Raw genomic sequence first — 72,089 nt, 5'->3', positions numbered from 1 at the left:
TTAGAATTGAGTAAAATGTTAATCATATCCACTAATTGATGTTGCTTTTAAGTTAATTTAATGTAATTACTGATTATCAAAACCTTTTGTTAGAATAAGTGATGATCTCAAGCTCTCATATCATAAAATAGGAAAAAAAAATGGTCCGGTCCTGGTTTATCTCATTGTAAATAGCCAGTGAAGTTCAGATTTACTCTGGGTCTGAAATTGCCATAATTACTAGGTTTCCTAATCCCTTTGAGCTTCTCTGTTTGCAACATTATAACTTACCACCAGGTCTGTTTACAGGGAACTTTTCTGTTATCTTCTCGACAGGATCAGAATCTGTAACCTCTCATTAGCCTGGATTAGTGTGGTGAGGTGAAAATTTGTTTCCCTAAATAACTGAATCGCCTGTTTTAAAATGCAGGTAATAGTAATATAAGAGATATCCGAAAAGTATCAAAGAAGCTGTTGAAAGATGGATATAAGTAGAGACCTGACATACATGAATGTAACTGCCTGAAAAATGAACAGCAAAGAGACAAAGAAATAAGATCAGGCTGAAATATTACAGAACTCCACAGAGGACAAACTTTATAGTGTATATTACCTTCTTTTAACCACTTCAATACAAAAAATGCATTTGGGCCAGAACAGAACACAGAGCCAACTATGAATTTTGGACAATAGAACAGATCATTAAATACTGCACAATGGACACCAGCACAGAAAATCTAACATTTATCTGAACAGCCTACCAAATTAACAAGTAAAGATATCTTTATTTAAGTTTGCTTTGGTTTTTGTATCGCATACTATATAAATAGCAATGGTATGCTACCTGCTTGACAATCAAAAAAGGAATAATTAAGCAAGTCAATTGCATGGAATTATATTTGCTTCTAAATAATATTAATAAAACCCTCCTCTTTTGCTTCCTCCCATCAATTAATTATTGAACTTGTTGGCTAATAAGTAAACTACCCCAACTGTGTCCCCCAGCCACAGGTGCCACCAGCTCCAGTTCCTCTCCCAGCTCAGGTGAAAATTAACTCTGTCCTAGACAGAAAAAGGAGACTACTCTGTTTAAGAAGGATGTTGAGTTACTGGAGTGTGTCTAGAGAAGGGCAATGAAGCTGGTGAAGAGTCTGGAGAACAAGTCTTGTGAGAAGGGGCTGAGGGAATTGGGATTGTTTAGCCTGGAGAAGAGGAGGTTGAAGGGAGACCTTATTGCTCTCTACAGCTACCTGAAGGGAGGTAGCAAGGAGGTGGATGTTGGTCTCTCTCCCAAGTAATTAGTGATAGGATGAGAGGAAATGGCCTCAAGTTGTAGCAGGAGAGGCTTATATTGGATATTATGATTTTTTTTTTTTACTGAAAGACTGGTCAAGCATTAGAACAGACTGCCCAGGGAAGTGGTAGAGTCACAGTTCCTGGAGGTGTTTAAAAGATATGTAGATGTGGCACTTCAGGACATGGTCTAGTGGACACGGTGGTGTTGGGTTGATGGTTGAACTTGATTATCTTAGAGGTCTTTTCCTACTGTAATGATTCTATGATTTCATTTTGACTATGGTGCTCACAATTCATCAAAGATAGAGCTTTCCTCAATTTATGATCCCATACTGGGTCTGTTTGGGATGGGTTTAATTTTCTTTGTAGCAACCTGTATGATGCTGTGTTTTGAATTTGTGACTAAAACAATGTTGATAACACAGCAGTGTTTTGACTATTACTGAACAGGTTTTTTTGAGTGTTATGGTTTTCTCTTTTTCCAACTCTGCACTCTAGTGAGTATATTGGAGTGCACAAGAAGTTGAGAGGTAATGCAACCAGGACAGCTAACCCTAAATGATCAAAGAGATACTCCATGTCATGTAACATCATGCTCAGTAACTGCTCAGTAATAAAACAGAGCATCATTTCTTTTGTATATGCTATTATTATTAATAATATACATTATTATTTTTATTGCACTTGTTATTATTATAATATCTTCCTTTGCTGCCCTAGTAAGCTGTCTTTATCTCACCCCACGAGTTTTCCTTACTTTCCAGTTTTGTCCCCCATCCCACCCAAGATGAGGGGTGAGGAAGCAGCTGTGTGGTTCTTAGCTGCTGGCTGGGGTTAAACCATGACACTCACTGGGGGAGCAGAGAGGGAGTGAGTCAGTGGTTGAGTGGTGATTAGCTGCTTAATCCACAACAGATCCTTAAAATGTTCACCCCACCTGACTTCAGCTACCAATAGATATAGTTCAGATAGTGAGGCTAACCTAAGCTTTTCTTCTCATCGCCTTCTGTAATCAATTTAAAGGCACAGGTAATGACTCAGCTCACTTAATTCAGACAGCTGTTCCATGGGCTGACTTGCTGTCTTTGTCAGTCTCAATCCTCTCATTGACTGAAGAGGAAACCCAGAAAGTACCTCAGATGCTGACAGCAGTGAAGACAGAACCTGTGAGGAGTTGGCATGGGCAAACCATTCAGTATTCACTTCACTACTTGGGCAGGTTTTAGATCCCTAGCTTTGGATTGCCCAGACAGAAATATGCATGCACTAATGCATCTGTGTGTTGATACATGTGTACAGTGTTTCTTGAACAAGAGTCTGAGGCCAGAACTCCAAGGACAACTGTCACACCTTTCCTGTAAGGTTTGTGTACCAAAGCCACCAAAGGGGCTTTCAGTCTCTAGAAGGAAAGAGGAAATCTTTCAAAAAAAAAGAAAGCATTTCATTCTGCTGAGTAAAACAGATTAAAATCAAATGTTTGAAAACAAAGCCCTCTTCTAACCCAGCATATTTTTTTCAGCATGAATCCATCTCTCCAGCTTTGCTCTTCAGTCCAGCAACTTTCCATAGCTTCTTCTATTGCTGCAACTTTTGCAGCAGCTCCCTTGGGACTTTGGGTGGGCTTCCTGATGAAGCTGGAATGCAGCTGCCCCGAGGAACTCTGCGGGCTTTGGCAGTGCTGCAGGCTCGCTGCCTGCTGTGGCAGGCTCTGGCAGCTTGGACTCCAAATGCCCTCCCTCAGCTCTGTGTTTGCTGACAGAAAAAAGGGAATTGCCCCATTTGGCCAGTGAGTTTTGCCTCAACCTCTGTCCATAAGCATACGGTCTTCTGTGTTACTCCAAGGCCATGTCATTTTAGCAAAGTACAGTAACCTGCTCACAGTAAAATGTGAGCAGAAAAATGAACATCCATCCCTGAGAATTAGACTTGCTGGGCATTATTTCTGATCATCAGTAGTAAATGTCGTGTGCACAGGAGGTGTTTAACTTCTATTGCATGTGCAGACCACATGAGAAGAGGATGTTCAAGGGGTTTAGCCAACGCTTCCTGGAACATGTGCAGTCACACAGTGCTGGGCTTACTGCGTATGGCAATCCACCACGGTGTGCAGGAACAGTGCTTCCAACAACGGCACACAGCAGTCTGAAAACTTGAACATATGCCTGAGGGCATACCTAGTGTCTCCAGATGATCAGCAGTTTGATAAACTCATCTGCCCTGCAAAGGCTACCGGTCGGCTTAGGCACGTATTACATTTCCACTTTATAAGAGATTCAAGGTGAAAAATAAATATGCCCAGGAAAACTTGGGCACTTGGTAGGCATGCCCAACTTGTGTGGTATCACAGCTCTCTTGCTAACAGTACCCATGTTAGCTCACTGAAATCTTAGAGGCGCTTATCTACATGAGGTTCAAACACAGGAGTGACTGCAATATAAACAGTCATTTGATAAATGTTATGAAAGGAACAATAGAAAGAGATGCGTTGCCAAGTACAGTTCTGAATTGCAAAGGGAAGTAATGGAAACATGCGATAAAATATTATTTTTGGATATTGGAGAGTGCATAGTATGTAATATTTTGGAATTCATTTGTATTTGTTTGGCGACTTGTTTGATTAGGACAGATAGCATTTGGATTTTGGTTTGTGTTTTTTTTTTCTTACCACATTTTTTGGCTTTTAGACATGAAATATCATGAAAGTAAAATTAGGAGGAAAAAATTATTTCCATATTCTAAGAACTAGTTCTAAGAACTGTTCTTTGCCTTGTACATCCCTTCCTTTCCTCTTGAGATATTGCGACACACCTGTGTTAAAAACTCAGGTCTGGTCATGGAAGATAAGACAGTCTCCTCTGACTGCACAGGAATATCTCTTGGCTGTCACTCCTGACTTTACATATGCATACATAGGAAGAAAATGGGTGCATACATAGGAAGAAAATGGGGAACATATTGAACTTCAAAAGAAAAACTTGGACAAAAATGACCGATGAATAGAAAAAAAGCTTAAAAAATTATTTGCCCTGGGGGTTTCTGCTGTGTGTCTGGGGCTCATTGATAAACTTCCAGCGTGACAATCTCAAAACCACTCCTATGAGGGGCCCAAACAGGGCAGTAAATTGAGTGCTACAAATTAGTAGTGATAGCTGCATATCATGTGCTGAACTTTGAACTTAGGTTCTAAAATGGATCATCATGGTGCATATGCAAAAGGATCTCCTTCCCTGCAAAATAAAAATCAGATTGCAAGTATGAGTAGCTAATATTCTCTGAAAATATCTTTTTTTTTTGGACCTCACTTTTCTGACTCAAACCTCCAAGAAATTGATGCCATGAGCAGCTCTTTGCTTTGTTCTTATACATGCCATTGTTGAGCCTTTCAGATGTTTTCTTACTATGCTGGTAAAACATACAAATTCAGGGTAAAATTTCTGCCATCAGAATTACTATATCTAGTACTGTAGAAGAAAATATTTTTTTTTTCTCCTAGAACATAGATTGTGACCATATGCAGTGCAGTTTTTTAATTGTTCCTGCTTTGATTTCTGTCCTTTAGACAGTTCCCATACTGGAGAGCTCCTGGAAATAATTTTGGAGTCAGAAATTCTTTCTGTGTAAAAAATTTGAGACTTCCTGCAGCTGTGGGATATGAGCCAGCAGACAGGAGATTGGGACTTTCTTGCCAACTCCTGCACAGTGCATGGCAGCAGAAAGGCCCATAATATCATCAAAGTTTGATGTGGAGATTTTCCACTTAAGAAACAAGGCAGCAATAACTGTTAAACACTAGAACAGAAACAGAAATAAAAATATCATCTGGCTATTCAGGACAGCTACATACATAGCTTTTTCACAGTAATTTCCATGAAGAGGAAACAGTACCAGACGTGGCACCTGGCCCACTTTCTCCTCTGTCTGGCATGTCTCTTCCTTTTATGCACCCCATAGCCTAGACCTGGACCACAGATAAGGGCTTCATCAAACTGATGGTACCTCATGAGCATCGCGAGCCCTTGTTCCAGACAGAAGGGAGAGCTGCTCCCAGAATGGCTCCTCCCAGAGCAACCTCAGGGGAACACGCTCTGCTCTAGAGATGGGAAAATATGCCAACTGAGTCATAACGGGATATCACTTTTGTTAGCCAAGCAGGAAAAAAGCGTACTTGTTATTATAAGTAAAATTCTAGCCTAGGGAAAGTCAAGAAGACATTGACATTAGCTTCAGTGATTACAAGATTTAACTCCATGTCTTTATTGTCAAATTTAAAAGCTTTTTGGGTAAATACACTAAAATCTTTACAAACAGAATGTGAACCGTTTGGGTCCAAATAACCTCTCATGAAGGTTTCAGCCCATTTACTCGCTAGTTTCTGAAATACTACTTTAATGTTTGGGAAACTTGGATTTCTCTAGTAAAACTCCCATTAGCAGCCAACCATGAACTGCTAAATTGGCACCATCCTATTCTCCTTCATCTGGAATACTTACCTGAGGTTGCTATTAGTTTAGTAATTTCTTCACTACCTGTTGCTTTACACATGGTATGTTTCCTCAAGACATTTATTTTAAATAAATGTCCAAACTGGACAAATCTAAGGCCAAGGATAGTAGTATCCAAGCTAGGCATATGTGGTGAGCAAGTGTATGAGGAGAAGAATATTTATGGTTAACAGATGCAAAAATGTACATGTAAAGGAAACCAAATCATTAGTTATTTGGACTAGAGCAGTCATCTAACCTTCAATAGGCAACACAGTTCCATCATGAACTTTTGACTATGGACTTCAAAATCAGGGCTATGCTAAAGTAAGGACCAAACAGCAGTGGCTAGCTGGATAGGACAGGCAGTTGGACCTTTTGTTTCCTGTAATGGGGCCTGCTCCAGCCACACTGCACCACAGCTCTTCCCTGCTGCTGCTGTGCCATGTCCCGTGCTGTTACCAAATGGCATCAGAACAACAAGCAGATGCAAACATAAATATTTGTTCCTTTGCCTCCTAACAAATTTACAGTGTTTAGCTAAGGTTAAAATGCTTAGCCATATGCTTGTCATATGTTTGTTGCTGTGGCTTTGCTTTGTGCTAAATAATGGTTTTCTCCATCTTGAAATTCTGAAGTTGAGTTAAGGGAGGGGTGGAGACAGTAGTTGAAGGTAGCTCATAAGGGACAAATTTCTCATATCCTCAAGGAAGGAGAAAATACAATGAAATCTAAAAAAAAAAATATTTCTTTATAATTCTTTCTTTATAATATAATAATTCTTTAGTGCCAAGCTAATTACAGGATGGGCTTGCTGGGCCTCAGAAGTACCAGTGAATCTTAGCACTTAACATTCAGCCCTTACCTAAGCACTTTCATAATATATGCTATTCAGTAGAATCCTTTCTTGAGCAAGGTGGGGGCTAACCAAAGACCCAGTACCAGAAGAGCTGGAAAGTATGTTTCAGGAGCTGCAGGAGATCAGTGCCCGGCTGGGAGTCAGATAGGATGCCTCAGGGCATTAAATGGTCGTGTACAAGCAGGTGTATGGATGTTGATGAAGTCTAGAGAGTTATTCAGCTGACCATTGCTACGTGTCTGCCACAGGGTCAGGTAATTACTCCATATGGACTCCATTGACTTTATTGACTGGAGTGCCAGTGAGTGCTTAGACACTAGATCATGTAAAAATGAATAAGATTGTAGCTGAATCCCACCCTCACGAAGCATAGTCCAGAATTATTTACTTAGAGCTTTCTGGATTTTAACCCTGCTGTATTGCCATGGAGACATGGATCCTCTCTTCTACTTAGAAAAGAGAGAGAATATTTCATTTTTCCAGTCCTGTGGTTTTGGTCACTTAGATAATAAGAATCTGAGTATTTGCACCTTAGAATGACTAGAAGCAGACCTAGCCTTAATTCCAGATGCCATATCTGACCTCTTCTTTGGGGAAAAATCAGGTCTCTAAATGGCCATATCTGTTTTGAGCACTTGTCTACAGATGGATTTCAGCCTCCATGCCCACATGCCACAGGCTGGATTCCTCTGGTCAGGACACGTGCCCAGGTCGTGCGTGCAAGCTCAGCACTTCCCTGTCGAGGGAATGCTGATTGCCATGCCCAAACCTGTGCTCCCTTCCCTCCTGCTGTCTGAGCTGTATCCTGACATCTCCTTGTATGTAATTAACTTTCTCAGCTACAGTGTTAGCCAGCTGCAGGATTTTTACTCAATGACACATCTAGCCCCTTGCCAAAAAGGCTTTGTTTTTTCCTTCTTTATTTTGTTTGTTTCTGTGTAACAGAGACAGCCAGACACGTTAGCCTTTCTTTAGGGATTCCCGTACTCTGGGCAACTGTACCGTATAAAATCTTTCTCAGAAGGAACTCTCAAGACCAAGCAACCTCAATTACACACGTTTTTACTTCACGGCTGTGCAAGACCAACTTCCCAGCTTTTGGTGCTCCTGGCCTATGGCCATGGTCCACATTCTTCCAAAAGTGCTCTCCTCAGCTGCAGATCATACAGCTAGTTCAGATGGGCTCACACTCCCCTGCCGCAGGCAATTTCTGCGGCGTTGCTTAAAAATCTCCCTAGCATAGACATTGATAATGCAAACAGCTGGGAATCAAATGCATAGTTTTACAGACAAGCATAAAGGCAGATGATTCTACTGGCAGAGCGATGCAGCAGTCTCTTTTTATTTAGATTTCAGGCTTCCGTTGCCTTAGATGAACTAACTGCTTCTAAATCCCCCAAAGTGGCATGTAGGCACAAAGAAAGCAGTCTAAGGGACTTCACTTTTTTTCTGCTTCTTTGAGAGGTGTTGATAAACACATAGGTTGGGCAGGCAGACAGGCAGTGACCCAAGGCCTGTGGTGAAACCACATCTGAATGACAAGGGATGTGTGCCCATCATCCTCTCCATGGCATCTTTCACGTGGAACACATTTGAAACACACAGCCCACACATACAACTTGTCTGAAGGCACTGACTTCAGATAACTGCATTTCACAGGTTTGAAGTGGAATATAAGGGCAATATGTGGGTACGTACTGCACTTACCATACAAACGCTTGGTATAAATACCATTTTGCAAACACATTTTTTAAACTAATTGAATAATTCATTAGAGATAATATATTCACACTTCTGTTATTTGCCAGCTACTTGAAAGATAAACATACACAACATGAATAGCACTTAAAATTATCTACTGTGCTTTAGCCATTGCCAGTGGCTTGCATATACACTGCAATCCAGGACAACTAGGGAGCTCAGAGAAAAGATTATAGTTCACATGACAAAATTTTTGCAGTGCAGAGAGGACAGAACTTCTATCACAAATAGCAATCTTTTTAACCTGCAACAACAAGCATTTAAAGAAAACCACATGATGTGTCCTTGAATGATTCTTCCACAGGAATTAGAAACAGCAAAATGTGTTGCAGCTTTGAATGTGGAAAATCCTGTTGTGAATCAGAGGAGTTTAGGTTCAGACACAGACTTCCTTAGTTCTTTCATATGGCTGAAAATCATGAAATTATTTTTGTGACCAATCATGAAATCTTTCTCTGTGGCTGAAATAACAAAAAGCTTTTAGCTCTGAGCAGTCCACATACATCAGGACAGAACATTTTCTACAGTTAGGGTTGGTGGGTTTTTAATTGATTTTTAAGGGCTGATGCAGAAATTCTGAAACAACAGATACATTTGCACTTTACAAGATTAAGCCTGATTTATTGCTTAAAGCTAGGGATTTTTCCCCTACAAAACAGAAGCTGACATCATAAGCTGTGGAACACATAGGGGCAATATACTCCAATGATTGTACCCTGGATAATTTAACACAGCGCATAATTGAGTATATTGCTGGGCACTATAACACTCTTTCTGTTTGTGCAGACTTGGCTAGGAAAATATTTTAAATTTTTATCTCAATTCATCTTTTACTCTGAAGTTCAGCTATGTAGAAGTAACATTGTTCTACCTAAGATACCTTCTCCTTCCCTCTAATCAGCATCTGATCTTCTAACTTCAGTGCTTAACAGAACTATTTCTCTTCCCTATTCTATGCCACACTGTACAATCTCTTCAATATGATTTTACATAAATAGTGATTCCAGAATCTTTATTGCTAGCTCTGGAGCCAGAAAGAACTTAGATAGTCTTTCAGGTTTTGTGATGAGTTTTGCAAGGCTCTTAGCTAGTTAAAAGACACAACATTCTACTTTTGATGTGAGCACATTTCGTATGGAACTCATGAAAAACAATGAAAACATCCACAGTTTAAAGACACTCTCGGATAGAATTTTCAAACCATTCTAAAGTCCTGCTGACATGAAATTCTTAAGCTTTCTGACAGAACACGTCTGGTCTTTTTTCTTTAATATCGATGCAGAACCTTTGTCAGCACTTAAATAACAGTATTTTTTTTTCCCAATTAATATAAAATAGGCTGAGACATTACATGCACTTATCCTTCCCATGCTTGAAATTACAGAATGCTTTTAGTATTCATGTAATTACCTCTGATGTTAGCAGTAGTCCAGAGAAAAAGACAGAAGATGGCAAAATGCTCATCTTCAGAATATTGGTAGTGTCTGTACAAATCTGGTCATCCAGATTATAGCCTAGTAGAGCTAATGCAGTTTACCCAAATATTTCCAAAATTGCTAGTAAGTCTCTGTAAAGACCTCCCCAAACTTGTCTCTCTTCCAGCCTGCCAACCAGTTCTAACTTTCAAGCCCAAGCTATTTTTAAAAGACTCTTTTCATTACTTAGAAGGCCTCATTTACAGGACTTCCCCACTAAAGAATTGATAATTCTCCACGTTAATGAAGTGCAGAAATACTTCTTACTGAGAAGATAATATTCTGTTGATAGATTTATGGTAACTGAATAAAACCATACATTGTCCACTGCAAAACCACCCACACAAAGCCAAATGGTTACTTCTTTTTTTTAGAACAACAACAAGGGAAAGCTAGGTGACTTGATACTTTTCTGTAGCAGCTCATCTACTTTTTAACCTTCCTAAAGTGAAATTCACTCCAGTAGAATGGGATATACACACTCCTGTTCAAGTTTCACTTGTGTTTAGGAACATAAGTGACTCTTCGTTGTTGCATGGGCCTTGTGCATCCCATCAGAAGTAAGCAATGATTAGGGATTATAGACGATGACCTCTGTCCTAATTCAGGTAAAAATTCCCAGGGTAAATACTGAGAGTTATTCCCCCCTCCTGAAAAATGTCATGGCTCCTCCTTATCCCCAACCCAAGTACAGTACATTACTTCAGGCTTCGGCCAAGCTCTTTCTTCTTCATTCCCTTCCTCGCTTGCACTTGGCTTACAAATTGGCCTCACTCTATACAAATGCAGTAGAGTAGTCACTGCTAGTAAAATTCATTTGGCTAATTTCATCCTTGAAAGCTGTAAGTCTACTTTGAAATTAATAAAATTGAAATTTTATCATAGCTGATCTGATTTCACCACACAGCTTAGCAGCACAAACTGCATAACCAAGTTAAATATATCACTGGTGGATTTCCGCACTGGGTTACCCACTTCACAGATTAAGTTTGTGTGCTCCAATAAAGATATGAAGTAGTATATTTTGATCAGATTTGAAAATGTGAAAACAACATACATGTTTTTCTAGGCTTGACCTAAGTGTAAACAAAAATCTTTCTGACAGATAATACATTTTAAGGCATGTGCGAAAAATACATTCAACAAAAGTGCGAAAATATTTTCAACGGAAAACCAAAGCACGAATACAAACTATAGAAAGAAAAGAATCCAGAAAAAAAAAGCATCTGTTGAACACTTACCAGTTGAGCCCTGCTCCGGGAGTCAGGGCCAGCTGCTTTTGGCGCAATAGTCTAAAGCTAAAATCCATGTCGTAGTTACTACTGTTTTGTTTGTAATGGATTTTCTTTTTAACAAAATCTCCCTATGCACGTAAAAGAAACCATGTGACTCCTCTACTAAATTGCATATTTTTAGTGAAATAGAATGAAGTATAGACTCACAGAGAAGCAAAGATGATGACTGATACAATTTCTGTTTGTTTCATGTGTTGTTGTCACATGTTTTTCAAAACTTACCTGGATTGGTTTGGTGCTGCCTTGTACAACAGAGTGAGCTTAAGTTTTTCCAAGTCATTCATAAGTTTTAATGTAAAAGAGAAGGACAATGTCATTGCAGTAACCAAGACAGAAGATGAAAAACTAATATGCAAAATATTGACTCTGTACAGCTCAAGCTCTATAGAGGAACTTTTCAGGAGAGAATAATATTTTTCTGTGTGTGTGAATTCCGTGTCAGCCAAAATTTTGAACTTTATTCCAGTGATGACTAACTCACTCTTTAAAGTTTATTTAAGATTTTTTTTGTTGTTGTTTTGAAGGATGGACTTGGAAACTGACATGACACTTTTCAGCTTCATATTTCAGCTAAACCAGAGGGATGATGAGGCCACTATTTTATCACCTCTGCAGTTTTCCATATTTTTACTTTCACTCCCTGTAAATTTCGAACACTTTTGTTTGCCTTGGTGTGAGGCATGCAAACATTTAGCCAGCAGCAATAAGGAGTAACAACAGACAGTACTCTCATCTGGGCACTTCTGACTCTCTGACCCAAAAAAAAAACAAGTTCCCAGGAGGTAGTTTACAGCATGAAAACAGAGCAAGATTTGAGTTCAGCTCCAGTGGGTCTTCAGAGAAACTTCATCTCTCTTTGGAAGTTTAAAGGCAGACAAAAAAGTTGAAGAAGGACAGACCGATCTACCCCTTCAGGGAAGAACACATGGCTCCACTGGTTTAAAGGAGGACAGATAAGACACTCTGGTTTTTGTCTGTCCTGTAAACTAAAATCTCATTGGCAGTTGCAAGGCATGGGACTTGCTTCTGGAGTGCATCTGCTGCTTTAGTTTCATCCAAAAAGCACCAGGTTCACACACTCCAGGACGACTCTGCAGCAAGAACCATAACATGGATGGTGGGAGTGTTCAGGAGATTTCCATCAAAAGCACACTCCTGATCTCACCTAAAACACTAAGATAGTTCAGTCTGAGTTTGTTTCTTAATGTCTTAACTTACACCTTGGAAAATCCAGCAGATGCAGTTCCAGCAGCCGTATAGGCATGAAGAAATGAAGTGATCTTCTAAAACAATTGACCCTCTCTCCTTCAGTCACTGAAGCTGTACAGGGAAGGTTAACAGAGGAACCAGGCATTATGCTACTCTTCCCTCTGTCAGAAAGTTGTACAGTAGAGAGAAAAATCTATGTTATAATTAGACTGAGGATTGATTCCAGCGGTAAACAGTTTCTCAAGGGATCTTCAGGAACTGATATAGTTATAAAACTATGTTCTCTACCTAGTTAACTTGTTCCTTCTATTCCTTAGCCAGTGCACTATGTAACCAAAGAGATAGTTCCTTCAGTCCACCTTCACCACCCCCCTACTTTCACCAGTCTCTGCCTTTACTTTATCTAATGTCTTTTTTTCCTTTCTTACCCACCAGTGCTCTAGCTCACATTTGATATACTGTCAAAGACACAGTAAATAAAATCTAGCCAGTACAATTAAAAGTCACCAGTGGATAAAAACCGGAATAATTTAAAAAAATAATTTTGAAACAATAGATTTGCAAATCATCATGTCTCTTATGCATTTCTTGCTTTTCCTGAGCCTGCTTGTTTCCATTGTAGGATCTTTCAAGAGAAGACTCTCTTGTTTTCTACTTATGGAATGGGCCCTAATGATCGCTGGAACCTCCAAGGAATATTGCAGAGCAATCAACAAGCAAAATAATACTGCAGAAAAAGGGGAAAAAAAAGTGTCTATCAAACAGAAAGATCTAGTTCTTCTATCACTACTGCATAAATGTATCAGATTTGACCAAAATTTTTCATTTCAGTTTTCGTTGCCAGGGAAGCTTTGATAGATCATTTTGACCCAGACAAAACAATTACAGAATTGTCTGAACTATAAATATTCCTGTTTTTTCATTTAACCTTGGCTTGCATTTCTTTTTCATCTAGTTAAAGCAATACTATTTCATTCTGAAAGGTTCAAGGGAGTGGATAAAAAAAATAGTAAATAAAACAAATACAAGATAAATACATAACAGAACCCCACCATGGTTTGTCTAACTCTCATTAGTCATGAGAAAAGAGTTCTGGGGTCTTACAAGGGTTATACCCCTTGGGTAGATTTCCAAAGATTGTGAAGATTGATCCTATAGCCTTGACATGAATTAATGGATAGTGTTGTGCAATTCCCTCACAGTATAATGTGTTTGTATGCTTATGAAGCAACTTGGGAGGTTAATGAGTACAAGTGCATACTACAGATTCTTGCCATAACTTTGATCCCCTCAAAACAAGAAAACAATGGAAAAAAAAAAAAAAGAAGCTCTTAGAATGTCCTAATAAATGGTAGCAGACAATTTTAAAGGAGGAGAATGTACTGCTCCGGGGCCCCCCCCAGCAGCTCAGACATGCCATTCTTCTCTTGCCAGTGCTAAAGATTGGTTAAGTTACAAGATGTATTTGCAGAGGGTAGCCATTCCTCCCCTTTCCAGAAAGTTTATTAAAGCCCTTATGCAGTGCTTGCTCCAGCTGTCAGATCCTCAGGGTATATTCTTGCAAAAACTCTTAGTCTAGATAGCTAACCAAATCTCACTGTTCATGGAAGCAAGTCTGTTTTCATGAACATGCTCTCCAAGAGCTGACCTCTGTCGTAGTGCAGAAGAGAATACCTCAGGTTGAACACTGTGGAATCAGCAAGGTAATATTTTTTTAATAAGCAAATGAGACCTAGGCTAAAGAGTGTGGTAAATCAGACCAGGAAACTCTGGCACACATAAATATTTTCCTGTCTGCATAGTGGAAAGTGCAGCTGAAACTGGGTTTGTGACCTCAAAAGTCACAAAATAGCTTTTGTTTTGTACCACATCTGTTGCTGGTGTGTTTTTACATGCCTTCGCAGAAACCCAGTTAACCCAGTGAAAATGCTGAACAAAGTATACTGATTTCAATACTTATGTATCTCAGATACAGTCTGGTCCGGAAAAAAAAAGCTGGATGAAATTCATCAGAACAAGCATTAGGTAATCTCTGAAAGAAATAGTCAAGATGACAAATACAAGATGGAGAGCAACAACTAAAGGATGTGATGTGGGACTAACAGTTGGTAAGCAGCTGAATCTGTCAGCAGTGTTATAAATCTGCAAAAAAAAAAAACCCAACAAAACAAAACAACCCCAAACAAACTATGAATTCACATTCAAATAAGAGTCCAACCTGCAAAATAAATAAGTTTTTCTGCTGCACTGTGTAGACATTGCTCAATGGAGTGCTATGCAATGGGTAGGGCTCTATTTCAATAAAGATGTGAGCTAACTGGAGGCAGTTGAAAACTGATCAACCACCTGGAAAATGGGAGTTAAAAGGAAAGATTAAACAAACAGCTGGGCAAAAAAAACCAAGGGAAGACATAATGGTCATAAATGGCTTGTACAAAGAGTTTATTAAATGAAAATCTTGTTCCCAAGGTCCACAGTGGTAAATATCTACCAGAATGGATATGAACACAGTTAGTCCTGCCTTGGATGTGACAACACTTGGTTTCTTTTGCAATATCCTAACTTCAATCCATACTGTCTTCATATATATAATATAAAATTACGCTATTGTAAGAGCAGAGATGAGTTACATGAATATAGGGAAACAAATTTTTATTACTTTTAAAATAAAACACTTATGTTTCTCCACGACAGAACTTCTTGAAAGAAAAGGATGAAGCCTCTATGAAATCAGCCCCTGTCATTATCATAACTCATCTGAAAAATCCAAAGGTCATTTCTAGTGGGATGCCAGCAAAGCTGAAGCTTCATTTCAGCACAGCCTGTCTCAGTTAATTCTCTAGTGGAGAAGCAGCAGAAATTCATGCAGGACTGCTGTCCTGCTGGAAGGCAAAGCTTGGTATTGAATCAGCACAGGAAAAAAAAAGTGACTCTAGGGAACAGATACAATTTCTGGTGCTAATTCCTATGTAGGATTACGCATCTGATTTTCTGGTTTCTGAGAAAGTGAGCATGAATGCGTTTTTAACTGATCTCTATGGTTTGCAGAAACCTTTCAGACAGTCTTTGCAGCTCTGAACCACCTGGTTTGGCAGGCAGGATGACTTTTGTGTTTCATTAAAAGACCACCAAACTTCATAACTTGGTATAAACCACAAAATATCTAAAATTTTACAAAAGAGTCAACCCTGCCAAGACTTCTAGACCAGAGGAGTTCAGAATAACAGTGGAGTGTGTTCAAATAGCAACAATTTGTCAGGGCCCTGTGCGGCCTTCCCTCCCTTCCTGGCACGGGTTGACCTGGCAGCAGGCAGGGCCATCGCCCACAGCCCCAGCTGCTGTGAGGGAGAGGGGCAGCAGTTACCCCAGAGTTATCACAGGCCAGAGTAAGGACTGACAAATAGCAGTGACCGTGGAGCAACTGGAGGCTGACCATCTAAATCCTCCATGCTAAATTTCAGTGCTTCTTTCTCCTCTCTAAATCCAGAGACTTCTTTAATTCACCACTCACATGAAAAACCCTGCAAACAATGCAAGTTTAATAAAGAAAAGGCACTGGGAAAGTGCAGGTAATGTCTAGGTTTGATGGTGATTAAAGGAAAAATCAGGCAGTCCCTTTCAACAATTTGTTCCTTTTTACTGACGTCTCTGTTAAGTGATGTGTAAATTTTGCTTGCTTAACACTGTCAGAAAGACAGAAATCAAAGATTTGGACCACAAACCTTAGAACTGCATGAGAATCGTTAGTTTTGTAGTATGGGACTTTCAGCTTTGAGAAAAACTCACTTTTCTGAATAAATCTAGCTCAACAGATTTTGAGGAATGTAGCACTGAAAAACATGTCACTTTCATCAAGCTGCACAACAGCTTAGCTCCCAGTATAAATGAAAATAATATATTGCACACACTGGCATTGTTTATGGGGTTTAGGACATTGAAAGTAATCCCATTATCATAATCCAGGCCTTAGTAAAAATTGTTATGTATTTTTAAAAAGCCCAAACAACCAATATCAACATATATCCAGAAAGAATAATCACCTTAAAGCATTGTTATAGATAAGTTTGTCTCATTATTTATTTTAAAAGCTTTAGGGTCAGAATTTCTGAAGCTCTTTTTTAGTCTGCTTTTAAAGTAAGAATACGGCCCATCCTTCCCGCAAAGCTCCCCTAATTTTAAGACCTCATCACCTTACACTTGTATGTAACGGACATGTTTAACTGTGGCAGTAGGTGGTCTAATGAAATATTACCACACCATTTCTTCAAGAACTCCTTTGGCTTCTTGTGTCATTTATCCTTCTCAAAATCACAGTGTTTGCTTTGGACTGTTTTACTGGAACTGCTCCTTGGTTCCTGATCGATTTGATGAAAAGAAGGACAGGACGCCAGTGCCCCTTGGCCCCATTCTGTTTCTCCAAGGCTGGCAGCCTGTGTTTGCTCTGGGCCCTGCTCCAGGTTTCCTCCAAGGAGCAGCTCTTTGATGACATGTAGCCCACTCAGAGGGGTCTTGTTGACATCACCAGAATTGGCTTCCCTTGCATGCTGGGAGAGACAAGGAGACGTGAAAGGCATAGGAGGACGGGGGAAGGAATGGTCTTCCATGAGTTGCAGATTAAATGCCTTGTTTCTCTTTCAGAGTCAGAAAGGAATTTCTTCAAAGCCAGGCTAGGGAATTGAGGCTGTCAGCCCGAGAACAGCTGAGACTCCGGTTGAGCTGCTATTGTTTGTTTAGTGACAACAATTGTTCTCAGCTAGGACCTTCAGAAAACAGTATGGGTTTGGAAAGGCAGGATGCTGCTGCTGCAAAGAACCGAGTATCCTCATCTCCCCACTCTGACTGCAGCGGAAGCTGAAAGCTCTCAGCACTTTGTTGGCAGTGATCATCACCTCATGATTAGACCTGTGGACAATTAAGGCTTTCAGATATTCCCACACAGAAGTGATGAAGAGTTGCAAACATGAGGTTCTGATTCTCACTACAGTTATGAAGTGTGACTGCTGAAACATTTATTTTCACTTTGAGTATTTGTCTGTATGTGTTCTCCACTATTGGTATGTGTACACAGTATGGAGTTGAAATTTGAAATCTTTGCCTAGCAGTATCTTCTGGGGACATTCCTGCTTCTTGCATGTCCACCTGTTGTGATGCCACAAGTATAAAGGGCAGCTCAGGTGTAATAGCACAGTTTCTTCTCAGCATTCATATTGTCCCAGTATAATCATTTGTACTATAGTCAATATATGCAGTAGTGTCAGTTTAACAGTGCTAATTAGTTAGCTGTTGCCTGAAAGCTCTTTAACCAGATTTAGTTTGTAGTCAGAAGGCAAATGAGCTTCCTTCTTTGTGATAAACTGTGCCACAATGGGATTACTGGATTGAAACATTGCCCATCTCTTGAAACAGAATTACTTCTTACTTAAATAAAGTACTTCTTTAGAAAGAAGGACCTCAGAAGCAAGAAGTATCTAAAGATGGGGTTTTTTTTCCTTTCGTTATTATCCTACACTCTTCCCTATTCAGGAAAACTAACTTCAGTTAGTTAGTTCAACTTCAGTTGAAAACAAAAGTTCCTGCAGAGTTCTGTGGAGATGAATAAAGGGAAGAGGCACTGTGTGCTTTAGCAATTTGTGTACCAGTGAGAAAGGGAGAAATTCAGTTAGGCCATTCAGGCACAGCAGGTACTAATCTGGGATAATAAATCCTCTTATCCAGTGAAATCATTCCGGGTTAAATGTATTTAAATATTGGAATACATATAAAAACAGAGTTAAATGGGATAGTTTCCTTAGTTCTGGATGAAAATATTTTGTCAAGCAATGAACCAAAGTTTAGTTAATCAATATATCTGAAAGTTCTGAGAAATATGAAAGAATTAGTTAATAATGGCATAATTTTGTACATCTTTGGCTGATTGGTTTGGGAAGGATATGTTTTCTTCAGGATGTCAAGAAGGAAGATAAAATACTATGGTTGTCTAAGGGGCTGTAAAGAGCAAAAATGGGATGAAAGACCTTATAAAGGTCTGTCAGGGAAATACTAGACTGTTTAACTATTTCAAACTAGTTTCTATTGAAATATAAAGAATAGCACATCCCTGAGTGGTATGATTATTATTTTTTTTCCCCTAAATATTTTCCTGTCTTTTTTCCCTGGATGCATACTTGTTACTTCCATCCATATCACCATAGACAGCAATGTTTGTGTCCCATAACATGGAGGAAGACAATTAGTCCAAAAGATCTTACGTGGCAGTGCACAAACTAAACTCATTCCTCTTGACTTTTCAAACCCTGTGTAAGACTTCACATCAGAAGCTAACAAGAAAGAACAAAAAGTGACATGTGGGAAAACGGTTTCATTCTCAGTTTCTCACAGACCTTCTGTGGAAACTTGGGGAAATCCCATTACCTGCCTAAAGCATTGTTCTCCAGCTGCTTTTCCTTCCTTTTATGACTTCCACACATGCTTGCACATGTGCATCTTTAGTCTATCTTGACCATTTAAGAGATTTTCCAGGACAACAAACTGCATCTTAAACTGTGTTTGTGCTGCACCTAGCAAGTAATCCCTGAACCTTGGCTAGGGCTTTCAGTACTATATAGAAATATAGTTCTAATATAGAACAAAGAGATGACGACAATGACTTGGTTTTGTTTGTTTGCTTTAAATTCCTGTGAATAGGCCACTCATACGAGGGCTCTCCCAGTATCACCAGTGACACAAGTGACTCCATGGGCAATGGAACTAGTGACTGGCTTCCAATGCATTATGTCCTTTAGCTGATTTTTCACTGAATTACCGAAATGTTGCCTTTTGAGGTTTACCCTTATTAAACATCAAAGACAGATTAGAGACACGCTAATTATGAGAAAATATTTCAGTGTTTCTGTGAATTACTAGTAAAAAGAGAATCCACATGGAAATCTTAAACAATCTTATCTGTGCAAAAATTATATGTACTTAATAATCTTTGAAATGTCTGTCAAATTCAGCTGTGTCAAGTTGATTAAAACTGGCCAATAAGCTTAAAAGTTCTGTAAGTGATTTACTAGTAGATGATAGACATGGACAGCATGATCCTGCCAGCTTCATTTCTTTGAAAAACCAGGATTAGTGAAAAGCCTACTTCAGTTCCTAGTTCGTTTTTAACTGTAAAATTGATCTAGTAGGTACAAATCATGTTCTGTATCCTTAATTGTTTACTTAATTTGATTGGGTTTTTTTTTCTTTTTAAAAATATTTTATATTTTTCTTATTTAGACTACAATCAAGGGAAATGTTTTTCAGTCAGAGGAATAAAGAGGTGGAAGACCTTGAGAAGAAGCATCATCGCGGTGCTCTGCAATCATCTGATTTTCTGATGAAGAGGAGGTATCTTGGGACCAATCAAGCAGTTCTGGTAATGGTTAAACCCAGTGCCAGCTCTATACATCTGCTGGTCTAAATAGGACTACACTGACTTCCTGTATCTGTCTAATAGTGTAGTCAGGACTCTATCTTCCCTCAGGATCTATGTAATTTGATGTCCTGCATGTAGTACTACATATAGGTTAAATACAAGGCAATCGTACAGCCTGATGCATATCACTGTTCCTTTTTTAAAAAAAAATCAGATTTAAGTTTACCACTGAAATCCCAATGTACAGATTTTCTTGCTTAGTTTAATTTGCTGTTGAAACTCTGCCATTAATGATGAAGCACCTGAATCCGGTGCTTCTAGCAGGCTATGTAAGAGCTCCTTTAATTTTCCATCATCTTTTATGGCATCACAGGCTGGTTGAGATGGGAAATTGTCTAGCCCAACCCCTTTGCTCCAAGCAGAGCCAGCTGGACCAGTTGCTCAGAAATTATTTTTTGTTTAGTGATGAGGTTTCTTATATCCCAGCAAAGATCTATGTATCACAGCAGTGTTCCTAAAGTTTTAGGAGATGATTTGTATCTATCCAATATTGTTAATATCTCTAGAATTAGCGATGTCAAGTGAATGCAGCTGCGAGGACAGCCATTTGAGTCCTTCTAAGTGGTCAGAATCTTTCTGCTTAAGCTCAGAAACAAATCATTAATGAGTCATTCTATTCAAATACCTCAGTGCAGAGGTCTGAGTAAAGCAAAGGTCAGCTTGGATGGAGTCAGTTGAGTGAACATGGGTAATGAATCCTTTTGAACCAGCATAGCAAGAAACAAAAATTTGCTCTATTTCCTAGATAAAATTAAGTGTACCTTGAAAAACCTTTATGGAATATTTTTTTATGTACTCCACTAACAGTGCATAAGAGAAATGTTCTCACTAAAGGAACATACCAGAAAACTGTAGAATATCTATAGCGTTATAGTCACTTGTGAGTGGAGCAAAACAGGAGAGATGCTTTCGTTCTGCATCCTAAAGAGTAGCTTCATAAGTGCATGGCTTCATTTTGGCTTGGATTTGAGATTTTCAGATTTATTTGTCCTATTTTATATATCTACATTAAAATAAAACTTTGTTCTAGGAAAGCTTGCTGTTCTTTACTAAGTGAAAAAGAATTATAAAGAGTTAGGCCAGGTATAGATATCTACAACTCAGATGGTTAAATCCCATTTTTGGTTTGGGGTTTTTTTTTCCATGTATTTACCATAATATCATCTTTCTCACACATCTGGAAACAGAGCATTTCTTACAGCCATAGTTGCAAATGGGACATCATGATGCACAGACCAAATGGCCAGTCCTTTATGACCAGTATTCCTTCGGGAATCATGATTTAACCTTTGCCCTCAGCTCACCATTAACAATCTCAAATAACTTCTGTTTCCATCTTTAAGAAGCCTCGGTATGTCTTAGCTATTAACATGAATCAGTGGCCTTCACTTTGTTCTGAAAGGATGAAGAAAATAGAAAAAAAGAAAAGTCTCCCAAACAAAAAGTATGTAAGTGAAAAATGCCGCCTCTGTGAGCTCACTCTGAGGAATGTAATTTCTGTATTTTATGCATACATCTAATGCTTCAGCCTGCCTTTGCAGAGGTAAAGCAAGAATCTGGCTCTCTGGTTTTATAATCTGTTTACTAAAGAATGCACAACAACAAAGACAGACTAGCAGCTGGCTTCTGATGCACACAGCACAGCGGTTCCCCAGGGGATCCTACCAGGCATCTTAGGTGATTCAGATACTGGTTGATGATCTCTGCAGACTAGAGCCTACATTTCTGCAAGTACTGCTTATGACTTTGAGCACAGTATTTTTCTCCCCCTGCCCACATCTTTCGTGTGGTTTGTCAGGCCTTATAAAATTTTGTGCAATTTTATTGCTACTGCTTTCCCCGTACTCTTTCCTCTAAGCCACATCTGGTATGTTATATGTCTCTGTCTGAGAGATTTCTGCTGCCTTTCCAATAGCTGCAGTAAAGTGATATTGGCATATGTACTTTTAAAAAGTGGAGGCCCCTTTGCAGCACAAATCTTGGTAGTATGTCTCCATCTGCCACTAAGCCAATAAGTTTAGTACGAATGCTTTTGTCCTTGATTGTTTTAAATAAGCAGCTATGCTTTTGTTAAAAGCAATTGTGCAAGAGGCTCATTTTTCATTGTGATTTGCATACAAACCCCTATGTATATGAGCACTTACTTTGTATACGTCTATATACAGGTTTCTCTATATGCAAATGTAGTTTAAAACGGATATAGGTACAAACGCTTTGTGACTGATCCAAGGTGAGCAAAATTAATATCCTTGACTCAATAATCAACAGAAAGCCTGTATGAATAGACTTTATTAATAGAGTTTCACAAGGTTTTGTCCCTCACAGTTGAACCACACGAATTCAGATGCCCTCCTCACTCCCCACTCTGCAATATCTCTGTCTCATCACAAGGGTTGAATTTTTCCCTTCCTCCCATGGCAGCACCTCTTGTGCTCTCAAGGCTCCCTACTTCCTTCCAAAAAAGTAAAAAAAAACTCTCTTTGACAATTAAGCAATTGTGTTTATAGTATACAAAATGTGTTTCATTCAGTATAAAAATAAGGAGGATTTTTTTTTTACAATGTACTCCTTGAAGTTTTACCAATATTAATGTGAAGTATCATCAATGGCGAAGAACCTTAGATAGATCAGGTGAGAAATACACTTGACATGCAGAGTTTCTTTTTAGATAAGTTCTTAAAAAATCCCTTTGGCTTAACACATTTCAGGACATTAATATTTAATCTGAATCTCCCTTGTTGTCTTTATCCTTCTCCAGTATCCTTCTGAGCACCCGCTGATCTGTGACACTGTGAGGCTCTGCCTCCCATCATCTTGGCATTGCTGTGCACTTCTGAGAGCTGTGGGAGGTAAAAAAGGGAGGATTGTCTACCTTTCCTCTAAGTTTAACCCTGGGAGAAATGGAACAACATCTCATGTGACAGGGACATCACAATGCAGAGTATAAAAACGTGTCAAAGCCCCAGATGATGAGATTCAAAAATATGGATATAGCAGGAAATTAAAATGCTTTGAGATTGTTTCCCTTTGAATTAATAACTTTTTCCATGGCTTCGGTTTTATTTTACATTTCTAATGCAAAACACTTGCAACATAAGAAGTGTCAGGCTTTTTTCTAAAAGATTATGTATGTCCCTCAAAATTATGAACATGCGTATGAAAAACTGTAAGTCCTAATAGGGCAAATTGAAAATATTGGTTCATCCCTCATGGCCACGTCTATGCAGAGTAAAGACTGAACAATAGAAGAGGTAAAGATGTCTCAGATACTTGCCATTTCTTACTTTACTTATTAATCACTTCACAGTGAAACGTTTACAATTTCTTGTAGAAAATAACATTTCTTCCTGAGGAACACCAGTTCTGCATGTTGAGTTATTTAGACATAGCAGTCCAAAGGTTTTCCAAGCCACTTTTCAGTGTTAAAACTTTCCTAGAATATTACAGGACAGGGCACAGAAATGTACATTGATAAAATCTTTTCCATATCCATCTGGAAGTGACAATATATTAAAAATCGTATTAATATTTAATCAAAACTGGATAGAAAAGTAAACTTCCTGTTTATAAGAAGGCCATATGTGCAAGTGGAGCATTAATTTATTTTGAATCTATAGAAATTAATGCCGTAGTTTTCTAAGTAATATTTTATTTCTGAAAGTACTGTAAAAACTGCAGTGGCTCCACTCTGTTTCGGGAATTGGGCAGGACCTAAATAGCTGATATGAAGTAATAGCTGATATGAAACAGGTGGTGATTTACCAACGGCATTGTTAAATCACAATATTTCATGCTGTGTTGGGAGAAACGATACAGTGAAAGAAGTATGTATGTAATTATGGAGCTAAACAATGCATACTTTTTGAGAAATAGCAGCCACCACATTATGAACTCATCCTGGACAGGAACGAAGAGGCACAAGAAACAATCCTTCACAGTGCTACAGGACCACAATGCTTTGCACTAGGGTTTTTTTAAGAGCTCTGTCAAAACATTATTTCATCCTCTGGGACATACAGGAGTGTTATAAAACCCCAATTCATACAAGAAAAAAAAACAACACTGACATGAATATTCCAGAAATAAGCAAGTAAAACTGTTTAGTTTTAGTCTATAGGCATCACTAAGAAAAAAAAAAATTGTAAGCACAGCATTCAGTTGTTAAATCTGGATCTAGACTGTAGACAGATGCATTGGCATGAGGATAGGGAAAGTATTTTAAGTACAGGCAACACAGCAGTCATGCAGCTGATCTGCAGACCTCAGTGTTTGAAGTACCTCTCTGTGGGTTTAGCACATTTTCCCCCTCTCCTCTGTAGGGGACTGCACACAGGGGTAGCTCCATGCAGGATTTCTTACCTTGGCTATTTCTTTGGCTGTTGCAATAGGTCAAGTGAACTCGTACCACAGGTGCCAGCTTCTGCTCTTAGTAACTCAGTTGTACTATTTCTCTCATCAGAAGGCAGTCAATGTCCTCTGGAGGAGAACAGTCATTCCTCTCTGCAGAGGAGAGAAATGGTCCTGGCTAGAACTTTCCTTCCCAAGACACATCATTTCAGTAAAGACTTAACCAGGCATCAAGTCTTCCACGCAGTTAAGAATGATTGCTAGTAACAAAAATCAGCTTCTTTTTATTCACAAAAAGTTACCAAAGATGGAAAAGGATCAAAAAAAAACCCCTAAGACCTGAAAAGTTTTTACACGGAACACCCTCCAATCACTGCAGAAAAGTGGATATTATCCACTCATTTTCCAATGTCATATAGTAAATATTTCCCCATGTTTTGAAAATGTTCCAGAAATATTATTTTTTTTTACTAATAAACTCAGATAATGTATTAAATACCTGGGTCATTTGTTAAAGTAGCCATTAATTCTGAAACATTTTTCTGAACTCAAATCTGGAGACATGTTTGAAAGTCTGGGCCTTCCAGTGTATAGGTTTCAATTTGCCAAATCTAACAAGTTAGCAGAAGAGCATTCTTTTGATCTCCCTCTCCAGTGTAGTGCTCTATGGTTGGATGAATGATCAGAATTATCAGATGTGAAAAAGATAATATGGAAGCATTCAAATAAGAAATTTTTGTGATTGTCTGTCTTAATTTGTCTCAAAGGGAGATTAATTCATTGTTAGATGAAATAACAACAGTTGGTGTTTTCATGTTGCTGTCACAATGACTTGTGCCTGTTTGTTTTGAAATAGATGGTCTTACGAAAAAGACATTGACCTAGTGCTCAAAAGCCCTCTGCTTCATTTCTGTTCAGCCACAGCTCTCCCCATGTTTAAGAAGGGGAGGATATTATCTTCTCAAACCACAGGGAGGGCTGATGCTAGGCATGAAGAACAATAGGTTTCTTGATTGTTCAGTGATGGAAGATACAGTTCCTACTCAGAGTTGGGCAATCCTATCTATAACCACAAATGTCTTAATTTCTTTCCATTTAATAAATAATACTGGTTTAAGGTCTATTTCAAGCTCTGGACACCTGTCTTCAATGGAGACATCATGTAAGAGGATCTGAGGGAATAATTTATTACATATGACCATTTTAATATTGTTGAATAAACCAAGAGAACTATAACATCTTCAACTGAAAGCAAGGAATTAAATCCTATGGGAGAATTTGGTGCTATATAAAGAATAGCACTCTTAGTTCCCTCTGTGTACAATAGAGGATACTTCCTTCTCAAACTAGTGGGAGATATTTAATTTCATATTGATGAAAAAATTGAATGTAGAGTAACACTTTATCTATTTTTTTTTTACTTAATTAAAAAGAAGGATTTCTAAGAAGAAAAAAAAAACAAGAATGTGGAGCTTGCCATTTTACTGCCTATGGATACTCCATTTCTCTAAAAATTGTGTAAATCTTAACTTGAGCATTTAACAATGTTCTGGCTTTCTCCCTGCTCCTGATCTCCTTTACAAACATTGGAACTTCTCTCTTTAAATGAAGTGCTGTCGTCTAGAGCAATGATTACCAATATCTTTGTAAATGAATCTCACTTAAGAAAGCTAGTGATCTTCCACACATCACTGGTTTCAGCTCTAGACATTGTCCCCACTTCTTCAGCATCAAGGCTGAGCTACTGTATATAGTTAAACCCACTGGATTACATCCATGTTGACCTGGGTGGTTGTTTACTTCTGACTGCAAAATCCTAGAGCAGAGACACTGCAGCTGAATCTTCAGAAATCAGGAGAGATTAATTTGCTTGGGCTCCATGCTCCAGCTCTAAAATATTCGAGTGTCACCACCAAGGAATGTCTTAACAATTGGTAGCCACTGCTCCTGAATATCTGTTAAAGCAAGCTGAGATATTGTTTTTGCCATATCTTGAATCATTGCCTCTTTATGATAGGCAGGTCCTTCCCAAAAATTTCTATTGGATGTTGTTGCTAGTTTCAAGAGGGCAGCAGCAGTGACTCCAGCAGAAAAACTGGATTGAATGATTAGTCAGAAGACTGTCTCACGTGAAACTGAATACTCTGGTTTTCATTTTCTTCACAAATATAAAAAGGCGTTGGTCAAAAATTATCCATCACAGCAGCTGACAGGGCTTGCAGATTTCCACCCTCTCCCTTGTTTGCTTTCGTGTCAACATGATTTAAGAGAGGAAATAAGCTCACAAAGGGAGTGTCAAGACTATATATCCTAAAAGTTACTGAATGACTACATAATCTCAATGACTAAAAACAATTTCTAAGTTACAAGTTACCTTATTACAGCTGTTGCTAAGATTTGAAGTGTGATTTGCAGTGTATGCCTCCAGTCTCCAGAGACTGGTGCATCCAGCAGCACTGAAGAGTCTAGAAACGCTCAGGAGACATCTGAAAAGTAATTCTCTTGCTTCTAAAGGAACAACATCAAACATATTCACATCTAGCTCTACAAAGATCAAGATGAACAGGTAATGATCAAAGATCATTGACAGGATGAAAGTTCCTACAACTCTGTCCAGTTCATTTGCCTGATTCCAACTGTGGCCAGTAGCAAATGGCTAGGGAAAGCATTAAAAGCAAGACAAGCACAGAATGACACTTATCCTTTGTGAAATATGTAGATTTTTTTATGTGGGGTGTGTGTGCACACACATGCATATCTGAAAGGTCTACACAAAAGCTAGACAGAGAGACTTGGAGAAGGCCATAACCATAGGTAGCATCCTGTACCTGAATAGAATTGCAACACGACAGCTGATCTTTTCAACAAGCAGAGGAAATTCTTCTACCTTTGATGTACTGCATCAACCTATTACAGACACATGCAAACAAGCAGTAAAAGCAAAGCAGAATATTTTTTTTCCTAACATGTAGTTTTTTATAATGAAATATATACTATTCACTCCTTTGCAAAGTCTGTGAGAAATAAAGCCTGTTACTGAGAAACAGTAACAGACTTGAAATTGGCAAAAGGAATTTTATACTGTACATTGTGTATAATCAACCTCCAGAACTTTCACAAGTCAAGAAGTGGGACTAAAAACCTGAGATATTTATAAGAATAACACGAATATTTGCAGTTATATTAGTGCAAAATAAGCCATGTGCGCACACAGGCAGAAACCACCCATTAACTACCTCAGGCTAGGAATGATGTTTCCCTTCTAGGCATGATAATGTATGATTTTTAATGATAAAATTTTACACCTTCCTCTGGTACCTTTAGTACTGGCAGCTTTCTAGAAGGACCTTTGGTTTAATCAGTCCTGGATTTCTTTTGCTTCGAAGTCCTCCCTCCTGATCTACAAGGGTGGTCTTCTCCACACTGGGAATAAGACTATGCCAAGTTATTACATAGATATTTATTTTTCAAATGGCTTTAGAGAGCAGATGTTCCCATATGAGCCTTAGAACTCTTCCTCTACGGAGGTTTACAGCACAAGTCAAACCCTGAATCTCATCCATTTATTGCTCAAGTCAATAGCAAAACTCCCACTGAGCTGAGAAAGATGAGGATTTGGCCCACTGAATGTGACAGCCTGTTCAGCTTCTGCCCCCATTGTGTAGCTAGAAAGGAGTAGACACACGTTAGCATTCGCGATGTTAATATTTGGGCTGCCTGATATGCGAAATCACAAGTATAATCCTTGGGTGGATTATTTTTTTCCTTCCTTTCTGGAAGAAACGATGGCAAAAGTGTTACTCCTACAATTGACAGATCCTTAAATGCCATGAGTTCAGCTTAAATTTTCAGAATTCAGAGGCTTATCCAAAATTTTTCTGAAAAACTCATGTTTTAAAACTGGTCAAGAAGCCTCATCAGAACTTAATTTCAGGGGAGCATCAGGATTTCACTATTTCCTGATTTTTGGCTGGCCAAAAAACAGTAAGATACATAAAAATTATCAAAAGAATTTAAAGGGGAGGAAATTGATCACTGACTTTTAGTAGATGGGCATATAAATATCTTCAAAAGTCTGTAGTTAGAGCAATGGACAGAGGTCAGAGGACACCACTGCTTTGTGAACTTGCTCATTTACAGCAGCATATTGGCTTTTTTGGTCCTTCCCTCTGTTTTTCTCAGAGACCCTATACTACTATGGAAGTGCTGCTGTTATGATTTCACATTTCAAGTGGTTTTATTTCCCTGCATCTATTTTCCAGGGTTCTGTTTGGTTGCCATGAACGGATTTATTTTTTTTCCCTTTGAATCATCGTTAAGTGTTCATGCTCAAAATTCTCTTGCAGTTCCATACCAGAGACTCAAATGGTACTCCTGAGAATGTGGGTAACAAGATCTTGGTCACACTATTACCTGAACACTTAAATCATTTATGTCCTTGCAGCATTAATAGAATAAAGTCACCTCTCAAAAAGCCTGAGCATTTGTATTATTTTAAAGGACTCATCAAAAGATTGTGCTGAAAGCTTTCTTGTGTAATATTGTGAGTACTCACACTGAAACCAAAGGCAGGGAAAGCTAATAGCTGGGATATTTTTAAGGCCAAGAATAGTGAATAGATGGGATATGTACAAGAGAACATGGCCATGCTGGGCATTCTTACTTTTCCTAATCCAATTCAAATTCCCTTCCCTGAGAACAATTCATACTCATGGCAAAGACCTCTCATGTTAAGAATTTTTTCTGTATTTTATTCGGTTTGGTTAGTGACGATTCACTCGTTCCTGAAATTGTCCAGGAGGAAGGCAATCCTTCCTCACACCAATGAATCCCAGTGAGTCAGATGGGACTCAAAGCAGAAGCAGTTACAGAATAGGGTCATATATTTGTTCAAACACATGGTCCAAGGCACAAGACAGAGAATGTGTGTATGAGTCCAGGAGGGAAAAAAAAAAAAATAAATAAATAAAACCAGAAAAGAAAAAAGGATGAAAATTTTTCAGTTGCAATGCCATAAATAAAACTTGGGATAGTTTGCCAGATAAAGACTTCATGGGGAATGATGTCTTGTCAGAGAGACTAGAGAAACCTGCAGTTTACAACCTTAGAAGACAATCAGTAACTTGTAAGCAAGCAACAGATTTGCTGGTTTGCTTGAACTGGTTTATAGCAAGATAAGAGGCTTTTTTAACTGAGGACTTTAGAGAATGGCATATTTTCTTTAGTGAAACATTTTAACTATAAAAAAGGTAAAGAGAATTTTGTTTATAAAACCTTTTTACAGTTTATTTCCTATCATTAAGTTCTTAATATATATATATATATATAAAAATGAGGATCTGACTAAATGAATTAGGACGTTAAATGATAAAGTTCCGTCCATGTAAACAAATAAATAATTATGTACAATCTTTGGCAAAACAAGATGAAATTTCATCGATCTCACTCTCTCACATACACACTTGCAAGGAAAAAAAAAATGAAAAAGAAATTAAAAAAAACATCATAAATAATTTACACAGAATAGGAAAATTATGATACAGTCCAAATATTAACATCTTCATCCCCACACTGATGCCTCTCTCTGATAAAACAAAAAACCCTACACAGCCATTACAACCATTACATTTAATGAAGTCACCCTCCCTTCTGCTTGGGACTTGGGGATACAATTTGAAACATCAGAAGTAAGAAACCGAAACATTTAAAAACCTCATGAAGAGGATTTGGGGAAAAAAACCAAACAAACAAACAAACAAAAAAACCCAAACAAAACCAACAACAAAATAAAATCTAAAGAAAAAAAAATTGATAATATGAACACTATGAGATGTGCAATAAAGCCAGCAACTGCAGATTCTTTTCTAATGAATATAGCAACAAGATCTATTTCAAGGGAGAAAAAGTTGATTCAACATTTAGCTCACTGTGCCCTATAAGGAGGCAAAGGTACTATATTATTCCGTTAGTAAACCCATCTATGAATAAAATTACACCAGCGTGTGTTCTTTTTGTGAACAAAGCTCATACAACTTAAACAAACAAAAAAAAAAGTTAAACATGTTTATACTATTGTATATCTGAGTAACTGTCGTATCTGTTTAGAATAAACACTGGTATCCCTTCAGCATTATTTAAGAAGTTCTATATACAGCAGACATAGGTAACAATACAAAATATTAAACTTAGGGTAACTGGATATATATTAAGGTTCCACTTATAAATTCCTTATTATTATTCACTTAACTTTAAAGCATACATGAATATAACCAATGACACTATCCTTAAACTGTATACCATGCTTTGACAGTATCTACATATTGTGATATGCTTTTAAAAATAGTTTTAAAATATAATTATTTGTGAATGTATTACTGATGCATTATATGACATGCTTTAAAATAAATTATCAGAGAAGGTAGCTCAGTGTGATAATCATAATAAATACTAACAAAATATTTATAAATGGAACCTTAAATTCATACGTTACCAAATTAAGTAACAGTGGCATTGCCACCTTTTCAAAAACCCACATCAGGATTCAGGATGTCAAAGTGCTTTTTGCAGCAGAGGTGGGAAAGTGGTTCAGGTTCATTTTGCTCCACGCAGCCATGGCATATTCTTTATTACAAGGGGATGCAAAGTATGATTGAAACGGAACAACTGGAAATAATTTTTTGAAAGTCAGACAATAGTGATAGCTTCAGATGTTTAAATGAATCACTCTTCCGTTTCATATGGGAGCTTCTAGTTCAATTCTCTTTGGCCTGAATTAAGCCTCTACTAGACAATGCTTTAGGTTGCAAATTTGACATTTCTACCAACTCTAATTTTAATGGGTGTTATTAAGAGCATCCTCATCAGCTAAAGAACATCTTTTTGGATCAATAAATGTTCATAATTGATCTTTGCTTTATTATCATTGTTATTATAGATACTGTTGGTGTGGCCCTCCATTACTTTGCTAAAATTAGACCCATAGCCTTTGTGTTTCTGAAGTACAGCCCTGATCAGAGCAAGGAAGTGTCAACCATACACCTAAAAAGTTATTCAGACATATTTGTCCTCACTTCCAGAAAATGACTGATAATCATCAACCATCTCTTTTTCTCCATATATATATAAATACATTAAGTAATTACATTTTTATATGTAAACGTCATTCCTTAAAAAAAAGACAAATAAACAAACAAACACATTTTGCTACGTTTTCACTGTACAAAAGTGTTCTAATGTATCAATCTGCTTTTGCTTCAGTGGTGGGTCGGACACTCGTGTTTAAGTTTCATTAGTGCTGGCTGTGAGAAGGCACTTGGGTGGAGGGATGGCTGAGGCACTCCTGGCAGCAAGGAAGTACCTGGTGAGTGGAGCACAAGGACAGAGGAAAGGAGGTACACAAAAATAGAAACTGGGACTACCAGGATGTACTGAGGTGTCTAGGTTGCATAGCATTTACAGTACTTTGCTGGTAATGCGGCAACCATTGCTCAAGCATCTGAAAGAAATGGAAAAAAGATATTAATTGTGGTTGTTCTATTTGCTTAGGAAATCAGTCACACAAGAACAGAGCACCACTATGATACAGTACAAGGAGGCAGTATAATGTTTCCTGTCCTGCATTTTCCTATAAATATGAGGACATTTATATAAAAAAATATATGCCTATATAGATACATGTGTATGTGCACCCATGTATCTAAATGTATATTAAAAAAAAATCATATATAAGAAAACCTGGAAAAGCATTTTTCTGTATTTCAAAACATTTTGGACAAGGCACTATAGACAGACTTGCTCATTAAAAATATCTCCTCTCTTTCCTTCATGCCTCTTGAAAGAGGGGTGATCCAGAAGTAGCTCTCTGCCCGCAGGACACACTGAAATAGCCTACACAGGAAAGTGGATACTCAGAGAGAATTCTAAGTACGTATCTCACTCAGAGATTTCTATCTAATTTTTTCCAGGTGGGTAGTATTAAACATCTGGGTTTTGTTATTCAAATTGAGATTACTATATGAGCAAAGGGCATTCGTGGTATTTCAACAAAAGGTTTACTACATGCTATGATATTACAGATTGCTTTCAGTAACTAGAGGATACTTTTCATTTCCATGTTACGTGCTTGCTCCACAGGTTATCAAAGGCTTCAGCATTTTACAGACATTTCCTGTAACTAACCTCTGCATTCGTATTTGAGGTCAGAGAAATAGACCATCTCTTGAGAGAAGACAAAAAGACCTAACCGTCCACCAGCAAAGGTTGTATCATAGATTGGTCCAGAATCCACCATGACTTGTTTCCCTTCATACACTAAAACTCTGTAAAGAAGAAGATATTTTAAATTAGAGAAGGAGAATAATACAGTGTCCAATGCTAGGGGCTGGTAGCAGTTTCCAAGAACTGAAACAGAATTAATTTTAACAAGGCACCAGACAACCCAACTTCATTGTAAGGGTCGCTTCTCATCTCTATCTCACGCCCACCTGGCTGGCGGCCATAACACATAAATCAAAAGCAGTGGAGCGGTTCCATAAGTAATTTTACGCATACCATCTGCAAAAGATTTCCCAATTCTTTATTTAGAACAGACATGTCTCCTGGAATGAACTATGTCATGTACTAGATTTCATTGATAAGCCCCTGTCCCTGTGAACTCAGAGGTCAGCACAAGACCTCACTACATCACTTAGCAAAGTTGTCTTTACAGCTCTGTGAATGGCTGATTTATTTATCTTTAGGTGCAAGGGCCAACATCAGAAATTGGAAGAACCATCCCTCTAGAGTCAAACAAAACATTAATTGGAGACATGCTGAATCTCAATTTCAGATATTTTAAGAGCTTAAGGAAAGCTGGAAAGATTTGGACACAAACAGCTAGACTAATAATAAATTGGAAAAGAAGGAGAACTTGGGGAGGTTTTTTCTGCGTTTTGGGGGTTTTTGTTTTGTTTTTGTAGTAATTCAGGTATCCATCCTGGAGCCAAAAGATCGACTCTAAAGACATCTCTTCATTTTCCTTCTTTATCAGATAGACTGCAGTTCCTTGAACTGGATTCTCTACTTCTCACGGGAGCTCTTGCGATAGTCAAGGTTCTTAGGCACTCAGTCTCTTAAAATAGCCTTTGGGCCAAATGAGAAGTGATTTTATAGTCTCTTAATTAGAGCATTCTCTGGAGGAAGGGATTATGGTCCTGCTTTGATTAACAATAAATTAGTTACACAAAGCAGGATGGCTTCACATGAGGATGAACACACTTGAGCAACTTCCGAGAATTCGAGGGTTAGGGATAGATTTCTACTTAGGCAGAAAGGCACATCCAGCACTTGCTCTACCTTCAAGTTTTTGATTTTCTGAAAGGTGCACAAAGACAAGTATGAAACTGGTCCCTGAAAACAGTGTTTAATGGATGGTAAAAAGAACAGCAAAATGAATGACAGGTTTTAATCTTCATGTAACCCTACTTAACATAATTCTCAAAATTTCAAGAACCTAAAACACATGGGAAGAATTATTAATGAATTATTCATTTCACAAAAAAAAATTACACACTTCTAATCATGTTAATATTAAATTAATATTTCTGTACAAATAAAATGGTTTCATGACTATATTAGTGAAATAATTTATTTTATTTATATATCTTCTATTAAAACACCATTAAGAATGAAGGAATTTAATGCCCTGGACCATAGAATTTGTCATGCTAGATTAATCTAATGTGATACCAGTTGAAACATACTTTCTCTAACACTAAGTAGATTCTGCAAAGAAAGATATAGGTAATAGCAACATGAATGAAAAACTCAAGTTTCTTTTTGACCTGTATCCGTCAGTGCTTTGCACTACAATACTTTGATGAAAAAAAACCCAAAACAAAACAACAACTCTTTTTGTTCCAAGAAGCAGATAACTTAAAATTTGTCTACCCTTTGTCTTCACAGCCAAATGAAACTCCCCTGCTGATAAGCACAAACAAGACCTTAAGAAGCATGGGCAGACTCTGCCATATGAAAAATGTCCTTTACAGTTGCAGCAGTTAGTAGAAGATAAAATTGACGTGGACAGTTAATGCTCATTCTTTGCAACATCAGATAAAGAGCTGGGCTCTAAAAGTCATATGCCATAGCTCCTTGCTGTCTGCATTGCAGATGTGCTTATGGCTACTTCTGCAGTATCTCATATAAGCCACTATGGGAGACAGGATGCCGAAGTAGACAGACCATTGGCCTACTTCCCTGTGGCAATTCTGATGTTTCTAATTAATTTCATTCATTCCAATTCCAGAGGCTGGGGAGGAATCTCATATTCTAATCTTGCTTTGAGTTTTTCTCAGGAATTTTTAGTCCTTTTATAGAACAGCTACTGAGAAAGGATTTTTTTTCTTTAATTTAAGAATATATAGCTAATGTAAACATTGAACCATCCAGACTAAATTAAATACATCTGAAAAGGAAAATAACTTATTCTGAAGATAAAAAAAAAAAAAATCCCTAAAATACTGGAACAAACTGCCATACAAGTATCATCACTATCACTAACAAAGAAACTGATATCATAGCTCTTATATCAACAGAGACAGAAGTTTTACTACTACAAAATATAGAGGTGTAGAAATATTTCTTACTTTATTAATCCTGTTTTAGGCCTATGAATCAAATGCCACCTGTAAGCAGTATAATCTTTCCAGCCAATGTTCTTGGGATCATGCCACAAAGTACGCACCTACAGCAGGAATACAAATGCCTTATTAGAAACAGACTGTGCTCCAGTAACTGTACGCCTACTATAGCAATGGTATATGCAGCCAAAGCTTATTTGCTGCAGAGCATGCAACTGAAAATAGTATTTAACATTTGATCAGCAGACCTCTTTTACAGAGTGAGCATAATGAAAATTTTTGTCTTAAGTTATTGATCAATGGGTAATTACTCATCTGTAGTTTCATGGCTGGTGTCACTAAGATCATTACACCATCAAACCTGACTGCTGAGGAAGTCCTGCCCCTCTCTGCACAAACATACCCACACTGCCAGAGTCAATGCTACTTTTTCTGTCTGCACAAGTGACCAAAGGAGAGGGACTGCAGCTTCCACAGATGTTACTGCCTGTTGCCTGGTCATTTAAATCTCTCGCTCAGTAAAGGTCTTGTTCCTGCAAGAAGCTCCAAAGTGCAAAATTCCTATTCACATGCGAAGCCCCACTAACTTCAGTTCCAAAAGGCACAAGTTTCTTCCATGGCTGGCCCCTATTTGGAACAGCAGCAGTTTTTCTCTCTTTGTTTTCATTACTTTTCTCTTTGGCTGTAACTGGTTATTGAACTCTAAACCACGTGTAATTCAAACAAGCTGGAATGCTGAAGAACCAAGCACCAATACAGAGGTCACAAAGGATTTGCGGATAATTGAGACATCTCACTCCTTTTTCTTTAGACCACACGACATCTTCCCTTTCATACACATAATTTTTTCCATTCATAATTTTTTATACATGTAATGTTTTCTTTGAAACATAATCCAAACGTTATTATTGACACTAGTAATATGGGAATTGAAGAAAAGCTGATAAACATCTGCAAAACTTGAGGTGTGAAAATAAATTATTTTTGAGACACCTCCCTTCTTTTTAAAATATTAAGTCATGCATCACTGGCCTCAAGTTTTAAATCTCTCACCTGTCCAGGGGTGTTTCCTGTGTGCCAGAGAGCATTTCTCAGGTGTTCACCAGCACCAGTTGTTGAGTTCACTACTTTGAGCGACACACCAGAATAGCCGTAAGCCCTGGTGGGTTTGTCTTCCCAGTAGGTCTGAGTAACCTGCTTCCACATGAGAACATAAAACCGACTGCTGGACTGGTAGCCAAACACAAAGCCAGCATAGTCATCATCACGGTCTGTGTTAACATAGAATGTCCCACTGAAGTCAACGGAGCTGAACTCGTCATAGCCTGGGAGAGGACGAAAGAGACAAAACATCGAGTTACAATGCTGGGTCCAGCCACCCACACCCAGGAGTCCTAGCTTTATTCTGAGTTTTTCCAGGAGTCGTAAACTATATTTTTCAGTTTCCTTATCTGCAAAAGTAATTACATTTGCCTACCTATCACATGGAGGCTTCTGGAGAGAAACAAGTTGTTTACAGGTGGCATTGAAGACAGCAGGCACTATACTTATGTCAAGTTCTTCTACTGGGTATTTTGTTCATGTTGCAGTCAGTAATGAGATGAATGGTAAACAAAAGCCAAAATAGCATTAAGCTATTTTTAATGTGGGCATATACACTGTCCCTGTGTGTCAGACCAAAGTGTGCAGCACCAAAAGGTGTGTTTATCTACTTTTTTTTTTTTTTCCTCTTTATCACCAGATCACTGGTTACTTTTACAAAGACGATGGCTGACATCTGATACTCACCTACAGCTATTCCAGGATCAGAGTTAGCAGTCTGCACCAGCTCCTTGCCTTGGTGGCGAATAACCCAGTTGGGATCAATCTGAGCTGTTCCCTTGGGGTCCAGGGGGACCATCTGGAACTTTCTGAAATCAGTTTCACTGATGGCATTGTTTTCAGGACATACATCATAAATATCCGGTACATTGTCATTGTCAAAGTCATCTTTGCAAATATCACCTCTGCCATCACCTGCAAACAATGTGAATAAGCAAATGCAATCATTAGCAATTTATTCAGCCTTCCTAACAGCTCTCCTACTGATGGAAGAAAATTATGATACATACAAGTATGTTATTCTCTTGTTTCTCAAAGAATGCTCCAAACAACTCCGAAGAAAGCTTCATTCTCTGAATGTCTGTTTGAAATGTTGCTGGTGACGACTGGAAGAAGTCATCAACTTAGATCAGGGCCAAAACTGATGGTAATAAAACTGTCCTGTCAGTGGTTTATGAAAGTGATCAATCTGGCCCCAGTCAATATGCTGCTTTAGAATCGGGGTGGGAAAAGTTGGAAGTTTGCTATGTCGATGTAATTCACTAATGCTTGTATTACATTTTCAATTTGATTTGTCCCAGATGTGGATACAACGCCATATTTTAATATGTGCAGTATAAATGAATTCAAACAATAGTGTTAAAAGCTTAATCTTCTTGCACATTACTAAATCCTTATATACAATTGAAGATACTAAATGTCTTTTCAGACTTTTTTATCTCTGTCTCAAGATTCCTTCAGCAACAATCTAGCTAAGGTGCTTCAAATTGCAGAAATTTCATATCTATGTCAAAAGAAAGTGGGGATGGTATTGCAGTAAAATATGCGTGCATGCTCAGTCACTCCTTCACTTGTGGGTAGAACAATTTGTCTTAGAAAAAATGTAGCACTTCAGAAAAATATAAGAAAAAAGAAAGAAGCACTGTATCCAACAGGGCTAGCCTTGGAGGAATTGAAATATTAAGTTTTGTTATATGAATTGCAAGAAGTTTTTTAGACAACCTAAAAATATATCCATACAGCCCAACTACAGTTGTGCTGCTGCTCAACACTTCCAGTATGCTCAAGATTTAAAAAAAAAAAAAAAAAAATTTCCTTTCTTAATTTACCCCTAATATTGGTGGAAACCAGTAATGTGACTTGCCTTGAATAGCAAATGGTGAAAGCAGACATCTAAAAAAAATATAATGTCTCATTGCCACTGTCATTGTTACTCAGTGGCATACAATATAGCTGAGCATCTGCTTTTTGATTTAAGTGTCTGTGACTGCTCTAAGAACATGAGAATTAACACAACGGGAAATAGCAATGATCCAACTCACTCAATATTGACCTGCTACTAGATAATAGAAAGCTACATTACTATGCCTAACCAGCACAGTATTATCCAAGTATGATGCTTTTAGAGAGAGAGCAGAATGAATTTTAGGCAACAGCCAAAAAGAAAAGTAGTTAGACAAAGCTGAAGCATCTAATATCCCAAAGACTTTTCTGCAGCTCAGATACGTGGTGAAATGGTCCCATTTTCCACCCTGGCAATCAGCCATGGAGAACTCCAAATCCTGACCAGCTGTGTGCTCCTGCACCTGTTTGTCTTGGTACTTTGTGGAGAAAAGAGAATGAATTTCCAATTTTATTCCCTTTGCCAATACGAAAGAGGTAGTTCTCGAGTCACAGGAGAATCTAATTATTCACTGAAAGTCCTGCTGACTTTGTTACTGAGCTGCTGCTGACAACATTGATTCCCCGTCAAGGAAAGTCAGAAAGTGTTTTGTTTACCCAGCCACATCCAACAGCTCTCTCCAGGGGCTCATCTTTATATGCTATAGCTCACATCTTCAAGAGCGTGGGAGCATCTTTTGGCTTCATTTATCGCTTTTCCAGGATTTCTGCTGGACTTGCCACTAATGATAGTGATGAGCTGGCTAAACTGTTTAAATTTACTCTTTTTGTGAATACTTACTTCATATATAAATGTATTCTCTCTCACAAGATCCAGGTGACAGCTGACTATAACAAACTACACCAATTTGGGGACACTCTTATTCTGGAATATTTCTGAAATTATACAGCTATTCCAGAGATTGGCAAGTACAGAGATCTTCTCATTATATCACTGGACTGAAGAGTTAAGTAATTTAAGAACTACTACTGACTACAAACCAGAAACTTCCTGCTGCAACCAGCTGTCTTACCAGGAAATCAGTCAGGGCTCAGGACTGTATCTTTCTAATTGTACATAAAATCATATTGTGTAGGTACTAAATTCTGCTTTCAGTTTCACCAAAATAACCATGGAAAGACTCCAGCAAGCTGTACAACTCAGAACAGAAACTGCTCACCTGTATTTATTGCAAGGGCCTTTACTAGTAGATATATTATGGTGGTTTTGGATCATATGGATCAGATATATTTTTATTAAATTACATTTATGATTGTGAAACTATCACTATTTCATTATTGAAATACTGCCAAACACAGAGAAGGACTGTTTGAGAGTGACCAGCAACATTTTACCACAGAACTGGAGAAAGAAACAGCTATGTATCCATTTCTTAAACTGTGACGTGTACCTAATCAAGACATATTTAAAGGTTCCTATAAAGCAAATTTGAGAAAAGCTGCTCAGAAATTTTTTTTAACAAAAATTATTTTAAAAACCCAATAATTTTAGACTTAAAAAACCTGGAGAAATAGTCTGGTTTTCAAAATAAAACAGCACTAAAACACATTTTTTCCATTTTAATTTTCAGAAAACAGCTTGTTTTGAAAGCAAAGCAGCTCAGTTTTAATTTTAAGACATTTGAAATTCAAGCTATTGGAAATATTTTCCCAAGTTTTTTTCACTTTGAATTTCCCAATTCAAAGTGAAAATCAGAAATATATATTTTTAAAAAATCTGGTGTAGTTTTGGTTTTTGTTTTTGTTTTTTATTTTTTTAAATTTATTTAAAGGTGTTCTACAAATAAGTATGCGTGTGTTTGAGCCCTGTCAAAGAGGCTTCCTAATGCTCTGACTCTGGACCAAACCGGACCGTGCAGTTCCATTGAAGTCCACAGTGTCTCAAATGTCAAAAGCAGTTCAGTTTGACCTGAAGTTTTTCTCTTCACCAAATACTCCATGATCAGAATCGGATACTAAGAACTAAACAAAATTCATATGACATTGTTCTTACCATCAGAGTCCTCCTGCTCAGGGTTGTATCTGAGGCGACAATTGTCCCTGTCATCTGGGACACCATCATTGTCATCATCAGGATCACAAGCATCTCCTTTACCATCCTTATCATGGTCAGCCTGGTTAGCATTGGGGATGTAAGGGCAGTTATCTTGGTTGTTCTGGTGGCCATCTTCATCTATGTCCTCATTATTGTCACACTGGTCACCAACAAGGTCGTTATCTGCATCAGTCTACAAAAACAAACAAACAAAAAAGTAAATGTATTATTGTTGCTAAACACAAAATTACAGGTAGCCTGGTACTTAATTTCTCAACATTTCTTTTCAAGGACTTCTCTGGAGACAAGTGATATCATGATGACAACTGTGCTTAAAGCAGAAATATAACTTTAAACTAGTATAGCTACTTATTCTGCCATCAGTGCATAAGATCCGATCACCAAGACATTTCCAGGGTAGATTTCTGGTCACAATCTTCATTGCTTTCATTTTAGAGATCACAGGGGAGTTGCAGTCTGGGCAGCACATTTTCTGATTGCTACCGTATGCTTGATGTTGCTTATCTGTGCACGGACCAACAAACTCAGGCATATCAAATGCAGCCCTGAGGCTGTTCTCACTCGCCACGAGGTAAGAAAACAGCAATTATTCTGTTCTTTTCTCTGCCTTTGTTCTGATATTATCATTAAATAAACTGTCTCTAACATTTACCTGGTCTGGATTATGCATCAATGGACAGTTATCACACTGATCGCCAACTCCATCACCATCTGTATCACTCTGGTCTGTGTTATAGACGTAAGGACAATTATCTCGTTCATTAAAAATGTCTATGAGGAAAAAAAAAAACAACAAAAGATTGAAGAAATCAGAACGGTATTGCATCCAGCACAGTCAGTCGTAGACTGCAGGAGTCACCAGTAAAGAAGTCATGGTCTTAAGGAGTTCATAGGCTTTCTGACTGCTATAACGTTATTGCTACAACATGAAATAGTGAAAAGACTAATGCTAGAAAATTACAGTATCAATTCCATTTTTCTTGGAATTCTTTTATAAAATAAAAATACTTATATATATATTTTACTAAGGGATTTTGCTAGAGTCAGGGCTGATTATGTCTTAAGGATTTAGCCTTTTTTCATAGAATAACAGATAAAGGGGTGGGGTGTTTTTCTTTTTAAATATGATTTTAAAAGATTTGATTTGGATTTTCTTCCCAGACACTTTAAGGAATGGCATAGAACGCACAGCTACAAATGATGGAATTTCTGAAGAGTTCTGTATAGGAACAAATGCATTAATGTTCAGCTGCCTTAGCACTAAATAATTTCATTTTACCAGAATATGTGCATCATTTTTTTGTACAGCATGCCAAATTTCTAAAAGAAACTGTTCCTCCTCAGGAAACTTTATTTACAACTGACAATCTCCTTCAAAATCACAATACTTTGAAGAAAAACAAAAATAAGATATGCTGGCATAGCTGTCTGGAAAGGATACAAGTACACTCTCCTACATTATATGGTCCCTGCATATTTGAATAATCTTTAAACCATAGCATATGATTACATTTTTATTCAAATGCAAAACTCCCACAAGTACAAACCCCTGATGGTCAGAAGGATGACCAAAATATTCAGAAGTTCAAGTGGGACAGCATCCAAAAGTTTAAAACATTACTGAATGAAATCCAAAACTAGATTTCTTCAACTTCTAGTACTTCTGGATTCTCATAAAACTGAAATGCTGCAGGGATATGATTTTTGAAAGACTGTTAAGTGCTTTTCTCCCTCCTTAATGCTGATCAAATCTGGGTCAAATAAGCATGTACTGGTAGATGAAATAAACACCTTTAATAATATTTTAAGACACATTAAAAATGTGTATTTGGATTACTGTGGGCTTTGCAGTATGTTCATAGAAAAGCAGATTAACTTCCTACAGATATTGTCTTAACCGCACAGATGTTCTGATGTTCTTTTCCCTCCCAAAAAAAGAAAAAAAAAAAAAGAGTCAACAAAAGTGTTATATTAGACCCTGATTACTTTGGAGCACAGGTGAAGGAAAGATTTTTTTTTAAGATTACACTGACAAAAGACTTGCTGAGATTTTTCTTCAACAATATCGTTGTAGTCATTTAGGGAGTTTGTGGACAACTATACTACACGGGGCAGATGAACCTCAGTCTTCTCTCCCTTCTCCTGCATTTTTGAGCAGATAGACCCAATTTTATTCCTTGAACAAAAGCAGGTAGCCCATCTTACTGGACATAAAGCAAAGTGTATTTGTGGTACAGCACTTAATTCTCAAAACAGAAAGCATACCATCTCCATCAATATCCACAGCACACGAGTCACCCTCCCCATTATTATCTGTGTCAATCTGAGCAGGGTTGTGCACATAGGGGCAATTATCACAGCGGTCACCAACTTCATCCTTGTCATAATCAAACTGTCGAGGGTTGAACAGAAGAGGGCAATTGTCCTAGTAAGAAGAAATAGAAGATTTCAGAATATAAATCACAACTCATGAGAACATACTATGAAGTGGTTCATCTTGGACAGAGGTTAAAAATCAAAATATTAATCCATTATTTTTTCAATGGACAAGCTGTACATACTCTGAAGATCTTGGTGGTAACAGGATGGCACCTGCATAGCCTGGCTCACTGTTTGGTTTTGTGTTTTTGTACAAGGCATGTGAAATGTGTTCTGTATCTCACTAGAAGAGCAACAGGCATTTTAAATTGGATCTGTACTCAGATACTTCAGCAAAAGTGTATCACTCGTACATGTGGTTTTTTAAAAAAATCAATCCATGTTGTAATATCAAGCCAACTTGAGTTACATATTGTATTTTTTGGAAGAAATTAGAGTTGTTACTCTGACTTTTTTGGAACAAATTATTATTAATATCCTCACTTTCAAACCATGTATTTTTATTTTTTCAATTTAAACCTTTTTTTGTGGGTTGTGTTATATTACATATGATGATAAAATGTAAAAAGTTTCACAAAGCAGCGTTAAAATGAAATACTCTCATTGACACTAAATATTTTTCCCTGAGACCATTCCTTTTAGTGGAATTTTAAAAATTTCATTTCAGTTTAGTCCCTAATTTGAAAGCCTGCCAGAATTAGAATTCTTGTGTTTCACACATCCCCAAATTATACATGGACTTTTGCACAGGCATGAGGAAGTACTCAGTGTGAAAAGCAAAGAACAACAAAACCAAACCAAAGTAGTTGGAGTGAGGGCTACATGAGCATCATGGAATCTGAATGGAGGTCATTTGGAAAAAAATCTTTAAACTACTTTTTCTCCACTAAAGCAAAAACCATTTACTAGGAACAATTTTTTTAGCCCAACCTTTTAAATTCCTCAGAATTACATTTTATATACTCAAGGATAAGATCTAGAAGCACGTCAAAGTTTTATACCGCTCATAAAACTGAACTGCCGGCTACAATTTTTCAAATATATGTACTAAATCATATCATTTAATGAAATGGTTCTTTGGTTTTTGAAATATTCTAAGTAGAGGCTCCATGAACACAGTTCTAGCCCACCTTTACCCATCTGAAGCTCTAGACCATCCAGGCTCCCTCTGAAGGGAACAAAGAGGCACAGTAAATTCCTAAAACCAATTCACTCATACTAAACATGTTCAGAAAAGGCAGGGTGAACCCTACTCTGGAGGTGTCTCTGTCCTTTTGCTGAATGTACAGGGAGAATAGGTTTAGACTAACTGCCTATATTTTAGGCTCTACAGGTAAATTAATTTCAGTCTCGTGGGCAGATCTAAAGGAGGAAAGTATGAACCAGGTTAAGTACTTTCCTCTCATCATTTCCCCTTGATGCTGGCTGTGTTTATAGTTATTATTATTCATCATATCTTGTTCCCAACATACCTCAGATATATCTACCAACTTTTCAAATACAATGGACCTATCATTCTCCCATTGCAAAATAAAACATCCTATATCACCTTCCATTGAACTGTTTTCACACACACAACCAAACCTAGAACTGATAGGGAGAACATAATCCAGACTCAGGTTCCCCAGGCTGCTTTGCTCTGCACAGCACTACTCTCCTTTGACCCCATACAGCTTTACTCTGCACCAGACATTGCTCAGGGAAGGCAGTGCAGAATAACTCAGCTGAAGCTCTGAACAATAGAGCTCTCATCTATTGTAATGGTTTTCCTTAAAACCAGATGTTTAGGTTGAATGTTCTGAAGACACAGAAATGCATCTTACTTTGTCATCTTCGACGCCATCGTTGTCATCATCCTCATCACAGGCATCTCCTTTGCCATCTTTATCAAAGTCTTCTTGGCCAGAATTAGGCAGAAGGGGGCAGTTATCCTGGCCAAAAGAAATAATCAATACATTATGTTTACATTATGTCAGAATGACTTGCCTGGGCAAAAGAATAGATATGGTACACCAGAGGCTATAAAACAAGAACAATCAATCACAAATATTTTTTTAAAGTGCCTGTTTGTTTATTGCCAAAGATAGTAGTTCATTTGCTGCTTTCGTATTGTAAAGTAAGTGAAATGCATCTGCAAATCATTCTATTTCCCAGCTCTCCTTCTGTTACAGAGATGTTTCCAGTAAATTTTAGATGAAACTATCTAGCAGAGAACAAACATACCACACGCACACACATGCACTCTTACATCAACTTTTTATAGGCAACTCATGAAGCATGTTTGAAGATTACATATAAAATGACCAAGTTTGATTGCCAGAAAAATAAAGATACAAGCCAGGAGATGGTCTTCAGAAATAGTTGCTCATATGGAAAGTTACTGGAATGAAGTAGTACACAGCAATGAAGGGGAACACTGTAAGAAAGGGTTTTGAAAAAACATGCCTTTATACTATTCTGCAAAACAGTACCTTTGCACTCTCATGCTCCCATGGCTTTGAAAATAAAAGGCAAATTTATCTCTATTTTGTATCATAGCTTTGTAAAGAATGATTATTTTAAATGAGCAAGTCTTACATTACACTGAAAAAATAATAAGTTAAATAGTTTGCCAAACTTTTAACATGTATTCCTTTTTAAAATACTAAAATCAGGTAAAAATGGATTGGCTAAGAACAAATACATCTAGAAAATTTCATTCTGTTATTCTTATTTTTTCTCACATTCCATATCTACCTCAGACCAAAACTGAATCTACCCATAGAGTGCAGAAATACCTTCTCTGTAACTTTTTTTGAGACAATGAAAGAAATTAGTTGAAGCATGCTCAATCATTCTGCATGTTTGTATCTATATGTTTGTCTGTCTGTCTTCTCTAGAAATTTGAGTCCAATTTCACACAAATCAAGTAGTAAGGTGGAGACCTCATGGACAGAAAGTTCCTACAAACTTTGCAAAAAGAAATAGTGGTGTAGAGGAGAGAGATCCTCCCAGTGCACTCTAAAAATCTCTCACTAGATATTAGAAAGAGGGTTTATTAGACATCACACCTTCTACCTGGCAACTCAACGTTGAGATACAAGCCCAGTGGAAGCTACATTATAGACAAAGTTGTGTGTTGGTATGATCATTCTTATACAAACAAAAATTCTACTTTCATGTGAATAAAAAAGAAATTTATACTAAAAGATATTGCTAAGATTTTATTTTTATTATTATTTACAATAACTTGCTTTATTCATATAGCTTTGCTTAGACAGTAAGTCCATTTTCAGCCATTATGAACTCAAGGAAAGAAGCTTTGGTTGGCTTGCTTTCATCACTCATAATAAATATAGGGACTTGAAAGTATCTGATATTTTTGAAGGTTTTCTGTGGAGTTTTTCCCTTAAATTAAGTACTTGTGTCTATTAGACCAACACATGTATTATAGAAACCATGAATCAACCTTTGAAAGTTACTTTTTTTTCTGAATGAGTTCAGCATGCTGGGTTTTTAATGAAAACTTGTAATTTGCAATACATCTTGAGTCAACATGTTGCAGATTCAGATGACAGGAACTGAAAGAGAATATATGAACTGCAATTCCAGTTCATGGCTGGATCCACAATGAACAGACATCAGCTACAATGAGGAAGGTCAAGGTTTGAGGCATAAATTTCCATCAATGTCTAAAACTCTTCTGCTGATAAAATGCCAGATTCACAACTTCAACTGGATTATACCTGAGTGACTTATAATTCTCTCAAATAGCTTGATTTCAAACTTCCCTAGTCTCTTGATTCATATTTGGTTTTTTAACCACTGCAGTGGTCTAGAACTCAAGTCATATTTTGCATTTCTCTCCTTATCATTTAATACAAAGCTATTGTGCTAGAACTTCACGACAGTTTAGAGGTAGATCACTTTAACATGGAGAAGGAGAAACCAAAACGTTTCAGGTTTGGGGAAAAAAAAAAATCCAAAAACCTCAGGTCTAGGGAAAAGCCTTGACGCTGTAGCCACGACTGATTCAGAAAAATACTTGAGCACATGCCCTAGTGAAAGCAAGTAGATAATCCAGTGTTTCCAGTGGTCCCATGGGTAGGTGTTTAAAACTGAGCACTCGCTTATGCCTTCTCCTCAGGTGAAGCTCAGTTCATCCCAGTTGCTTAATTTGCTGCTGCAGTGTATGCCACTCTGTATTGTTCCCGTCATTCAACTATCAGTGACGCCACCACTCAGAACTCGGAATTACCTCTACAGGGGGTGCCTTCACCCCTCAGCTATTTGGGCCATTGTTAAACTGATGAACCTGGAACAACTTTCAGCCTGGTTTTGCACAGCAGTGTAACTCCATCAGGATGAGACATGCAAGCGATGGAGAACCCTTCTGTCTAATTACTCATTCTTTCCTCTCTTCGGTTCCTATTGCCAAAACTTATCTCAGGCTCAGAATCCAGTTTTCACAGAGAGTGTGACCTGCTTAACTCTTTAAAAGGAAGGGGTAGTTAAAGGAAGGATTTAGAACTGCAGACCTTACGTGGCTGCTCAGTGTCCTGTTACAAGCCTTGCAGGTAGGATTTTATACTCACCTGCGCCCAGAGATGCCTGTTTAGTCCTCACTGGCTCCACACTTATGCTTTAGGCAGCTCATACTTGGTGTGCTAACTCTATTCACAAGAATCTCAACCTCATGTATTCTGAGTAGGAAGAAATCCAAAGCAGAGGACTCTGGATCTTATTTTGAGAATCCCTTACTGGAACTATTGTTAAGCAAATACACATTTCACAGCATCTCCTGGAAAATGAGCATGCTGTAATAGTGAAAGCTTAATGAAAGCAACCAGCTTGATGCTGAGAAGTGTTATTCACAACTATTTAGGAAGAAAGAGAGAAAATTTGGTTATGTAGTGGCATTGTTATCAACCTTTTTTACTTACCTTCACACAATGGTATGTTGCATTAGCAGCACAGACTAAGTTATTATTCGGCCAGCCATCCAAGTCCGAATCCTCACCACAGATGCGTCCATCGCCAGCATAACCTGTCCTACATTCACATTTGTACATAGGATCACTGAAATGGCCCAGATAGATGCACTCTGCAGACTTATGGCAGCTGTGTGTCTTGTCCTTGCATGGATTCTCTGGCTCACAGACCTGTAACAGACAGAGCATACTCACTGAAACCCGATGATATTCAGAGCCAGTTGCGCATGTCTCAACTTCATCAAAATCCATCAAAAAAGGCCAGTTATTTAGATGCTTAAAGACAGGAACTGTGTTTCAATTGTGGTTAGTAAGTCATAGAGGTATGTTGGTTCACAACGCCAGACAAAGTGTACAACAAAAATAATTACAACAAAAATAACTACAACAAACCACAGGAAAAACTGGACATTATTCAAAAAGCCATTAAAGTGATTAACATTTTCAGAACTCTATCTGCTTTCTTTCAGATGTCATTAATCCCCAAAAATCAACTGCAACGGAAAGCAGACTGTACTCACCTCTTTCCTTTAGCGTTCTGCCTGTCAGCATGCAAGGACTATCTTACTTTCTTAAATCGAAGAGACTCTAATCAATTCTCATGCTCCCCACAAGTTCAGTTTTTGTTGGCTCTTTCTTAACACTTTGCTTATTTTCATTGACAGTATCTGAGAATCTTACACAGATGTTTTATATTTAAGCTTCACGTGTTGAACTAACCACAGACTGATTCAATAACAACAGAGAAGATACCCCATGCCATCCATTTTAACATTTTAGTCTTGTCTATCAAACTGTAGTCTTCAATATCACTTCCACTTCCTTCTGTCCTTCACCACTGATAGGTGTTGGCCCAATGGAATTTAGTGAGTGAGAACTTCAGACATATGTCTGATGACACCCAGATTAACAGCATCATATTTATGGAGAGAACGATCCTGATTCTTCAGTTTCCAATCCCCAGAGTAGGCATACACACCTGAGAGAAAGAAGTGCAAAGCAGGGGAATGCTTGCTCTTGGCATTTTACACTCATTTGGTGCAACTGTGCAGATGCCTACAGAAAACAAAATCATTTAAAAAACAACCCCAAATTCAGAACCAAAAATATCCTGGAACAGCAGTTATCTCTTTCAGGCTGTCTTTCTTTGGTACCTAATTTTATCACATACTTTCATTCACACATATTTTCAGGTGAGAATTACTCAGCTTGAAATCCATCAAATTCTCTTCAACACCACTTACCTGCTTCTCAGTCTTGGCAACTTCCAGCCCTACCCCATATGGCTGGCTTCCTTTATAGCGTGGAGGACAGGGCAAGCAGTGGAAACCCGGATTTGTGTTCACACAGCGATGGACCTGATTCACCTTAAAGCAAACATCTGATACAGCTATACACTGCAGGAAAAGAAAGAAAGGAGAAATGAATTAGATGGCTGTGTAATTCTCAAATAATGAAAATTTTACAGTGATTTCCTGATGTTAGTGGAAACAAAGTCAATACCTCATCAAGATCCTCACAGACAGTACCATTGCCAAGGTAACCTGCTGGGCATGGCCCACATGACCAAGACCCGTCTGGGTAACTGTTGCATTCTGCTCCAGGAAAGCAAGGATTTGACAAACACCCATCTGGTAAAGACATATAAAAATGTAAATTCAGTTAGGTGCATAAAAGGCATGTAACACTTCATTTAAAAAGTATTCTCTGTTCATTAGCTTATATCACATCTCATGCAACAGACTCTTATAAAAATTCTTCAAATTAGGGTTATTAAATGCATTTAATATACTATTGACTTAATACAAAAATACTACAGATTGCTACATTCAGTTGAATACATTACACCATATTGAATCCCTGTTTAAGAAATGCATCCTTGTTCAGAAGTTAGTATTAAGAATGTATATAAAATTCCACTGATCTAAACAGCACCCAAAATAGTCAAATATGCTTTCCTGAAACAAAGGTGTAGTTAGTAGGTTTCTGTAGTGTCAATTCATAATTATCCGTTAAAGAAATAATAATAATAATAATAATTCAGACTGAACAAAGAATGACTAGATACCAACCAATTGGGCAATCCTTCTTATTGCACATATCATGTTGCTTAGTATCTCCCACGCATGGCTTTCCTCCGTACTGTGGCTCTGGACTGTTACAGAGGCGAGACCTCTCACGAATTCCTCCTCCACAGGTAACAGTGCAAGCAGACCACGGAGACCAAGGACCCCACTGGCCATTCACTGGGATATGCAAAAGAGAGGAGAAGAGCGTCACAGGCAATATACTGGGGACAACATTTAGTGCCAACGACAATAACCCTTTCTTCAGAACCCTGACTGGAGACAGTTTCTCACTACGCACAAGGAACAAAGATGCTGACAAAGCCTTACACTAAGATAGCAATATTTCAGAAACAAGCAAACAAATAAAAAATACCCAACTGCTTTATAGGCATTTTTTGGCCAATAATTCAAAACAACATGCCGTGCCCACTGCCACGATGTATTTCCACTTAAGTTGATCAGAACAAGTATGGTGCCTTCAAAGCTCACTACGAAGCTTTTATTTTGTACAGAAAGCAGGGTGCAACCACAGGATACAAACTTCTGCTGAGCCAAACCTGAGCTCTATGGCTTGGTTTTTTGTTGTTTTTTGTTTGTTTGTTTGTTGTTTTTTTTTTTATAATGGCAACAGTATGCTCAGTAAGGTTGCAGCTATTATTCTTGTTTTGTAATCCATCCATAAGTGTATCTTCCATAGCATTGCTATTTCAATGATTCTCCTACACATTTTATATTGGTACAACTTTACTAATACTGTTGGCATCAATCCTGAATTTTCTTGAAATACAAATATATTTGAACAACACTCTGTGTTTGTTCTTGGCACTGAAAAAAAAAAACAACATACGGGCAATGGTGTGTGTCCTTAAATAAATAACCTTTTCCCTAACTTTGCATGCACATGTAGATCAAATAATAGATGAACCGTGTCCTGCTATTTAAGTACTATTGAGTTAGAAGCTTGACATCAATGTCAAGCTCATATCCCATAAGTAGAAAGGAAACGCGGAACAGATGAGGGAATGAAGAAAGATATACTAAAGTGAAAAAGTGAGGAAAAACTATATGAAGGGAAAGTGAAAGGGAGTGGAATGAACAGTCTCTAAAAAGGTTTAAAAGTGTTCATGAGTAAGAAAGAATTATAATAACAATTAAATGTGTTGAATATGTAAAATGTCTATGCGTACTTTCAAAGAAACCTGGCTATTGAGGGACTGTATGTCTATTCCTAACATGTATGGTATCACCTTCCTTCAGATAGAAAGCGTTTGTATTTCTTACATGCAGAGGTAAATCACTAAGTTATAAAATGAAAATTTCTCAACCTCTTAATGTTTAAAGCCACATCATAACTTGGGAGGTTTACAAAACCTCCAACAGCATTGTTGCCTTCATTTTAAAAACATCCTTGTGCGTTCACTCCTAAGCTAAAAGTTATATTTTCCATCATAGAAATTCACTGTAATTCAGATCTGAATAAAGAGAAGAATTCAACTGGAACATTATTGCATCACCTTGGATTCAATACCACAAACATACCTGGACATGGAACTTTCTCACACTTCTCAGTCTCACGGCCATTTCCCACACAGTTTTTCCCACCCATCTGGGGAATAGGGGAATTGCAGAGGCGGATGCGGGTGATATTTCCTACTCCACAGGTAACTGAGCAGGAAGACCAGGGAGACCAGTGACTCCAACCACCATCTTGACGTACTGCCAGAGAAAAGAGCAAAACTCAAGGAAATAGCCTACTTGCACCAGTAATACAAACTTACTTGTGAAGTTAACCTTCTAATAAGCCTCTCACCACATCTGATGAATGTCCCATCTCTTTCCTACCACTGTCACAAAGCCCAACACGTCAGCTCAGACATTCAAGCATAGCTTTCTTAAAAATCTCAGTGACCAACGTATAACTAACATGCATATTAGATATTTTACTTAAAAATAAACTTGTTCCAATGAAACAAATACTTGTTTAAAACACACATTTGGACATCTAGCAGCTTCAGAAATAGCCTTAGGTACTATAGTGGCCTGGATATAGCAGCTACCTGCAATAGTATTAACTACAGTTCTGGAGACAGAATACAATCCTTCTGATTGCCTTAAATATAAAAGCAGTTTGATATTTTGCAAAAATCTTTTATGATTACTGTATCCGTAAAAGCTCCTAAGCTAATGGAATGTGTCAATAATCCTGAATGAATTGGAGATCAAAATGTGGCCCCATGTATCATGATTATCAACTGAGTGTTGTCTCCAAACTGACTTCAAAGAAGAGACTCCAGTTCATAATGTTAAAGAAAAGATCACCCACTATCTTTTTGTTTAACAGAGCTGAGCCCAGAACACACATACACATTAAATTGTCAGGAAAAGGAAAAACATTTGTAAGGGGGAAGATGACAAAGAATTTAATGATAGCTACTTTAATTATGCATATATGAGTGTCCAAATACACACTGTTCTGGCTAGTGAGTGTTTGTAGCAAATCCAAACTAAGCTTTTTTTTTTCTTAGAGAAGTCCAAAGAAGCTTTAAAAAAAAAGAAAGACATGTTATTACTTACTGCGATGGTCACATTTCTTAAAGCTGCACATCCTTGTCTGGATGTGCGGGCCTGTACAAGCACTCCTGGTGACATCACACGACCTTCCTCGCATCTGAGTCCCAGAACCACAGGTAACTGAGCACTTTGTCCAGTCTGACCATGGTGACCAGCCTTCCTCACTGTCATCAGCTGCAGAGCAAAAGGTACAGAAAAGTACTTAGCATTGAAAGTCACTCTATTATCTTACTCAGAAGACTTTCAGTTCTCTTTGTCTGTAGAACATATGCTTTGTCAGTTCTTGTTCTAATTTTGCCTTCCCAAGTTGATACTGAAGTTATGGAATTATGGTTTAATGTAACGAGAGATTGGCACAGATGAGAATCCTGGATCTTCATGAATTTTTGTTTGCATGAGGCACTGACCATTGGCAGAAGAATATCTTATCTCTAGAATGGACTGAGCCAAAAACTCAAGTTCCAACTGCCTTTGACTTCAGAATATAGGTCACTATGATGATATGTGGCCTCACCTCTGAACACAACATAATGATGAATGTGATCAAGAGCATGTTTATGCCTGTGAATAGGCAAAAAAAAAATCTGAGTATATTTAAATGCATTTTTATTTAGAACATTTAAGCAACTCTTTTCTTCTGCAACAGACTTGTCTAGTACAGAGTGAAATCTACTGAACTCACACTGAAGACACTTAATTAGTGAAATTACTAAAACTATTGTCACTCTACAGTCTAGTTCACAGCCTGCAACGTTGTCTTAAACAAACCTTGACAATCTGTTCCATGTAAGTAAAGCATTATACCAAAAGACGATATATGACAGAGAAGAAATAAAGTAACAGAACAAGAATAACTGAGAGGAAAAATAACTTGCACTCTTAATAAATATTGCATCAAACCACATGAAACTTTTGATCTGAACTTCAACATTCTCCACAAGGAGACAAGAAAACATCCTAACCTATGTTCGTCTGTTTTAACCAGTCAGTATGGAAAAGAAACACTCCACAGTGCTATTGCAAACCAACTATCAGAATGTCTAGCCTTGGAAAACACAGCTAGGGAGGTGTATGCATCTAACCTTTAGTGTTCAGCTTAGCTAGGCAAGTTATCAGCTTACTACCAGGCAACCAATATAATCACCGAAGAGAGACCAACTGCTCCAGAAGGTAACTCCAGAAGCCGCCAGGTTTCTTCATATGATCCCTGTGTACATACAAGTTTTTTATACCTGCCTCAGCCTCTTACTTGTTTTGATCTCTCCAGCACAGTAGCAGTGATTTTAAATATTGCCAAAGAGTATCTTTCTCTTTGGCTAAATACTCACAGTGCGAGCAGACTGGACAGCATTCGCCTTCAACAAAAGATGGATTGGCGCAGGAGACTGCTGGGCAGGTGATTTGATGGCACACAATTTTAGAATCCTACAGACAAAGAAATCAACTTACTGACTCATGCTCACATACAGAAGCAAATAAAGGTGGGCATATGGGGAACATTTCATGTGTGGAAATTCTTTGATTTGTTCTAAATGTCATGGACACGGTGACTACTTTTTATAAATATCAGTAAGTCCAGGCCAAGCTCTGAGTAAGTGTGATCTGACCTGGAGCAAACCCACTATCTGTTTTTGCAGAGAAGAATGTTTCCAAAACCTTACCTGGCAGGTGCACTTGGTGCAGCTATCTACAATCCAGCTTTCCTTATCTGCAAAGACACGACCATCCTGCCAGCAAACTGACTGGTTCTTCAGTGTTTTGTTAGGCCCAATCAATTCCCACATAATTTGGTTCTCCTCAGACTAGAAGATGAAGCAAATGAAAAAAAAAAAAATTTGGTACTTTGTAAACAAACCATTTTATATCTGACAAAACTAAGACACTATTGGATTTCATTCAGATTTTAGTCCTGAGACATATGGCACAGAAATAAACTTCCTTCAGAAAAGATTAACTTATTCAGAACAAGAAGAGTAGTAGACTTCAGTAACGTGCCACCATCTTAAGTCAACTACGAAAATCCCATACATTTACTTACTGTGTAGGTACTCAGTATACCCTGTGTTGATGTATTCACAAGCAGTACAAGCACAGCAAAAACGCTTCAACAGTATACAGGCAAGGCTGGGTTTCTTAGCTTCCGATTTCCAAACCTGCTGTTCCTTTAACAGGATTTATTTCCTCTGTGTATGAGTGCATGTGTGTGTTCTTTTAAACCCAGTCTGTCAAAACCAAGCCTTCATTAAAATGTTGTATTCAAGAACTACCTAACTAGTCACTCTGAAAATGCAGGCCATCTCTACATCATGTAGATATACGATCAGGTATGCACACGTACATACAGAAACGTTTATTAACTGCCTGTGGTATAAAACAAAGAAGGAAAGAGACAGACTTCTGTCAGTTCTTCAGACTTACAGGTACCTACCACTTTTTGGAGGTTATCAGCTAAGTTGTTCACCACGATGCGCAGGCCGGTGAGCTCTGTGAACATCGTTCCCAGCTCTTCACAGGAGCGGTCACAAAATTCAGCCTTCTTCTCTGGCTTCTCGCCCACGTACTCAGTTGTGACAGCAGGGCTCAAGTGAAGGATTTCAGTGCTCTCATTGATAGTGTTCACTTCAGCTGGTAGCAAGAGAGGAAAAAAAGAAGAGCTGCATATGCAAAGTTCTTCCACAGATTACGGATTCCTGCTGAAATCACGGATTGGCACCCATGTGCAGGGTTTAAACATATCTATTTTGGCACAGCTTCCTACTAGATCATACCCATGAATAAAAGAGAGGGGTTAGATGTCAGCTGGTTCCAATTACAGGCTTTCCCTTTTCAAAATTAAGAGCCAAGCTGTGTCTCACACAGCCCTCACTTTAAAACATTGTTGGCAATGCAACACAATAATTTATGAAGAAGGCATAACAAAAGGACACAGTAGCAAACAAACAAACTCATTTTATCCACTCAGAGCCATTAAGGGTTTCAGACTTTTTCATGACCTATCACATTTTCTCGATCCAGAAAAAGGCAGGAGAAAGTTTCCTTGCACAAAGACACTGTCCTTATTCAGCCCATAAATTTCATGGTTACTTGGCTCAAATTTGGACCATTATGCAATTTATACCAGACTCCAAGCTGTTCTGTGTTGCACTGCCTGCTTGGTGTTAAACTCAGAAGAGCTGTTATGATGATATTTTAATTCTGAAGTGAAATGGAGGTCAAGCTAAGATCAGGCTGAGTATTTGATTTGTCACTCCAAACACTCCTCTACCAGGCAGACAGTAATTAACTTTGCATGCATTATAAAGGGAGAACTGAACATGTTCTAATATCAGTTTAAAAGACCTCCCTGTCTATAGCAAATTCTTGAAAAGAAATATAAGTGAGAGCATCACAGTAATTAAAAAAAAGAACACAGATGATTAAATAAAAGTCTGTGTTCTGTTAAGCATTTAAATGTCCACCAGATAAATATCTTATGGATTCCATGGAAGCTCTCTCTAAAGACTCCATGGTACACTCAATTTTGGTATCAGTTATACAGAAATCCATACTGCCCTGTCTCTCAATAAATACTTGTTTACCAGACTTAGTAACGTTGTAATAACTCAAGGTTACCAAACAGAAAGAAGCCAAGGATATAACCATCTAAAAAGAAGAAATCAGCACAGGAATGTGAGCCATAAAATATGTGCTTCAAAATACTCCAGTACCTTTCAATGTTGACAAGTCACAGAAGGTGGCAACCCTTTAAAAATTTTGATCTGATGCTTGATTATCCAATGTAAACTGTTATATTTAAATGTACAAGCAATGAAAATGGGAGGAGAAGTATTCTTCATTCATTTAGAAGGCGAAAAGAACAAAGAACCAACCCATAAGATGACATTATATAATTACTTCTCAACTATGGGTTAAATGATCAGCTTGATGTGCTTCTCAGTTAGCTACGAAGTATCTGCCGCTAGCCAAGGTCTGCAACAAATTGTTCACAGTATTCCAGAGTTGAAGTAATTGTCCAGCTTCACTTACAGGATGGGAGGAAACCAATATAGCACATAGCAGATCAGAACTCTGTCCTAACTGTTTATTTCAGCTGTTTTTTGATTCCCTGGAAAGAATGTGATTTTCCTACCGCATTGAAACTCTAGGTTTCTCAGATTCCCCCGTAGCACTTCTCAGGTCATTAATTTCATATTTTTCAAGCCAACACGGAGTGTGCCTTGACCAGAACATTCTGAGGACATTAATAAAGCTGCAATCTCAGCAGGAAGCATAAACCAAAACTATGTTAGAAGAACTAAATCCACACTTCCTACTGATACTTGGCAATGACTGAAAGAAGATGCGTGGGGATCACTGGGAAATCAGTTCTCTGCTGCTGGTTTCCTGCTAATTTCCTAAGGACCACATGATTATCTTTAAAATGAGAAACCAGAAGAGCAGAATGTACACCCTTTCACATATGCAAATGTCATTCTGTACATCTAGCTGAAGAAGGGATTTTACTGATGTGCCTACTTAGGCATGTTTTTGTCATCTCTTCTACCCAGCGCTGTGTGTAAGTCCTGCCTAAAGTATTTGCAATCACCACACTACAGAGGTACTTTCCTACCCTCAATCAACAGCAACCCCAAACTACCATTTCACTGTAGCTCACACTCTCAAACTTGGATTAAAGATACAGTAGGAAAACATAGTCCTGTCTCTGAAAAAGCAGCAGGCTTTCTGTGTCCTCAGAGCAGAGGGCACTTCACTGGCAATATCTGCCATGTGGGACACTCACATATAAATTTGGCATCTTAGTGTCTGTACCACAGCTCAATGGGGGGGCCATCGAAATTGGAAAATACTTATGTACCTTGTGGTCAGTAACATATCGCCCATGATTTTTCAACTGTGGTAATTAAGCTGGATAGGCAACGCCAGAAAATCAGCCATGCATTAACAAGCCTCTCAAGTCATTTCGACGACCTCAAGCCAGTACGTCATTAGCTCTCTTCTGCTGTTGTATAAGTAATTTCCATTATGTAGTATCCTCTTGGTGTTGCAAAGTAAAAGTAAAAATACTGTGAATTGAACTATTTGCTAATACGTTAAAAAAAACCCCCACCAAATCTGTATCACTTATCGGACCTGAAAATTTGGTAGTTGACAGATGTGACAACAAAAACATTAAAAAAAAAATATTACCTGATGATCATAAGCTGCAACAGCTGAACGGTGTAAGAATTCCTCCTAAGGTAGGTATCAGCATGCAGAACTCAATTATCCCTGGCTTCCTCTTTAGAGCAGCATATGATGATATTTCTAAACATTTGGCCAAACTATTTCCCTTTGTGGTGATCAACCAATGACAATGTAAAACATTTGAAGACACCCTCTTTCATTGGTTTTGTTGGTTCAGTCTGTTTACACCTAGAGACCTCATCCTCTTGAATGAGACTGTTCTGCCTCTGAGCACTGAATGTGCCCTCAATGTTCTACTTCAACTTCTGGGAATTTTGTTTCTACTGGTAAATGAAGTAGGATAGCTGAACTGCATTCTTCCTGAAATCATCCTTCTCTTCTATTCAGATTACAAGTAGACCTAGATACACATTTTATTTTCCCACAGCAGTTCTGCTCCTCAAGGATTTAATTCCCCTGACAAAGCTGAAAACCAGTAATAAGTAGTTCTGAGTAGTTTCTGAGTACAGAAAACAGGTTGGCTGGGTTAGCTGACAACCAACAAGTGAGGGCATATCTTCTCGCCTGTGCCATCTAAGGCCGCTTCCATTCTAGCCCATATGACTTACTTCTAACACATCATCACACTTGTGTTTGAGGTCCTGCAGCAGGGCACCCCTCTGGAATGTAAAAAATAACCAACCAATAGTCTTTATCAAGATTTTAAAACAGACTAGCAAGCTCAGTTAATTTTTTTTTGTGCATATACATATACACACAACCCTATATAGATATAGACATAAATTTATATATCTTAGAGAGTTTTAATTACAAATTCTCAATACTCTGGCCCCCTTTGAAGAAGTTAAGGCCTGCTAACACTTAATTTCTGGGTTTTGCATAAACAACAAAAAAAAAGTTTGCTGAACTGATTAGCTCTATCTCATACGTCTTGGTGAAGTGACAGAAATGGTGGCATTTCAGATGGTAGTAGTTTCAAATAAAACCTCAAAGTCCTGATGGACTTGTGTACCCACCATGTTCTTCTGGTGAAATCAGCTGCCTCTGATTCTAGACTGAGCTCCTGCCAGTTACAAATACTGGAAAGTAAAATAGCCAGCACCTCCAATGAGCTGAAGTAAAAAAAAATAGCTCATACTTGACAACTCTTTCATGATGAATCCAGTATACTCCCATACACAGAGGGCTCCCCTCCTGGTGAGGTCAGCATGAACTGGACTAACAAGAATACATGGCACCTTGTCACATACATGTCTTCCATAACTCTTGTGATTTTCTTCTTATTTTCCTTAGGCTGTTCTGATTAACAATGCTTTGGGACTCAAACCCAAAGCCTCTTTCAGTCAAACTTTCTGTCAAGGAATTCAGTGTCTTTAAGACTTGCAGACTTTCTCATGGGCCCATTGAGAGTCAGGAGCAGAATTCACAAGCAGTGTTGCCAATCTTGTGCTCAAAGAATCATGGACTTCTCATGGAAGAATGTAGATATCTTTATACATGTGCATCTTTCCTTCTATTTCTAATAATTTCTTGCTTGACAGCTTTTCTACCAACTTAAAAACAGAGGCTTAGAGTTATAAATCTAAGCACTAAGAACTAAAATAGTAGCCTAGAGACTAGAAATAGTATCTCCATATAGCTGACAAATATACTCCCGTTACCACTAAACAGCAACTGAATTTTCTTTTTCTTTTTTAAACAAAATTCCTCTACCATTTCAGAGGGATCTGTTGCATGGTTTTAGGATAATACGTCACCATTGACATTTGTTAGTTTCAGAGTCAACTGAACAGTATTAATGAGGTAAAAAAGCCTTACTTGACTGGCTCCTCTGGCATCCTTTTTTACGGAGAACATCCTCTATAGAAGTATCAAAGATCAACTGAATATTTTGCAAAAGACCCTGTAATAATAATAATTTTAAAAAATTAAACACCAGCTAGATCAATTTAGGATTAACCAATAACTGGTCTGTCTCAAACCCATGCTACCGATCGGATTTAGCCATAAGTAAATAAAAAAATAAAATAAAATAAAATTATCAAATAAAAAAAAAATCTACAAGACATTCAACCTGGCACTTGCTGTAAAAAAAACCTCTTGATAGTTTTGTTACACATAATTTCAGTACTCTAAGCAACAAAGTCACAAATGTTCTGAAATAGGTCATAATAAAAGTTATTAATCAGCAATGAGCTCAAGTGTCCACTTCTGTAAAGTACATAGATTGCAGTTCTATGAGACATTCACCATGAGGTCAAAGTCAACCTTTGAAGTTCCTGCCCCATTGCTCTTCCATTCTTTAACAATCATTCCCATGCACCATACCTCACTGTCTCCTCAATTGTGCTGGCACTACCACAGGACAACACTGTAAAACCAGACTAGTATCCGTTTCACTTTCAAAAAACCCCAAAAACTCAAAAAAGAAAAAAAAAAAATTTAAAAACAGATTACTTCAGTGACCCATTTAACAGCACAACTCCAGAACCAGTTCTATGAGCACAACTAATGGGCTAGGAAGGGAGGCAAGAGTGAAGAGGCTGTGGGCAAGAGCTTCTGACTTTCCTGCCAAAACTGGTCACCCACACTCCAGCATGTCACGCTCTGACTGACAACTAGATGGCACAATAGGATGAGAAAGAAAAGGCTTTTCAAATTTTTGAAGCCATGAGTTCAAGTTTGATTTCAGCTGCGAGTGAAAAGAAGCCACTCATAAATCACTGTATGAGGCAGAAGTAATTTTCATTTTATAGGAAAACCCGAAAGTTTCTAATTGCTTCATTTTAAAACAAAAGAGAAAGAATAAATGTTTTCCACAAAAAGAAAAAAATATCTAATTTACAGGACTGATCAAAACATTTTGTTCTATTTTTTTTTTTTTTTTAATTGAAACTAAAGTTTATTCAAGATACTCTGAAAGGGGATGGGCCAAAACCACATGCCTCAGCTCCATTAAAAACTCTTTTTTCCTCCATCTTTCTTTTTCAAATAAAATTTAACAAATATTGACAAGTTCCTATGACTTGAACAGATGTATTTCAACAGAAAAACATGTCTTCAAGAAATTTCCAATGAATTCTAACAAATCACCACAAAAATGCAACATAATCAGAAGTCTTAAATCAGGAAAAGAAAGTGGATTGTTGCATAGGAAAGCCTGTAAACTGGTCTTGTGCACTTTTCCTGGCCTTAGACTTTGCTTCACCAGTCCTTTGTTTCCAAGAACTCCCTGAATTCACACAACACGGACCCAGCAATGAATAAAAACAGACTCTGGGGAAATTCTGCTTGGCAACACCTATCACCCCATCAAATCCAAGAGGCGCTGGGAGAACAAAACTACATCTATTGCATCTCCTCAGACTAGTTGCAGTGACCCGAGCTCCTCCAGGCTACCTACCCTGAAATGATTCTCCCGAATGGACCCTTTTGCCACATACATTCTGCTGTTCTCTGCTTTCAGCTGCTCGTAGAAAGGCTCCTCCAGGATGAAGCTGTCAATAAGGTCGCAGCCAACATAGAGGTTGTAGTTCTCCCCTGTTATTTGCACGGTGAGGTTCTTCCACTGCGAGTCGGCAAGGTCCACGTCTTCCAGGGAAATCACATTCTGGAAGCCATCCACCCAATAAATAAGGTCCAGGGTGTTGGCTCGGCCATTGGAAATTATCTCAAACTGCCTCTCACTGATGCCAGGACCCTCTAAAGCAAGGATAGTGCCTCTAGATTGCCTGTCCTGTCTCAGGGTGGCTGAAAGGATAAAGCCCTCATTTTGCCGTATGAGTTTGACAATCTTTTTTAATTTCTCTGGTTTACATGGAGGTATGTGATCAAATCGAATGAAACGATATGCTGGGATAGTGGGGTCTGGACCCCGAAACAACTTTGCTCCAACTGTCTTTCGGTTTATGTTACTGATTTGAAGTAAATCAAAGGTAGTCTCCTCTTCCTTGTCACCATCTGAAAAAGTTAACAGTGTGTGACAATGTGTCTACAAAAATGCTATAAGAAACACAACTCTGCACACTATACTTAGCAACTGCAATTATATGAGAGATGTGAAGATCAGCAGAGTAAACCCAGTACTTTCCTACTTCCACAAACAGAACTGCTCCTACTAGCATGCAAGTGCTTTGTATTTTCCATCTGTCCTTTTCATCTACATGACAACTCTCGCCTTCTCCATGTGTATGTTTGATTATATAACTAAGCATAGGGCTATACATTTTATAGCACTATATAATACACACTTGTGCATACACGCGTTCTGTATGTTCATGTGTATGCCTGTGCATGGATGCATGTAACAGTGTAATCATTAAATATTATATATATACATATGAATGGATAAGAACGCTGAGCCTATTTCCGTATTTTGACTGTCAGGTAATAAAAATCAAATTATGAGAAGCCATGTGGCCACAAGACAACAGGAAGCAAGAGATTTGTTTTTAAAGATTCAGGCCAAAAAGTCAGAAGCAAATGAAAGCCCGGCACTGTGCCAATTTACATCCTACTTATGTAGAGGTCTACTTCTCTACCTCTGTCTTTTTAAAATGTTCACCCCTCTCAATGATTCTATCTATGTTACTTTCACCATATATTTCTGTTGCAAATGAAAGTATAATAGCAATTATTTCTGAGACTACATACATTTTGATCAACAATTTCTAAAGAAGACAATTTTTAATATATTTATTTATTGGGGAATCTTTGTTTAACAGTAGTAAGATGTACCTACCAAAAAATCTCAGCAACTACTACTCCAGGCACTTCTAAAAACTCATGCATGATTACTTTGCCCATTGTAGCTCAGGTAAGGCAATGTTTGACACCAACTTTTACCTTTGAGGGTTACTCTATATCTAGTTAAGAAGAGTCAGAACTTACCCTGAGCATTTGAGGAAACCCACAGGGTTATCAAGACAGCAAGCCACAACAGCCTGCTCCTCTGCAGCATAACTCCTGTAAATAAATCAAAAAGTAGTAAGCATTAGGCAAATAATATTTATCAGCTACAAATATTTTAATGCCACAGAGTTCTCATTATAAGCAACTACAGATATAAAAACAGAATTTCTATCTTGTCTTATTCTTGTAATACCTATTCTGGGGTTATTCTTGATGCCAGAAGTAAAACATGACATCGAGTGAAGGGACTAGGAATTCTTGACAATACAGCTCCTTTTTATGCAAATATCCCTAACAACAAAAAGGAGAGACATACAGAAAATACATGCTATTATTTTCTCCGCCGTTTTTCAGCAGCTGGCATAGGGACCACACGACACCTCACAAGATACAGCTTATAAGTAGCTGCATCTTTACATTGGAGCACAAAGTTCAGCTGAAATTCCTTGCAGAATCCCAGTAGATGCTGGTTCCGAGTATCAGGGGCACTTCTCAGTACCTTTTTCAGTGTCGTCATACAAACTCCTCTCTCTTGCTTGTGTATATGTATATATATTAAGATTACCCATTCTTACAGTCCTCTGTACCCAGGAGCTGACCCCACAGCCGGATAAAGTGCCTTTTAAGGCGATGCCATTTGTGCCCTGCAGCACTATGCAGTTCCAAGCCACGTAACTGCACCTCCGTATGCGTGTGCGCTCGCAATGAATGGAGCGCACGGCTCTCTCCGGAACGCGCAGACATTCACGTCTCCGGATACAGCCCGACCTCTTCAACACCGGGCTAACTCCACGCATTTTCGGCAGGACTCCGGGATGCCCCCTTTTCTCGTCCGTATTTTCTGTTGCCTGCTGGGAATTCCTATGATCTGTCACCCCGAGCTGTCACCGCCGCAGCCCGTTACCTCTTTCACCTCAAACCCAGCGCCTCCCCCGTGGGACCCTGCCCTGCCCGGAAGGCTCCGGCACAGCCCCCGTCGGCGACCCTTCACCGGGGACAGCTCCCTTCACCTTTCGCCCCAGGTTACCCACGGGGGACAGCAGCACCCCGACGCCACCCCCCCCACCCCGCCCGGAGGGGGCTTCACGGCGGGGCACGGCGCCTTCCAGCCTTGCGCCTCACCTGGCATGGGGGGAGCCGACGGGGCGGTGGGGAGCGGAGCGGAGCGCGGTGTCCTGCCGCCGTCGCCAGTCCCTCCGCGGCCCCGCGCCCGGCGCCGCCGCCTTTATGGGCGGCGGACCGGGCCCCGCTGTCAATCAGCACCGCCGGGGCGCGCCCCCGGCTCGCCCCTCCGCGGCAGTGACACAAAACCCCTCCACTCACCCCCCCGCTTTCCACCGCCCCCTCCCCACCGGGCGGCCCGCGCTCGCCTACCTGCGGGGCCATCCCGGGCCCGGGCCCTCCCCTCCACCGCCCGACCGCCCTCCGCAGGCGGGGCGGGAGGAGTGCCGGGCGGCCGGGACCCGCCCCCAGGGAACGGGGCGGTGCGGGGCGGAGTGGCGAAGGCAGGGGGAAAGGGGGCCGAGCGCGCCGTCGAGCCCCTGGTTCGTTGGGGGGACGAGCGCGGCCGCCCCGGCGCGGCAGTGTCCCCGGGAGGCGGCGCCAGGCCCCGCCAGCAAGGATGCGAGCGCGGCCGGGACCCCCCCCGACGGGGCCCCAGCGGGCGGTGAGCGCGTCCCCGGCCCCTCCGGCCCGGCCTGGCCCGGCCGGGGGCTTCGCAAAACCTCGCCGGCTGGGAGCTCGGTGCTTCTGCTGCCACAGCGGCAAAACTCCGCCTTTTCGAGGACTGAATCCTCTGATTTTCATCCTTTTTCTTTTTAAAGCAGCCCAAAGGCGAGACTTGGCCCAGTCACCTTCCCCACTTTGGTTGGTAGAGTGCTTACTGGAGCAGCTTCGCAAGTGCGCCCCACCACTCTGGTCCCTCTTTTCTTCATAGGAAGCACCATCCCTTGTGATCTCAAGGCTTACTTAGGCGTGCTGCTCCTGATGGAGGGAGCCTTGCTTCAGGCCGATGAAAGCAGTACACAAGAAATCTCACCTTTGGGCTGCTCCCAGTCTCATCGGAGGGACTGGAAGTTAGCTCCACTGGTTATCTCCAGTCCCAACCCACGGACTAGTGGGTCACTAAGCTGAGGAGCAGCCAGCGTGGCTGCAGGCACCATACTCCGTGTGGAGCAGGGGAATGGATCCCTGTGGTGGGTCGACAGAACCTCCCTTTGCCTACGGAAACGTTTCAGAAGTCAAATGAGAAGATCATGATCCCCGCTGGTGAGCCCCGAACTAGGGTTGCAAAATGTACGTGGAAGGATCCTGCAGCTGGTGCGAAGAGGCCTGGGTTTGGCAGAGTTGCCTGCAGAATCCAAGAAATGCAGCCTTGTCAAATCTATAGGTGGATAAACACTGCAAATGTTAAATATATATATATATATGTATAAAGAAGAAACAGCATAGGAAGTCATCAACTTTGCTCATCACAATTTGAAATTCCAGTACAAAAAGGTGTTGATGTTTTAGAACTTGAAAGAGTTCAAAAAGCTTAATCTGTCACTAGAGCAGAAAACGCCAATGCAGGCATCGCTGCCTTTCCTTGGCCATGGAAGCTCTTTCCAACTTGGCTGGCCTTGGCCTTGCAGGGTAGCGGGAGCCAAGGAGCCTTCCCCTTTCTCACAAGGTCCAGGACACGGAGCCAAGCTAGGAGGGAGAGGGCTTTTTTGTCTCCCTAAGACATTTGGTTTTCAGTTTTGCAAAACCTCAAGAATTTAAAAAAAATAGCTAATGAAGTTCACAAAACCTCAAATTCTACTGCGTTTACTCATTCCCCCCACTATACTAAGACTTAGTCTTTATATCTATATATGTACTGTATGGTGTCTTTTCCACAAGACTTTGAACAGCACTGGCACGGCTCTCATCAGGAAGCTGCTCTGGGTTTACAGCTCGAGAAGAGAGGGCAGGAAAGTGTTTAAGAGATCTAGAAGGTACCTTTGAGATAGTGCAGTACTATTGGTACATTCATATACAAACACTTTTTGCAGCAGAAATTTTGAAGTCAGTGAAAGGACAGTGCGAAGTAAAGAGACAAATTTTATTGTGATTGCTTTTAACCAGCTACCTCATAACAAAACTCTTCTTTCCATCTCTGTGGGTGTTGCAGGAATGAAGGATTGATAACATACTGTTTCAAGCTAAGTGATTTATGTATAGGATGATGACCTTTGAGAAGTCAGATTTGGTTCTGTTCTTTCCATGACTGTGCAAATGCTCACTGCTCATTTTCCCCTGGACACCTGGGAAGAGGCAAACGTCCTCTTCTTTCCAAGATTCGTGATGGCACGGCTCGCAGGAATGAATGCACACTCTGCTTTCCCCAGGTAGCCAATGTATGCACACAGACACTGGAATTACCTTCACATTTCTCAATCTACCTGCTTTTTTACAAGGTGAAAGTGAGCAATGGTAATTAGAGAGACAACGAAGTCAGATTTACTAATATTTAGCTAGTGAGGTAACAGTAGTTCTCACCCTAATGATTTTCTGTAGTGTTTTACCTTTCATTGCGTTTCACTTCTGACTGGCACGTCAGGCACGAGGACAGGTCCTTTTCTTCTCATTTCTTTATGCACCTCCCTTTGCCTTTTTCTGTCTACTGTTTGGGCTTTTGTTTTTTTTTTTCCCTTGTGCACCAGCCCTGGGAGACTTCTATTCTGGATCGTATGAGCATCGTGCATCACTGAAAATCACTGGGGAATGGCAGGATTCTGGTATGGCACTATTTCAGAAAGAACAGTGATTTATTGGATCTCCACCAAATGATCCTTGGTTTTGCCTAGGAGTTTATCACTGACATGGGGCTTGGCATGGGGCAAGACTTGAACTCTCCCATATTAGAAAAAATACTGCTAAAGAAGCAGAATATGCTATACATACTAGAAATTTTTTTTTTTACTGCTTTTCTGATAAAATTGAAGCTACTGTGGCATGATGCCAGAAAACACATTCCATGAGCTTTGCTGGGTGAAATTCTAATCAACTTTTTTTTGTTTTCTTTTCCCACAAATGTATTCCCACTAATTGAAATGGATCTAATTGCATGAATATGATGAGGGGTCCTTCAGATCTTATTCTGCAGTCCTGGGTGTTCATCTGATGCTGATAACCATTCTTTCTGAAAGAAAGCATGAAGAATTTTTCCGTTTTTTCTTCCTATGGCAAGGTTTGATTTTCATAATTCCCTATATCAGGGTTCCAAAAACGGAAACAGATTACTTCAGATTAGCATGTGACTCAGATGTTCTGGTTTTTTTTAATGAGCTTGTAGGGATAGGGAGAGAGACCTGGGTGGTTCCTCAGGCAACATGTTGTAGGTACTCCAGCTAAATGAAAATTTTGAGTACTAGAATAGATTACACAAGGGACAGTGAATTCTTCTATGACGAAGGAGAAAGTTATGTTTGACAAAGCTTTAAGTATGCTTTAGTTTAAGTTCTGGTGCATAAGTAGTCAAAAGAAACAGACATCGTAATCAGGTACGTAGTTTTCCTTTCTTTGATTCAGAGGGAGAAGTGTTTTATTTCCAACCTTCCTTAAATAATTTCCAGGTGTAAAATGTATCCAGATACAAATGCTAACACATTCTGTCAGAGCCAATGGCCACAGACTGTACAAGTACCAGCTGATACACTTTTACAGTAATCTCGTCGAAGAGGGAAATCTTGCTACCGCCTGTTTACAAAATTTGTCTTTACTCAACGAAGTGCTTATAGACAAAAACTTATGTTTGGTGTTGGCAGGAGGACTTTGTGTTTAAAGCTAAGCACGTGTTTAAGTGTTTTGCCAAAGTGGTTCCTACATGATTTAACTGGTGTCACACAATAACTTGTGGAAAGAGCCATGAGTGGAGCCCTAGGCTTCTAACTCATGGTTGGAAACTTTAATCTGGAAACTGGTTATTCCCTGTCCTTACAGTACATATGACAAAACAAATATCCATCTACAAACAGTTAAATGTGTCCTTAACTATTTTACAGAATTTTTGTATTCTTTCCCAACATGTGAGCTGCTGAACATGTTAGAGCTGCCAACTATTTTCAGCCTCCAAAAAGGAACATTCCCCTACCAAGTGCAATGCAAATGAGCACTGCAAATGCTCAGTAAATCCCACGTTGTTGCTCTGGGTTTTAAAAAACCTCTTTTACTAGATCCAGAACAGATTTATGACCCAAAGACCTGCTTTTATTACAACTTTGTTACACAGTTTCACATTTTATCACAAAGTTATTGATATTTTCGCTTACAACAGGAAAATAATACATCACTGCAACACTCACTTTTAAACAGCTAAGACTATCCTTATTATCCAGGCTTTAATATTATACTTGTTATTTTATTTGCAGTACTGTACTTTCTATACATCAAATGGAATTTGGTCTGTTGTATTTACATACGTTCAACAACAGCCCAAATCTCAAAGCTTTTAGATTATTTGTATTCAACCCTTATTTAGATGTAAAACATACGAAGTCAGTAGTCGTTTTAGCTGAGGAGCAAGTGAATACAACTAAAATGATAACTTGAGTGGTCCAACTGGATTATAAAAATAGTTCAGGGGACAAGATGCCATTCATTTCAGGAGGAGGTAGAACCTTTGATGGCTTAAGCGTAGGTTCTTTTCACTTACTTAGGTGAAATAAAATAGCAAACACTTACTGAGAATTTAACAAGTTATAGCAAATGTTTGAATGATCTCAGTCTAAAAAGAAATTTTTTGTTGCAATTAGACTTTTGTTTGTGTTTCACCTGAATCATGCCGAGTCCTTGCCTTACCCACACAGCTGCCCCGTGAAATGTGGATTATTCCCACTGCTGCCTGTGTCGACTGCTGGGAGGTCCCATCCTGAGAAGACCTGAGGCGCAAACACAGGACAGGAGCCCCTCTCCTGGGCACCAGTGCCTGAGCATGCTACCTCTGCCATGCTTTCTCCCTCCTAACAGGAAGGGCCTGGGCATTTGCACCCTTCCCCTTGCCCTCCATTTTTCTATAAGTAAGGCAGAGTGGCTGGTTGACTGCAAAGTATGGTCTTACCAGGTACAGTGTGTCCCTGAAACATGGGATTCACAGAGTCTGAAGAGATCAAGAGACACTACTGGGAAGAGATACTGAATGGATTAAAGCCCCAATGCGGCAAAAGAAGCCCATACTCAAAGAATTGAAATTGATTGCAAAAAAAATTTGAAAGGCTACAGAGAACAGTCTGGGGGTTTGATATCTCTCCATATGTTCAAAACTCCCACAGATGGAGTCATGGGTCCCACAGGATGAAGTGAAGAGATGAAAGCAAGCAATTCATGAAACTACTACAGCTGGCTGTGGGTCTCTAACTGGGAAAAAGAGCGTCATTCAGCTGTGGCCTGATAATGATTATGATGATTAAAGCTGAAGAAATAATTGCCTTTTTTTTTAACTCTAATATATGTTTTCTCTTTTTCCCCTCATAAGAACATCCACACACAGACCACAGCTTCCCCTAGAACATTAATTACTTGGATGTGCTCGTATAGCCATTACTTGCATTGTTGATGAATATTTAAAATCCAAATCGTCTCACTTAGCTGTGAATGGTCAGAGGAGTCAGATGGCAGCATTTCAGCTCCTCAGTCAGCAGCATCACTTCCCGAAAAAAATACATATTAAAAGTGGGGCCTCTTGTACTACTCATGCATATAAACATCCATTTTGCTCTGAAATGACGCTGAAAGCCATCATCATAGAATGATGGAATCAAATCATTTCAAAAACCCCTCTGAAATAGTTCAAAGGTGAAGAAAATCAGTTTTGCTGTCATATTCCTTGTTCCACAAGGAATTCCACAGCCTTGTGGCTGTCTCTGGTGTTCTTGAAAAGTGAACAGGGAGAAATTTGCTTTGATGACAATCATAGACTGCTCAATTTGGTATAGTCTTATAATGAAATGCTGGAGAAACTAGAGCAATGGCAAAAATATCTATTACAGCATATACCAGAAACAAAACAATGAATCTCCACACACATTTGTTGCAGACTTGCTAGTTCTTGCAAGTTATTAGGGTTTTCATTTATTTATTTATTCCTGATTAGTTCTATGTTTCTCTCTATTCAAAAACCAATTGGCTTCACATCATTCAAAGGACTATAAGGAAATGCAATTTGTTCCTCTTCCTACAAAACATACTCTTCCTATTTCTATCCATGATCTCTGGCAACAAAAATTATAGGCTAATCAATAGATGTAATTCAACCTAAGTATGGTTTACTGATACTAATATTCTGTATTTTCTTGATCCTGCTCTCAAGGGAAATTAAATTTCTGTCCTTGCGCAAATTAAAAAATTCTAAAACATACAGCATTGCTGAATTTGTATGTCATAATCTGAAAGAAAATTAGGAAGAAACAAAAAAAACCTTTTTTTGATAAAAATCTTCCTAGTGTTTGGCAAGATCTGCTCCTTAGTACCACGTCTGTAATACTTCTAGCTTCTTTCATGAAACTATTTATTTCATAGATTACTCATGCCTGAGGGTATTTTTGTATTTTGAGGTGGAAAATGCTCTGAAAAGCTAAGTCATTTTAATTATGTACTGTTAGGCCTGTTACACTTATCGAGAAGATGTGTTGATGCCTCTGTGATATAAGGTGATAGATCCTCACAAGATATTCTTGTTTCTTACTGAAATGGGACTTGCTGTATAAGTAAGGCTATGAGCTTGAATAAGAAATACTCATATAGAAAATAAGAAAATAACATATTTTTGTACTAGCTTTCCTACTAAATTTCTTACTAACTGCTCTCTTAGTACTGAGAACGAAAAAGTCAACCATATTTTTCTTCCAAAGTAAATAGTGTAACTTTGATAAATAGTTTTGTTAAATTATACAAAGCTCTTAGATTAGCAATTGTTCAGTTTCTTCCTTCCTTTGGGCCCCAGAATTACTATGATAGCTTGAGGTACTTAAGGGTGGCAGAGGAAGGTACTCAACTACTACCCTATACATCCCAGCAGGATTAAGACCTTTTTATATAAAGTTGGCTATATATCTTTATTTATTTTTTTAGACATCCAAAATCATACTAAAATGCCATTGGCTCCCACATTCAAAAGCAACTAGCAATTGAGCTTCTGTTTTTTAATCAACTCAATACACCTTCAGAGTGACTAGTTCCCAGAGAATATGTCTATGGAGATGTAATTTTATAATTCGTTAAAAGTAGGCTTCTATGTGGGATTATTTTTCAATTTCTTTATAGAACTTGGGACAGAAAGTGATATTCATGCCACTGAATTTTGGATACTAGGTGAAAAATAAGATTGCTGTTTGGAGTAGCTCCTTTTAAAGGCTTTTAGACCTTTAAACGCCTTTTTAAACGCATTTAAACTTTAGATTTTTCTGTATGGCTTGCATAGTATTACTGTGATAAGAAGATATTAGTAGATAGTCTATAACCCTGTTCAGGTTTGATCTTGGAGAAACATTCTTGATGAGCTGTAATGCATTTCTCTTCAGACAGCAAGCAGGCAGTAAGGCATATTTTCCTGCGTCCACCCCTTTCCTGAGAACTGTAGCTGTAACTTTCAGTAAGTTGCACCCATGTGAATCCCCTTGAGGCCACATTCTTAAGTGTAATGAGAAACCTTTTTGAATGTAGTAAACAAAGTTCGCATTTTCATATTCAGTGAAAGGTTATTAGATATTTAAAAGTTCTTTTTTTTTTTTTTTTGCATCATCACAAATAGTTAACTAATTCCTGATTTGTGTTCTTTATTGAATTCCTCAGTGCTCTTTTGTTGTTATGATTTTCTCAGCTTCATTTCCAGTATATGTAGGGTAGTGCAATATTTGAAGCATGAATAGTTGCATGTACATTTTGTGTGCCAAAATTAGATTGAGGTTCTTTGTTTGTTGATTTTAGTAATTAATAAAAACCTAACTGCTTGACCTTTGTTTAGCATTATTACTTCAGCCTCTTGGATTGTAAAGTAAAGCTAGACACCACCTATAAAAGAGTGGATTTCACTCTGTAAGTGGAAGTAGTGCAATCTCTTTAGCTAACCTGGGGTTCTTTGTAGGGGTATATGGACTATGGATTAGGATATGTTCAGACAAATAGTGCTTCCAGTCTCTTAACTCACCTTTTGAAGGGAGCTGATGAGCAGTACATAACCAGAAGATGAGGCTATTTGCACCACGTGGCCTAAGTGGCTCCTACAGAATTGCTTTTTGATACTGAAGCATAAACTTGCCTTTCCACCCTACTTTCTCCTCAGAGGTATGCATCAGCCCAGTGTGAACAGGATGTAAATTTAGTTTATGTGTCTCTCTGGTTTTGTGTGGTTCTTAAGAGACTACTGTGAGATTATCAGCAGATTGATGTTTTTTAACACATCACAGAGAAACAGTAGCAATTAAGCTTGCAGAGGTTGTAGTTCAAAGAAGCTTGAAACACATCTGACTAATGATTTCAGTGGTGTAGCCATAGGTATACCAGTTGTTCATTGACCATTGCTACTATCTCAGTTAACAGAGTGTCTATCATCTGTCTTTTAAACATACAATAATAACTTCTGCTCTTGGTAGAGCACAGTCTGACTTTATTGTGTAAGTCTGCAGTGATTAGTTCTGCCAGGAAAATCAGTAGCTTCCAACTGCCTTAGACATATAGCCTCCAACAGATCTATGGAAGAATGACTGTGGTGCTGCAAAATAAAATTATCTCAGATTATTTTTGGAAAACAGACAATGAAAGCTCTTTTCTGAGGTTTGGCCTGGTTAGAATGCTGATTTTCTTAGAAATTCAGTCCCAGATATAATTAAAACGTCATCAGACTTCTGCATCATAGAAGTCTGTGTAAGGTTGAACGCACAGCCGAAAGGTAATGTGTTTAAAAGCTTTCATAACACAAGGCCAGCCCGAGATCTTCTTTGATCTTTACTGGATTGCTTTATAGACAACCTATTTCACAACTGCATTCAGTCATCTGCCTTCATGATCGAAAGCAGATTTGGTGTATGCCTGTGCATTGTAAAAGTGGTAAGCAAGTTATGACACAGGATCATGGAATGCTGTCATCTTATGGAGATTCCCTGTTTAAGTCCATTCTGCAACTTCATGACAATTTACAAAGATGT

At 38.6% G+C, this 72,089-nt stretch overlaps 1 protein-coding gene across 1 annotated transcript; it reads right to left on the bottom strand.

Moving 5' to 3' along the window:
* Positions 1-31,378: 31,378 nt before the first annotated feature.
* Positions 31,379-61,977, bottom strand: THBS2 (thrombospondin 2). Its single transcript, XM_010119562.2, has 21 exons — positions 61,906-61,977; positions 60,419-60,975; positions 58,834-58,918; positions 54,260-54,456; positions 53,493-53,633; positions 53,160-53,256; positions 51,835-52,005; positions 50,800-50,976; positions 49,264-49,437; positions 48,695-48,822; positions 48,436-48,588; positions 47,144-47,362; positions 44,045-44,152; positions 42,108-42,267; positions 40,495-40,613; positions 39,780-40,014; positions 36,572-36,799; positions 35,837-36,108; positions 34,790-34,887; positions 32,343-32,482; positions 31,379-31,659 (listed from the first exon to the last, which is right to left on the bottom strand). The coding sequence occupies exons 1-21, from the start codon at positions 61,973-61,975 to the stop codon at positions 31,652-31,654; spliced, it is 3,537 nt and encodes a 1,178-aa protein (XP_010117864.1). The 5' UTR covers positions 61,976-61,977; the 3' UTR covers positions 31,379-31,651.
* Between the last annotated feature and the right edge of the window lie 10,112 nt (positions 61,978-72,089).

The sequence above is a fragment of the Chlamydotis macqueenii genome, chromosome 3, assembly GCF_036417535.1.
Source record: "Chlamydotis macqueenii isolate bChlMac1 chromosome 3, bChlMac1.mat, whole genome shotgun sequence".
Lineage (NCBI taxonomy): Eukaryota > Metazoa > Chordata > Aves > Otidiformes > Otididae > Chlamydotis > Chlamydotis macqueenii.
The sequence above is the reverse complement of the archived record's forward strand: the minus strand, read 5'-3'. Positions and strand labels throughout refer to the sequence as shown.

Excerpts from the sequence above, each read along its gene's own strand:
- THBS2 (XM_010119562.2), bottom strand. The coding sequence starts at position 61,975 with ATGCTGCAGAGGAGCAGGCTGTTGTGGCTTGCTGTCTTGATAACCCTG. Across the intron at positions 52,006-53,159 it reads CTGTCCAGTCTGCTCGCACT|CTGATGACAGTGAGGAAGGC; the intron begins GTGAGTATTTAG and ends TTTGCTCTGCAG. Across the intron at positions 40,015-40,494 it reads TGATGCATAATCCAGACCAG|ACTGATGCAGATAACGACCT; the intron begins GTAAATGTTAGA and ends TTGTTTTTGTAG.